Genomic DNA, 68686 nt, shown 5'->3' on the forward strand with positions numbered 1-68686 from the left:
TATTGTTTTGACTTATGGGTCTGCAATTAAAATCACAATTTCAAAACATTTATATCTAAACCGCTATTGAGTAAAATATTAAACTAGTAATCCACTTTTTTTTATTTGAATATTTTTCTTATTATTCCCTTGCCCAGGCCCCGTAACATGCGACAGTGCTATCTCATTTACTCCGATACAAATAGACAGTGTGCGCTCTTTAGGTATTGACAGCCTCTTAAGAATAATTCCGCTTAAAAAATGTTTTTCTTCGCAAGTGTGATGAAAAACATTCTGTGTAACTCCGGGAATTACAAACCTCGCTTCCAAAATTTCACTTCCCCCCTCGTTGCACAATGTACTATTTTAATAATATTAATATCCAGAGAGGAAAATTAGGACTACGTTTGTATGAAAAGGCGATTTCGCTCGGGTCCTCCACTTTCCTCTTAACTCATTAAATTACCATACCTTTCCACCCTTTCGCCAGCATTATTAAATTATTCCCCAATATCAGAACCGGCCCTAATCTCCAATCTACCCTGTTCTGTGTTGCCAGCTTAAACGCCGTCATTTGCTTCAACACCTTGGCAAGGATTTTTATTGGTATTGCAACATTTGGACTGGGATGTGTACGTGGGTGGATGCGGTAGATATTTTCATTAAATTGTTTATTGTTTATTTATTAACTAACTTACACTAACAGATATACCAAGCATGTGAGTTACTATACACTGAACTTAGTTTAACAAGACAACACTATACGAAACAGATAAACTTTATAAATATAACAAATTATTGTATTACTACTATATACTATATAAATGACTAATAACACTAATATTAGGACGTTGTAGTCGAGGGTATGGAGATCGACTCCAAATACCGAGTTGCTGTGGCTAGGAGTCTCGGTTCCTTCTGTGAAAATATGTCTGTCTGGGGGTCGAATAGAAGGATATTATTTATGTGATTCAGTGCTGCATACAGAGAGCTGGTGACTAAAGTTACTGTGTTGGTGCTGGGAATTGTAAAAAGAGGTGTGGGGCGAGGTCGAAGAGTAGTTCTCACAAATGGCGTAGGTACTTTAAGGTGACATATTGCAGTAACCAAGGATTTGTGATTGCGTTCACACCTAGTGCACAGTCATAGGTACTTTGATTAGTTTTTTTAAATAAGTATGCAACAGAACGAAAGGCAAAGAGCCCATTCATGTTTAGGTCATACTGAGCAACTTTTACTATCGGACCAACTCCGAAATCACGAATAAAAATTGATTGGAAATTTCAACATCAGACCAGCAAAATGTAAGAACAGCCAAAGTATTCGCGGTTAAGGTTAATATGTGTCGGATTTCTTGAGTATATATTTAACCAACTTTGAAAGAGGAGGGTTTTTTAAGTGTTAACTACCTATAGTTGGCGCCCACAATCTCTCTGCTTTGCCTAAAGGTTGACTGGTAGAGAATGCCTCATGGCATTAAGTCCGCCTTTTGTACTATAAGGTTTTCTTTTGTGCAATAAAGATTAAATAAATAAATAAATAAGTAAGGCTGAATCAACTTCTTTTTTTTAAATTCTACCCCGTCTACCAGGCAACAATAGTAGCCTATTCTGTTAGACGTAGCATAGTTTGTTATTCGAAATGTTATATTATGTTCAGCTAATTTATTATTTAAATTTATTTTATTTCCTCATTTTTGTCATCTCTAGTGACATTCTAAATACCACGATAAGCATGTATATACATACACATCCATACGGATTTGGATATATGTAATATCTGAGTTCACTCAGATATGTGGGCTTCAGCCCACGTGAAGCCCAACGTGTATAAAAAAAAGTATTTCCATTCTTTAAAGATATGAAGCGTTGCATGGACTGGTGGTGCGTATTTACGAGGAAGAGAATACTTAAAAAGTTCAAGCATTATTAAAATATGCTTAATAGATGACCCGTTACGGATAGGTCTAATTGCAATAAAAAAGTGACCCAGGCGACCGTAACCATAGCAACGAGTTACACGAAAAATTTGTTTAACCCATAATATGAATGCATGCCCACAATGGTCCCACGAACGTTAACAAGTACCACATCCGCAAGTTAAGGGGGTGTGTACGCTATTTAGCGATAAGATCGTGAGTCGGGCGCGCGATGCCTCTTAAATTATTCAAATAAAATCCAGCCCCGTATCTGTGATTGTAAATTTTGGTGCGCAGCTGTATTTGTACACTTGCGGCCGTGTTAAGTGTAAACACATGGAGCGAGAAGCAAAACTTAGAGACGAGCGTCTCCCGAGCGTCTAGTCAACTCTATGGCTGCTCCTCGACGTAACGTTGATGCAACTGCGCAGCGACGCCATTTTCCATAGCGCGGCGTCAAGTGCCGACGCTAGACGCTAGTGTGGGGTGGCCCTTAACCCTTTGAATGTTACGCCAATCGTATGTGACCATCGTAAACCTTGTCGAAATGCAGGAAGGTTGATATTGGACTGTAGCAACGCGCGTCAGCCAGTGACGCCTCTGGCGGTCAAAGGGTTAACAAATTAATGGCATATAATTTAATTTATTCAGGTTTTTGCTATTATATTAGCTTAATTACACAAAATATATAGCGGTCGTAACAGGGGATAGTACGCAAAACTCTGAGTAGGGGGCGCCACTAGCTCTCAGCCTACAGCGAAACAGGAAAATCGAAATTTCGTTATATGCCTCTCTAACATTGCATATTCGAGCGATAAAGAGGCAGATAACGAAATTTAGATTTTCGCATTTCGCGGTAGGCCCTGTATACAAACCGCCTTGATGCATCAATGTTTAAGGCATAGTATAAGTTACTCTATGAAAAAAATGACTCAATGGTTTAAAATATGTGCTATAGCTGGTCTCTGGCGGCAGAACATTGCAGTAATACCCCTATTGGATTGGCGTATTTTGATTTCATTTTGCGGCACTCGCAGCATATTTTAATAGTATGAGATGATGATGATAGATGTTTTTAAATAATGATCGCCAAATGTCACTTTCAAGGTAGGTAAATCTAATATACTCTCACTTTGACTTTGACAAGCCTCATAACTGTAGTCTCTTGCAAAATTAGATAGAAAGTTGATTACACAACCGTTTACCGTACTTGTAAGTAAAATTTAAAACTTAACTTTAGCTTTGGTTTTCTATTTTGTTAGTAGTAAGTCCGCCTTTTGTACGAAAGTTTCGCTTTTATGCAGTAATTATTAAGAGGGATAGTTTTTAATTATTTATTTTACATTAGTCTTATTTATTTTTAGATTTAGATTGCATGTTTTAATGCTTGGTTGTAATATAATTTTATATTATTAAATAAATATAACCTTCACAGTGTCCGCAAGTGTACGAAAATCCGAGAAGACAAAGAGCGTGTCGGTTTTGACATCACCTGTTTTTCACATAATACACTTTAGGCCACAGACTATTTATGTTGGAATATAAATATTATCTTTTATTTACTCTTTTATTTGCGATCTTAAGCCCGTTACGGCTGAGAAGCTTAAGGCGTTTTTGTACCGTTAAATTACATCTGCGGTTTTTTAATCGTTTCATTGTTTTATTTCTTGTCATTATCTTTAAGTACTATCATCGATCATGAAGTCATCTTAAATTTTAACGATGCGTGATAGTGAAGTTTATCATTTGCGTTGATATGCATTACACGACCGGTCTGGCCTAGTGGGTAGTGACCCTGCATATGAAGCCGATGGTCCTTGGTTCAAAGATTGTCCCCAAATATATATAGTTGATTATCAAACACTTACAAACCGCCGGACGGAAGCCGTGGCTCCGGGCGTCCTGTACACTCTTGGCAACACGGTCCGTCCTAAAAGGGCTCCTACACGATGGCCCAGCGTAGGCCAGTCTAAGGCACGCAGCTATGCGGTGGAATGAGATAGCAATATCACTTACTCCCTCTAACGCATAAATGCGTCCCTAGGACTGGTCTGCGCTGGGCTATCGTGTAGAGGAGCCATAAGAGAGCTACGAGCGGTCGGGTTGAGCAGGGGCGAGGCCAGAAGACGAGCTGAAGATAGGAAGGCGTGGCGCGAGCTTGTGAAGGCCCTTTGCACCTCTGGGGTGCTTTAGGACAACAACAAACACTTATTCATCAAATAGGCCATAGGGGCACTTTTACATATAATTTTTAACCAAAAATACAATTATAAATATACAATCAATGAAATTTACTTTATTATAGATGTCACACAGTCTCTAAATGTCGAATTACACATAAAAAGATGATGAAAAAATATAAACATCAAATTCTAAAATTCTTTAGAGATGTAAAAGTTTCTAAGTGTCAGAGATAAAATATATTGAAAAAATGATCAGTATTATCGTTAGAGATGTAAAGGGTCTCTAAGACTATAATAATTATATAAATAATTAAGAAAAATAAGTTAAATCAGACAAACAGACAAGATACGAATGAAGTGTCTCACGTTAATGCCACTCAAAAGTTTCAGTACCCCTAGTGTAAATATTTTCGACAGCGAAACGTGACGTACGCGTTTGCGTTAAGTGTCATTTTGTATGAGATTTTTGACTTTCCAAAACGTCCCGCTTGGCGCGCTGTTCAAAAACCCATACAAAATGAGACTTAACGCAAACGCGAACGTCACGTTTCGCTATCGACTAAAATTACACTAGGGGTACGGTTCTATTACCATCCGTGTTTGTGTTTACGAATAAAAATTATTCTATTCTATTATCTTAAACCACAGGTAGTACAGGTTGGGAAAGGGTCATTCTACTTTTTACTGCAGGTTTTATCGTCCCCAGAAGCAATTATTTGATTTTTATATTTGTAAATAATGTTTTTTATTAATTGTCTATTAATATAAAGCACGTTTTAATGCTGCACTAACGATACCTTCAGGGGCGTAGCTACCGCCGTATCTGCCGTATCAATTATACGGGGCCCTCGGGCCACGGGGGCCCCCAACGTGCGTTTTTGTGAGAAATCTTTACCCTTCCTAAGGGCCCCCAAACGAATTTTTATACGGGGCCCCGCCAAGGCACGCTACGCCACTGGATACCTTGTAATGAAAGTAAAAAATATTATATCTATATATATTTTATTTATTGTCATTATAAGTAAAAGGGCAGGAACGGTAACATAGTTGTATGTTTCCACACTCTAGGCTTTAAATTCTAAAAATAAAAAAGCCAAGGGTAAAATATTGAGGCCTATTCTGTACATATCATGTTTTAGTAGCTAGTATAAGGTAAAACGCATTACAAATATTAAAATTTCAAGATTCTTTGAAATCGCAAAAACTGCAGTAAAAAGTAGAATGACCCGAAACCATCTATGTACCTACTACCTATAAGTACACTACACGTTCTGTAATATCATGCTAGCCCCGCAGTGATCGCTGACATGCCCACAGGGCTTAGGCCTAGCACGGTTATCATGTTCCAATCATGTCATTAGGTCATTGTGTTAGGTCGATGAACTCGGGGTTTTAACCGACTGAGGAAGGTAGGGCAATGTTTCTCTAGGAAGTAGCTCGTAGCTCTTTCAGAAAACATCGAATTCTTACAAATGTAAAAGAAAAGAAAATTAATAAAGAAATGAGAATATACATTTAATAAATCTGACTGATTGCTGTGAAATACCTACACAAAATATTTGATGTGCTTTCTTACCTGAGCTGTGTCACCTATAAAAAATTAAATATGAAATTCATCACAGGCAGGCCGGGAAAGAGATGGCGGAACGACTTGGATGCTTTTCAGCAGGATTGGCGGGATCTTGCTCAGCACAGGGAGGATTGGGAAGAGAGAGGGGAGGCCTTTTCCCAGCAGTGGGACACACAAATAGGCTAAAAGAAAAAAAAACATCACTTATATTTATGTCCTTGTTATGGATGTTTTCTATGTATCTAACACAAGCCTTATTGAGCTATGTGGATTCGTGTAAAATTGACCCATAATATTTATTTATTATTTAAATGCAAAAGGAACTTGTGTGTACTTTCTGTCTGAAAAGGTATTATCAAGGCTGGAATTAACACCAAATCATTATTGTTGAAATTAGTCCAATTTTAGAGTTTAATAAGATTTAAGCAAAATTTGCATTTTTGGTACAAGCTTTTATCGCTGACTGAACTTTTATTTCCTTAAGCAACTAATATTCACCGAGACAATTTACAAACCCCAAACACAAATAGTTTGCGATCGCAGAATTCCTTTGGCCCCCTTCTGTCTCCATCATCAGATCAGCTCCATGTCATCATAATATTGCATTGTCATCCGATTTACATATGTACCTATGCAAAATTTCAGCTCAATCGGAAATCGGGAAGTGAGTCAAAAGCTTTCAAGATTTAACCCACATCAACTAACAAACTAACAAACATTCGAACACAAGTTAAATAAAAGCTTGACACCTTCATCGTCTAAATCAAACATTATGAATCCCGAATACCGATATTTGTTCCTGAGTCATGGATTTTTTCTGTGTAAGTATTTGTATATTATATATATCGTTGTCTGAGTACCCACAACACAATCCTTCTTGGCGTACCGTGGCACTTAGTCAATTTGTGTAAGATTGTCCCTTTAATATAATATAATATAATATAGATATAAATCAAAATCGACTCTGTATTTTTGACGTTAGCTCAAATACTTAGACTGCAATAATACATACACTGCTTAAATCATAACCCTCTCGACCTTACCGTAGTCGGCTGATAATGTACAGTCAGCGTCAAATACTTTGTAGCAACCAAAGTAGCCAAATAGTTCGGTACACCATATATTTAGTATGGTGTACCGAACTATTTGGCCACTTTGACTGCTACAAAGTATTTGACGCTGACTGTACAATGTACATTGTGAATGTACACAGTACATGTCCCAAGCCGCTTCCCATGTCAGCGTTTACGAAGACCCTCACTAACTCAATCAAACAAATGTACGTCTTTTTCACTTAATATGATCCATATCGATGGGTAACTTGTAACCATATTATTGTCGCGAAACGCATACTGCTGCCAGAGTGTATACAAAGAAGTAGTGTGTCTTATATAAATAAATTAAATAAATAATTATTATAGGACATTATTACACAAATTGACTAAGTCCCACAGTAAGCTCAATAAGGCTTGTGTTGTGGGTACTTTATTTGTGTGATAAACACAAATATTTGTTCCTGAGCCGTGGGTGTTTTCTATATGTATATATAAGTATGTTTTTTTTTCTATACACGTATGATCGTCGCCTAGTACCTATAGTGCAAGCTTTGCTTATTTTGGAGCTAGGTCGATTTGTGTAAGATCGTCCTCAAATATTTATTTATTTATGTTATTAAAAGACAAAAAAAACAGACAAACGGACAAGAACTGAATGAAGTCTCTCACGTTAATGCCACTCAAAAGTAAAGTTACATTTACAATAACATGTAGCTTGTTAGCTTAAACAGACCGGTCTCCACAAACAGCGTACCTAGTACTCAACTGGACTCCATTGCGCATCGTGTGACCGCATCTTCAAGACAAAGTTAGATTTTGCGAGCCACATTATGGCATTTCATAATCCGAATAAAAATTGTTAAGGTTTTTTGAAGCTTATCATACCTATTCTAATGATTTTAATGTTTTTTGAAGCTTATCATATTAACAGCAACGGCTGTAAGCTACTGCTTAGTGTCACATATTTACACTGAAAAAACGTGTAGGTTAAAAATAAATAAAATACTGTTGAAAATAACCGAGCGTGTTTGTCAATATAGCACCTGCAAAGTTCGTTGCTAAAAAGAAATAAGTCAACTTTGCTATTGTTTCTTGTTAAATATTAACCGTTACAATTGGTTAAAAATATTTCTGTAATAATAACACAGTTGCCTACATTAGTAACAACAGAGTACAGTTGGTAGCTGCTGCAATGTTACTCGGTATATATAGCCAATTTATTGGGTTACTACAACCGATTCACTCGCTAGCTGCTGCAATGTTACTCGGTATATATAGCCAATTTATTGGGTTACTACAACAGATTCACTCGGTAGCTGCCGCAATGTTACTCGGTATATATAGCCAATTTATTGGATTACTACAACAGATTCACTCGGTAGCTGCTGCAATGTTACTCGGTTATATAGCCAATTTATTGGGTTACTACAACCGATTTACTCGGTAGCTGCTGCAATGTTACTCGGTAAATACAGCCAATTTATTGGATTACTACAACAGATTCACTCGGTAGCTGCTGCAATGTTACTCGGTTATATAGCCAATTTATTGGGTTACTACAACCGATTCACTCGGTAGCTGCTGCAATGTTACTCGGTATATATAGCCAATTTATTGGGTTACTACAACAGATTCACTCGGTAGCTGCCGCAATGTTACTCGGTATATATAGCCAATTTATTGGGTTACTACAACAGATTCACTCGGTAGCTGCTGCAATGTTACTCGGTTATATAGCCAATTTATTGGGTTACTACAACCGATTCACTCGGTAGCTGCTGCAATGTTACTCGGTATATATAGCCAATTTATTGGGTTACTACAACAGATTCACTCGGTAGCTGCCGCAATGTTACTCGGTATATATAGCCAATTTATTGGGTTACTACAACAGATTCACTCGGTAGCTGCTGCAATGTTACTCGGTTATATAGCCAATTTATTGGGTTACTACAACCGATTTACTCGGTAGCTGCTGCAATGTTACTCGGTATATACAGCTAGTTTATTGGGTATTTATAGCAATGTTATTCAGCACACGGCGAAATCAATTCAATCGGTACAGTATGATAGATAGATAGATACACACTTTATTGCCACAGAAACAAAAATACAGAAAAACAGTTAAGCTATACAGTGGGCAAAGGCGGCCTTAGCGCCAATAGGCGATCTCTTCCAGACAACCTAACATATGGAGCAGACTATATTATGATTAAACGTTATTTAGGTACTTTCAAATTTTTTATCAATAATACATTAAATAATTTTTATTCATAATACTGTCTGTATATCTATGTAGCAATTGAATTGGTTTCGTCGTGTTCTGAATAACATTGCTATAACTACCCTATAAACTATAATAGCTATATTTACCGAATAACATTGCAGCAGCTACCGTTGAACTGGTTGCAGTAACTATCTGTACATAGAGATACAAGTTTTATTAATATTTACATACAGATACAAGTTTTATTTATAATACCTATGAACTTAAATTATTTTAGAATACTTACTAAGTTACTGAGAGCATTGCTGTAAAGCGGCTATAGTTACCGAGTAGCTTTGCTGAAAAATAACGGGGGTTCTTTGGAAATTTCAAACAAACATGAGTATAATGACACTGATTTATTTTTGCCTTTAGACGAAACGATACATAGAAGAGTTTCATATAATACCTCTAGTTTCATATAAGTTTCACATTTATTTATAATCAATCTAATCTAGGTCAATTTTAAAAATAATCTTATAGTGTTGGATTAATAATCAATCTAATCTAAGTCAACTTTAAAAGTAATCATACTGTAGGATTAATAATTAATCTAATCTAGGTCAACTTTAAAAAGAATCTTATAGTGTAGGATTATAAAGTTTTAGACACTAAATCTTCCATAACCGGCTGAAAATTTGCAATTATGTTTAAAATAATGCTTGATATAACGTGCCCAAACTCTCTGCGCCTGCGCCGCTTGCTTGTCAATATATACCTAATGTCTTCTTTTTTGTATGTAATTTTGAAATTTGTAGTTCTGAAACCTATTAAATTAAATGGCTTTGTCGATCCCAATCACATAGTACATTAATGCATTACAGCTATCGGTATTATATAAATCAAACAGCAAATGTTAAAACATGCCAAGTTTGGACTGCTCTAGGTAGAAAATGGTTGAAGGCATTTTTATAAAGTATATATAATACAAACGACTTGAAATATCCTCATATCCAAACCACCGAAACTTCTTTAGCTTTTACATCTTATGCTTTCAATCTTTTTCTACCTCGAATAGTCCAAACTTAGCATGTTTTAACATTTGCTGATTGATTTATAGAATACCAGTAGCTGTAATGCATTCATGTACTATATTTTTGGGATCAGCTGACAAAGCCATTTTATTTGATAGATTTCAGGACAACAAACACGTACGTACGATACCACGTACATATTACCGGATACCACGGATCAAAATTCAGCAGGTTATAAGACATTTGGTGTCTTGAAACTTATCACTGGTGATAAAAATATTTTTTACATCTCTAACAATACAATAAAAAAAAAATTACAAGGGACTTCTCAAAACTATGTACTGTTTACCATATAGTGAAACACTCTTAGCATTTGGAATCGGTGAAAGTAAGGATTCATAAAATACAGTGCAATAGACAACTTGGTCAGGAGTTTTGACATGGTATGCATAATAATGATCATCAAACTCAACAGTATCTAACAACGTACCCGAAAAAATTAACTGATTTACGTCGTATAGGTAAATTTGGTTCACAATTAAGAAATTGTAAAGATACTCATCATCGTTTACGCTATGTACAAGTATACACCCTATGTCATAACGTACAGATGAATACATAGCCCAATTCACACTTATTAATGATTTGGAAGAATCTAAATGTAATTTTGATTGAACAATCTTTGTGGCTGACTGCGAAACTTTCTTCTTAGGTTCTACTTTTAGAACATCACTTAGACTGCCACGGTGAAATATTTCATTTAGTTGAAGTTGATGTCTCATAGCCAAAGTTAAAGTCGGGTTAACACGATTGCATGATGCTTTCGCAGCCATTTTTGAATGTCTATGTTTACCTTCAAATCGCATTGACCATAATGAAGAAATAGGTCCGTATTTTACAAGAGCAGAGTGATAATGAATCATATTATGAAATTTTGGTTTTAGACTGTCTTTGGTTATTTTTATATATAGCTCATTAAATTCACCTATCAATACTTGTAACAAATCTTCTGTGCCGACTGTAATTTTTGCACTAAGAATTATGTCAAGAATTTTTCTCAATTTTACATATAAAATCCAAATAAAGTCTTCTCTCGGCACGAAATCTCCAATCATTATTCCCAGGAATCGTAAAAGAGTTAACATCTCCCCTGAAGATAAACGTAATGTACCCCGAATCAGATGATCTTTTTCTATCGAACATGGTCTATTTTTAGAATCTGGTCCAAAGTCCATTGATGACATTTTGTCATTAAGAACAGATAAAGAAAACAAATTAAGCCTCCGAGTGTACTCTAATAACATAAAACTTAATAAATATTTTGCTACACCTTCCAGAACATCATGCATTATGTCAACCCCAACCTGCTGAAACATATCAAAGTATTTAACGTCTAGAAAAACGCATCTTTCTTTAACACCTGTCAAAGTTGCATTACCCAAAGCCAAATCTGCAATATACATATCGTTATTGCGTAGCTGAGTCTCATCTTCAAAGCACTGTTTCTTTAGATCAGTTTTAGTTACTTTACATACCCTACATGAATAGTTAGCTGAGAAGCTTTCCACAAGTCCTAGCATTGAATGTAACCCTAAATTATCACCCAGAATCAAACCAAGTTCAAAGTAGATATTTCCTTTGTAAGTTGGAATGTCTATGGATATACCAATTTCACTTAAATAATTCAATTCGTTTATAACTGGACGAAATATAATGTGATTACCAAAAGAAATCCTGTCCGATGAATGAAATAATAAAACTAAGAATATATTGGAAAGAGCAGAAGAGCGCCAGGGAGGAAGACATGGAATAGAAACATAAACTGCCCCCAATTTATGTACACCAGCATGGCTCCCAAGAACGTTTCCGGTCTCATAGTCATCAAAATACATAAATAAAGGAATCACTGTCCTGTCGTCATGGTGATTCATTCTCTCTTTCCAATATGTACCTTGAATAAAATTTTCTTTTTCCTGTTTTAAATTTAAACTTTCAATGTACTGTAACATTTCAGATAATACATTATTTAGAGATAAAAATTTTTTTAGAGTTTCTCTTAGAGGAATAAATTGTTCATGGCAGTCTACAGGTTGCAAACGTGTTATTCCTTGACTTTTCACTGCAGTAAGCCGTTGTCCAATACACACAGGGTGAGGTTTAATGTAAGACCCTTTTTCAAAAAAATAATTCAAACGTTTACGTTCGGTCAAAAAATTGTTTAATGAAGATGTTACTGCAGTCTGTACTTCATTAGTTAAATTCTTTAAAATACCAGTCGAACTGATTGAATGTTCAACCAAAACCTTATTGACACTCTGTTCTATTACTGGGACCAATGAAGTTAGACAGTCACTTAGATTATTAACAATGCTTTGAATTACATTTCTGGGCAGCAATAATACATTGCTGCCCATAAAGTGATGCTATAAATGTGGAAATAACGTTATCGATTGAGCTTGTTTGTTGTAAAGAGTATGACAATTCAGAAGAAACCGAACATGAGGGTATGTTTACATTGCTTTGATTTAAAACATTGTCTGATGGCGGCAATTCGTGCGAATTGAAATCGTTATTTTCTACAATATTAGATGTCTGCAAGCATTGTTCTTTAGATACATGACATTTCTCTAAGTGCCTTTTAAAAGAACTATATATTTGAAATGACCTCCTACAGTCATCTTCGCAGCACTCATATGTCGCTATAGTGCGGTTACTGTGTTTAAATTTTAAATGATTCCTAAATGCCTTTATATCTACGGCATATCTACAGATAAAACAAATAACCATTATGTTAAAAAAAAAGTAATACTAAACGCTTACAACAAACAAATCTTTCCTTAACTGCTGAAGTGTATTAAGCAATTAAAAATAGGTTTTCTTCTTTTTGAATATTAAAACTCTTTATGTAAGTATATCATATATCAATGCCCAGCTCTCCCAACAGGGTATGAGCTGATGTTGATTGAGTATCAAATTTAGTATTAAGCTTAAAATACGCGCGCTGAATGAACATCCACGTACTAAGACACTCTGCTGAATATTGGGCATTGACTACCCAGATCAATTTAAAACATGCACTAACAACAGACAAAATGTTAGGAAGATCGTACCACACTTCATCGATAATTAGAAAATAAGATTTAATCGTGTCAAGAGATGTACCCACGATTATAATGAAGGGTTGTACTGTAAGACCCCATTGCCTAAATTTTTCTCTCCTAGCATTTATAACTGACCTCACATCGCAATCATTTTTCACGTGTGTGATGAATCCTTCCCTGACTTCGGCTTTCGATGGCCGCCAGACTTTTTTTTGACAGTTTTTTAACCGTATACTTGTTACAGCCAAAAGTGTAGGGATTAATAACATGCAAGCAATGTTGGAGCTCTCTTCCGATGCTGAAACAAAAAGTTTTTCTTAGCACTGCAGTGTCCCAATATTAAAATAAACGAAATCGTTAATTTTGGTATAATTACTTTCAATTTTTCTAACTCTTATTACATTTACAGTACATATGGGGCTACTTTATAGCACTAGTGCGAGAAGTAGCATATTACGTTACTGTGTCGAACATTTAAAGGGCCATATGTACTGTAAAACGTTGTACGATACATGTGCGAATAGGTAATTCGCAACTCGTGTCGATTTAAAACACTCCCTTCGGTCGTGTTTTAATTTATCGCCACTCGTTTCGAATTTCCTATTTTTCGCACTTGTATCGTAATGTACTATTTTGGAAAGCTGATAAAATGAGGAAGTTTTTGTTGTATCTGGCTGACTTAATTGTATTATGTTTTTTTTTACAAACTGTCCTCAAAGTCCAACAAAGATGTTTTTCATACAAAATCTAAAAATAAAAATGCGAATATCTCGAAAACTAACGATTTTTTTATTAAGGTCATATTGTGATATTCTGGTTAGTCATGACCTAGCCTATCAGCACTCAAAAAGGTTGACGTCGAGTTTTGGGACACCCTGTATATACAGAAAATAAACGTATTTTAACAGCTTAAGATAGGCAAAATAATCATACTAATTAACTAATATTATAAATGCGAAAGTATGGATGGATGTTTGGTCGTTTGTTCCGCTTTCACGCCTAAACGGCTGAACGGATTTGGATGAAATTTGGTAAGTAGATAGATGGGAGAATCAACTTTTTAGCGTCACTCGTTGCCATGGTTACGATTAGTTGTCCAGGGGACAAAAGTTCATTGAAATACTGGTTTTATGGTACTTAAATGTATCAAACTTGCGTTTTTGTTGTCGTTATAACCAATGTCCATAATGGGCCCCCTACTAAGCATGTTAATAGAACGGCATACAACGTTTCTTCAAACAAACTGTGCCACTGTTGTCCCTTGGACAACGGGACAGGATAACAAAACAAAAAAAGTTGATTCACCCAGATAAGGTCCTGGATTAACACATTGGCTATATAACGCGAGCAAATGTCCAAGTTGCAAAATTTCCAAATCGTAAAATGACTTAAATATGAACAGAACAAGCATTTAAATATGAATCGAACAAGCATAAATATTTTTTAAAACAAAAACGTTAATTTTTAAAATGCATTTTTCTTAATATTAAAGAAAGACTATTTTTTACATTTCTTTATACATTCTTCAAAAAAATAATGCTTTTTTACATTTTTATACATGTTAAAAAAATATAATTACTTTTTATACATATTTTTTTAGTTTTTATGTTGTATACATATTTTTTACAAATTATTCTTTACATGTTTTTAGCTTAAAAACAAATATTTTTTTTTAATAAGGTTTAAGAAAATGTAATAAAGATGTATAAACAAAACTTTTTTCCAAAATGTTTGTAATGAAAATGGACATTTTGCACCCTACACGAAAATAAATAGTGTAGATATACTTACAATCTTTCAAACTGAGAAGTTCATTTAGAGTTGTATCCTTGCTGTGAGCATTGTTTTTCTTCTCGGCCAGTTTAAAAATTTTTTCTTTTAAAGGAGCAAAACTCTCAACAATATCTGTATACTTCCCAGCATATAACTCTTCAAAGTCTTTTTCCAGCTGAGAACAAAGTCATAATGTTAGTCAAAAAATAACTTCAATTTAACTTTAAGGTACTTTTTTTTATATACCTAGATACTTACTAATACATATCCAGTTGCTTTCTTCAAAGCCGGGTACTCCTTAAAATATTGAGATATGGATAATTCTTTGGAAAGGTTTAAGCGAGTTCGGGTTGTCTCTGTCCACTTTTGTAAAACGGTTGACCAAGGCTCACTGGAATTTTTCAGCCATAAAATGGCATCAGGGATATCTTCCTCTTGTTCTAGAATGTATTCTTCAGGTAAGCGTAGCAATGGTGAAGATGGGTTTGATGTATCAGAGGATCTTGAAATTCGTCTGCGTTTTTCAATTACACCGGATTCCCGATATTTCCTTTTCAAATTATGTATTTGATCAGGCAACTTGCCAGCCAATCTGGTGATAAGGCCACGTGTAGACTCTACAATTTTACTGTGAAAGTACACAGATGGTTTTTCACATGGAAATACTCGTACTATTTCTCTGGCCCAATTGGCATAAACGGTAGTTCTAATCAATTTATCTGGAGTGTCCCTTAATATTGCTGTACCAATTAATCTAACCAATCTTTGTCGTGATGCGTTTTCTAATGGGATGTTATTGTCCAAATTAAGAAGGCCTTTTCCTTCTAGACTGCTACTTAATAGCAATTTTAAATCCTGAAAAAAAAAAATTTGAACTCAGTAACATACAATCAATAAAAGGCTTAGGTGACTGACTGACTGATCCATCAACGCACAGCTCAAACCACTGGACGGATTGGGCTGGAATTTGGCATACACATAGCTATTATGTCGTAGGCATCCGCTAAGAAAGGATTTTGAAAAATTCATTCCCTAACGGGGGGTGAAATGTGGGTATTGAAATTTGTTTGAAGAAACAATAATGTATTGAATTGGATAAACTATCTCAGTGTTTAAAAAGGTATTCTACGCGGGCGAAGTCGCGAGCAAACGCTAGTCTTAGCATATAATTATTTGGCTAAAACCAAAAGGAAAAAGTACAAAAATTGCCAGCCTGACCCAGGTACATAATAAAATTAACAACCAACATCATAATTCTATACAACTATACTACAGGGATTTATCAATTCTCATTTCATGAATCACACTAGGTCAACATAAAATAAATTAAAGTAATCATCTTCATCATTGAGTCGTCTCCACAAGATTTGTTTGATTTGTGCTCACTAATGAAAATATTTCATGGTAATTAAATTAAACATTTCAGTTTTGAGGAATATTCATGTACATCCCTGTAAAATAGTCATTGTGATATTTAGTCACTCAAAAGTTTACATTTATCATACTGAAATATGCAAAAGAAAAGATAAAAATACATACATATACATCAATTATTTGGCTGTCAGCAGGAACTGCTATTGTCAAAGTTGGGTTCGGTAAACTCGAAGTGATTTGAATAGGAGATTTCGGTGTAGGTGTGCTTGTTCCCGCTTGATTTTCAAGCGGATAATGCAGTAGATCTGTTATAGATATATCCAAATCTTCACATGCCTGCAAATTAAAGCATTCAAAATGTAGGGAAATAAAAGACTGCAAAGCTTGAATGCAAAATAAAACACAGGCAACACCAAACCTTTTCCAAGGTAAGGCACCAACTTACAGTTGAATTTTGGCAGTCCGGGTGCATAGTCTTTTTATATATTTCCAAATTTCTTAAAAATATTGACCTCGGCCCCACTTTAGGAATCAAATCTTTTGTTTCTGCCTCCCCTAATAGGGGCAGTGATAAAGATGTTATCTCATTATCTGCAATATAAATTATAAAATTAGAAGAATATCTTATTTAGCTCGTCGGAACCCGGCGCCCCCCCGCCCCTCTGCCCTGGCGACAGCAGTAAGACTTGAGTTATATTTATGTTAATTTAAGCCCACGTTTACAACGTGCGGGGACCGAACACGCGACCCGTGGGTTGGCAGTCAGATCATCTCACCTCTACGCCACACACGACTAGTCGTCTTCTCAGAAATATAAACAAATGACGATGCTCCCGGACATGCGTCTTTCTAGTAAGTTCTACCGGGAGAATTCTACGCATGGCCACAATTGAATACAACTAGCGGCGCGATAGTTTTGACCGTTGGAGTGGAGGGAATATGCGCAGTACTAAAACGATGGACGATGTATGAAAAGTGTATTTTGCGCATTCAAGGTCAGAACTCGTGATTCGTGTCGCTAGTTGTAACAACAAATGTTAAGGCTTACCTAAGATGAAAAAACAAAGAAAGTACTTACCTTTGAATACTTCTATATAAGCATCGAGATTCCACGCCTTTAATAAATTTCGGACCTCCTCATCCATTTTGGTCGGGGTGCACTTTATGGGGCAAGTCCCGGGACTTCTTGTGTTTTACTGTCTTGTCTTTTACTTTATCTGCACCACCACACTTTAATCTTATTTTACACACACTTTTCTAGCCTATTTTACGCGAGCACGCATAGATGAACTAGAATATAAAATAATAAAAGGCGTCCTAGCGGGTAAGTTTGTATGTCCGAGCACGTAGCGAGCACATGAGACACGGGCGGGGTTTGACGGACAAATGAACGAGTGAACGAGAAAAATGAACGAAATAATCGATGTGTTGTGCTGTTTTGAAATAAGTGTCTCGGTTGTTTTCTACCGATTAACTACTCTACTAATTTAAATGACACTAGCCGGTTGCTATTAAATAAGGTAGTTTGCTAGGACTAAGCGATTAAATTTATTTATTTAAAAGGAAATGAGGAACTTGACTGAAATTAAATAAGTTAATTCATGTATTGATAAATAAGATGGTTTGTAAAAATGAAACGAATATTATTCGATTAAAATCAATAAACACTCAGTTTAGAATCAAATGAGTTAACTCATTTAGTTTGAAATAAAAGTGTTTGTAAAAAGCAACCGATTGAAATACTTGTTTATCAACAACAGCATGCTTATTGTGTGTTGACAAAACGACTTAGTAGTTTCGAATCAAGTTCAAAAATGTTTGAATTTACAAATTAAGTTATTTGGAAATGACTTGTGTTTTATTTGTTTTTAGCTAAGAATATTTAACAATATTCACAAGTCTACTCCATGCCAAGTTCACTTAAAGATTTTTAGTTAAGTCTTATTAAAAATTACCGATATGAATTTAACCGAGCCAAAAAGGTCCTCGGTTAAAAATATATTTTTTCAGTGTACTTCAAAGCTTACTGTCTTCGAGATATTTGGCATCAAAGTTGAACAATGTTAGGCCAAAAAACTAGTTTACTGGCCATAACGTTTAAAATTAAAATTCTTGACCACTTGCGAAGACGAAAGTAACCAAAAAAGTGTTTTTTTAGACAATGTTTAAAAAAATAAGTGTTCATTTCTTTCAAAATCCGGCAAACCAGAATGGAGATAAAAGATTAAAGGACCGATAGCCGTTTGTCTTAGAATTCTATCTACAGTACAAATGTAGGAGTAACGACTCAAAACTAGTCAAAAATCGATGTAAACCACGGGGAGCCCCTTACCCTTTACCGCATACGAAGCCATATATGGCGGATATGATATTCAACTCTATTGACAACTGTTAAAGTTCAAATTTTAACAAATATTTTTTTATTACATGTGGTAAGGGGTCTCCATTGCCGAATACGGCAAGGAAGTTTAAGATTGACCTAGTACTCATTGTACTCTGCCATCGCCGAAGCACGTAATAACGCTAACGCATAAGTTAACGTTCGAAGACACGTCACATTAGTTAGGAACCCAGTCGGTCGAACCTTGTTAACGAATTAGTAGCCTCCGGGGGGTATTAGGGCAACTCGATCTGAACTCGATTGGCTTTAACTAAAGATATGGTTTGGTCTAGAGCGCGAAATGATAGTAGTTTTAATTTTTAATAACATATCAATGTACTTTAGAATTGGCCTGTATAAAATAACCGATGTTTTTCCGTCTCCATTTTCTCCAACACTTGAGACGTATGACATTTTTTCTTACATTACGTCTTATCTTCTATTCGGCACAGTCATGAGCCGAGCGCGACCGAGTAATGATTGACTTATTAAAGTAGCTATGGCTGGGGTTTTATAAATATCTTGTTAAGCACAACTACACAGCTTGCTGGAACCTTGTTAACGAATTAGTACGAGTCTCTGGGGGATACCAGGGCAACTCGATCGGAAGTCAATTGGCTTTAGCTGGAACAGCTGTAGCCTGAACGGAAACCTTTTTTGTCTGAATGTGCGCACGACATGTATAATTATATATGTCAACGGCAGATCGTTAAATCCGCCAGATCGTTAAATTCCTAGGCATATCATGAAACGCCGCTTCATATGCCCGAGATTACACTGTTACGAGATACTATTACGTAGTTCGTGCAACTCATTTAGTTCGTGCTTGCGTCTTATGACTAAGTCAGTTTATTTTCCAATATACAGGAAAGAGATACGTTCACGTTTTAGTTATTCGGATTTTACTTTTATTAGATATGTTGTGACCGAGGAGCTGGCAGCTTCCTCGCACAACGTATCAGTATTGCGATACAACTAGGAAATGCCGCCAACGTCCTTGATACAATGCCCGAAGGGCCTAAGTAAGCGGCTAGGGGCTAGTTATTAATTTAGTTTAGTAAAATTATAATAGAGTACAATGAATTCAGTCGATCGACCACATACCGCAATGTAACGTAAATCGCATGCAATTTCTTGAGCCGTCTAAATGGGACTTTAGACCGTCAACGCTTTCATGCGTTTAAAATTACCACGAATACGCTGGCTACCTAAATAAATAATACGGCCCCTGTGGGAGAATCCTGTTCACAAATTATTACGAACTAGCCCTCTGGAGAATTCCTGGGTATCAACATCTTTAGGTTCGGATACTTCTAAGTTTCATCTAGTTCTGACATAAAAATAGATTATAGAAAGTTTATCTAACAGTCAAATTAGAACGTAGTGTAGCGGAGATCCGATTGAAATTTGAAATTTAAATCATGTTATTTGGATATCGTGCATCTCACCCGCGCCAATTCTTATACGGACAATTAAAAGAGCGAAATGCACGATTACTGATTGACATCAGATAGATGCCATTCTAATATCAGTGTACGTTCGAATTGGCCTACAAGTCGTCTTTCGTTCAAATTGGCAAACAAGCATGCACCCCGCCTGATGTGCTCACCGAAACCTATAGACGCCTCTATATTCAGATGTATTACAGGCATATTGCAGACCGTTTAAAAATTAACTACTTTTTTGAAGACAAACCTTCCAATTTCGTTTAAAGATATGCTTGCACGTTCATTCCACGTATTCGATAGATATTAATATGCCATCAATAAAATCTAAAGTATAAGAGCTATGTAAGTGAAACTTTATGTTTAATAGGTAATAGGAGAATTTTGTTGATGGACGGAGAGCGGATGGTAGACCCAAAAAACGATGGATGGATTGTGTGAAAGAGGATATGAGAAAGAAAGGAGTGAGTGCTGAGGTGACGAAAGATAGAGGAGAATGGAAGAGAAGAACATGTTGTGCCGACCCCACATAACGTGGGATAAGGGCAAGAGGAAGAAGGAGAGGAGAATTTTGTTTTATTTAATCGTATGGCGCACGATGAAGGGCTTCGAAAAAAGGTAGGTAGTGTCCTCGCACTTCGCTTGGCTCGTCTTGGCGATATAGGATATTATGGTCTGTAAATATGATCAGGAATACACTATTAAAATCTTTCGGTTTCCTCGTGAAACACCGTGTGTAGGTACTAAGGACACATGCCATACAGGCAGACTAAGTTAGCTTGTTAACAGCACTAGCCAGGCAGTCCCTTGAGAATGCTAGGGAAATTCGATCAGGTGCCGATTAAGCTTAGTGCCGTGAGATTAAGCCTAGTATGCCTAGCATGATTACGCAAAGGTCTCAGTTCGCCTATTAGATATAATACAATCACTGTTGGCCGAAGGTTAATTAGAATTGAACATTAACCATTACAAATTGAACTGTAAACTGTAACCGTCCGTTACTGTTTACGGTTCGGCCAACACTGATTACAGGGGGCCTACCGCGAAAACCGAAATTCGCAAATTGCGGGGATCTTTCTCTTTTACTCTCACTAAGACGTAATTAGAGTGACAGAGAAAAATGTCCGCAATTGACGAACTTCGATTTTCGCGGTTATAGCCCAGTTTACAATACCTATACAGAAATATAAACACAGACAGTTGGATAGAGGTAAAAACAGGCGGTCTTATCGCTTAAGAGCGAGCTCTTCCAGACAACTTTTGGGTAGCGTCTATATGTACTACTAGTGTGCATTTTTAACGCGGGTCTTCAAATCAATCAATCAATCAATTCATTTATTTCAGGTTAAAATAGGTCCATAAAGTTTGTTAGTAATTACTTCTACTAGATCAGATTATATGTATATACATTGAATTTTTTCAAAACATAAAACTGTAATTGAAATAATATATGTATATAATGTGACTGCTATACCCGACTGAAGGTACATATACTCGTAGTTCACCTTGTATACAGTATGTCTCACACCATGGGGCTTTAAATGCAGAGTTCGATTCAACTCGCTAAATCGAGCTACTTTTACTATGGAACCAACCCCGAAATCACGACAAAATTGTTGGCTTCTAGCTAAAAACACCATTCATAATTAAATAAAGGATTTAATACATAAAAACACTGAAGACGACGTCATGGGTCATGGCAGACGATCCTCGTCTGACATTTCGGGCGCGTCAATAGTGATTCGACACCAACCGTGGGCTGCACTCGAGCAAACCACATAATCGGTTATCAATAGAAAACATCGACATCTGATCAGCCGAAATGTATGAAATAACCAAAAGAATCACTCGCTCAGCTCACTCACTCAATCAGCGAGTAGAATCGAGCCCAGCATTTAAAGCCTCATGATGGGAGACACCCTGTATACATTCCCTATACATGTTTATTATTTAATTAACAAAATACATAACCCTCCAAACCAGCTTAAACTCGCAAACTTGCCCGAAACAGTCAAGTCAAATTTCTAAAACTCCATAACAAAGTTACAACTACCCTCACCTCAGGGTAACATGCTTAGCCAACTTGAAGGCCTTTTCGGTGACGTGGAAACGGGCGTGTGAAGAGAATGGGAGCCTAGTATTTATTACAAGCTTTCAACTTGCCCTGTTAGTGATTAGTACCTATAAAGAGAATTTGAAATAGAGGTATAATGTCAAAGAAAACATTGTAGCCACATAAATTTACTGCCATCTTTCTACACATGATTGAAACTTTTAGAACGCCTTTGACTTTGATCCTTATTTTTTCACTGATATGCGTTAAATTTGTTAAATATCATAAAGTGGCACCATCTTACCGGGCACAACCTAAAGGTTATGGCGCCATCGCTCGAAACGATGCTGCCATACCTTTGGCCTTTGATCTATTAGATGGCGCCACTTTTTGATATCTAATAAATTTTACACATCAGTAAAATAATATTTAAGGATCAAAGTCAAATGGCGTTCTAAAAGTTTTAATCATGTGTCGAAAGATGGCAATAAATTTATGTGGCCACAAAGTTTTCTTTGAATTGACACCTCTATTTCAAATTATCTTTGGTATCTATCTGTTTCTCTATCACTCTTCCATATTAGTGCGATAGAGACACAGCGTTTCGTTGTCGTAGCGCAAACGATTGTTTTCGGGCCTAAGTTTTTTGATCACCATACTGTAAAATTCAGTTTTTAGTGAAAACGCGTTTTCACTGCGGAGATACGGGAAACGAGATTTAACTTGGGAAAATGCGTTTTCATTAAAAACGGGTATAACGATGACATAATACACTTATACAGGGTGACCATAGCCATTGGACAAACCCTGAAATCCCACGTAGGGTGACTTCTCAGGAATGCCCTGACGTTACTATTTTTTTAATTAGAACAAAAGATAAAAAATATTTTTTTCGTCCAAAAGTTATTTGCAATAATCGACAACAAAAAGAAACACACTGTGTTAATCTTTGGCAGTGTTTTTGACAATTTGTTCGAAATATTTGATAAAGACCACGTTTTTCAAAAGTCAGAAGCTTATTAGTGTCCTAAATAAAAAAGATAATCAAAAAGGTCGAAGAAGGTTCCATCCTATTCTTTAAGGTATTACCTTAGGAGCTACTAACACATACAGGCTGCTCCAAAGTAAAAAATGGTAATTTGTTAATTTCTTCGAAACCGCTACACCGGTTGTTATGATACTTTGTACACTGGTTCTAAATACCCTAATGCATATGTACATTTCGGCTTTGTCCAATGGCTAGGGACACACTGTATAATACCTTCATAGCCGTAGTTGTTAACCGGTTTCCTTGCGATGTTTTTCCTTCACCAAAAAGCAATTCGTAAATTTTAAGAATTGATGTTATCAGTAAAATTTAAACATCATTTTTCTTTCATCTTTACAAACATACAAAACCCTAGTAAATCCCCAGAACCATTTCAGCATTATATTGCTGTACTAAACAGGGCGTAAGTTTCTTCTTCAAAAGATGGCACTTAAGACGTTTTCAAATATATTTATTAACTACAAAAAGTCGCAAACGTCTTCGTCAAAAGATGTCGCTTAAGGCGTTTCTAAATACCCCTATTCAGGGGTTAATAACCCGTGGTCTAACTCAGATTTATAGTTCTAATAACTGTGGTATATGACGCGTTGTGCGTGTGAGTTATTGGTAGCGGGTTCGTTCGGTTGAGGACAACATATTGTGATTCAGAGATTGGGCGACAAATTTTATATTTATAAGTCAATAGGTATACTTAATTGAGTTAATTGTTATTGTAGACTGGAGAAGGTGGTTTTGTTTTACCTAAAATACAGCAGAAATAGTATTTTTATTGCTCACCGCTATCAATAGAAACGTCACATAAAATTATTACAAATTATATGCGTAGTTGCGGTCAAAAATGTGAAATGAACGCGCGACGCGAGAACGGCAGCTAACACGTAACACGTTCGATCGGATTGGCTTGTTCGACCGGCGAACCCTAACCTCGCTCTGCTCCGCCCCCTGCCCCGCCTTCACCCCCGCATATTGAACGATCGACGCGACGCCAACTGCCATCTCAGTTTAGTCTGCGCCCAGCGCTGTTTCATGGTGGACCTGCGTTTCTACGCCCTGTTGTCTTATTACGGACTAATTAGGTGAGATTCTGTGTTTAATTGTTTATTTTATCTCCATAACGTGGTGTTTGTTGTATTTAAATGTTTTTTGTATGGAAAATTCCTTTATAATGGAATAAATTGATGATGTTATTCATAACAAACCATCATCGGCTGTATCACGGTTACATTTTTATCATTTGTCACTATGCCTGTCACGTTCTAACAAGTATGTGAGTGCGAAAGTGACAGGCATAGTGACAAGTGATAAAAATGCGACGGTGCTCCAGCCGCAAGCAAGCACTCGCTCGCAGGCCATTATAATATTATGAGATACCATGCAATGTTTTGTTAACATTTAAACAAAAAAATATCCATACCTTCAATCGTACCATACGTACGTCCGTGTACGTGTGCGCGTGTATGACTGTTGTAATTTCACCTTGGTAAAAAAAGTTTTAGTAATAATGATTACTAGGTATTTATTAGAGATGCCACGAATTTTAGGCGACTATTCGATTTTCGGCCTATTCGTCCACTTATTCTTCCAATATTTTATAATATTATACCGTATTTTTTTATTTTCTCAGGTTAGAACAAGACTAAAATGAATTATACAAAAAAAGTTCAACTAACTCATATGGATCAAATGGTAAAAGACGCGCATTTGGTTGATTTGCGAATGAAACTAAAGATGGCAGAACAAATATCAAAGTTTACCAAAATGCCTATAAAATTGACCGTTGCCCCTAATGCTGCTCTTCTCGATATAAATGAAAACATTTATAATAAACTCAGTGATCGAGTAGAAACTATGAAGACCCGGGAATTTAAACATCTTCGGAAATTTTACCTGCAGAAGCAAATGTTAGTCAACGAAGATCAGAACAAATTTTCTTACATGGACATCAGAGAATTCCTAATAGAACACTACGTTGAGAAACAAGAAATCCCCACAATGGAAAAACTCATTGTCGATCTGGAACTCAAAACTATATGTTGTGACAGCGATACTCTTAATTATTATCTCAAAAATCACGGATTTATTTGGAGAAACCTCCCAGGAACGAAAAAAAACCTCCTTATTGAGCGTCCGAAAAGAGTCGCAGATAGATATAGATATTTCAAAAAGTTAAAACAATATAGATCAGAGAACAGAGACGTAGTTTATATAGAAGAATTTTATAACAATATTTACCCCAACCATGAGAACATTCCCAAAAAACAAGTTCGTAAATGGTGCATTGCAGCAATTACAGAAAACTCGTTAATTAAAGCGGGGACATATATGTATCCGACAGTTCCAGGAGTCGATTTGTATGTGTGGCTTAAAGATGAATTGATGCCGTTGCTGCCGAAGAACTCAGTCGTGGTAGTTGAAGAAAAGACAAATAAAGAAGTGGATGATTATCAGTTTCCTAATGCATTTAACAGCAAGGATGAAATAAAAGATTGGTTATACGTAAATAACGTTCCTTTTGCAGAAAATATGCATAAAGCTGAATTAATGACACTCGTGGATAAATTCACGAAAGAAAGAGGAGTAATTTTGGAAGAGATTTTAAAGTCGCACGGACACGAAGTGTTGCGTAAACAAAAAGGCTTCCCAAATTTAAGTGTGATTGCACCTTTAACAAAACATATGCAAGATATTTATAAGAAAGCACTAGAAGGTGGATCCAAAGGAAAGGATGGAGGAAGATTAATCGATGCCTTAAAAGGTTGCACTGTTGAACAATGGAAAAAGATGTTTGACGCCGTTAAAGTGGAGGAAGACAGGATTCTCCGTGAAGATCTTTTACTGGAAGAAATAATAGATAAATTGATTACTATGATTTCACAGGAGGGTTTGGAGAAAAACCAGTGTTTAGATAATTTTGAACAAGACCTAGACTATTATGTTTTCGAGAAAAAGCTCATAAATTATAACAAAACCGGTTATCGATGTGTAGTTTCACATAGAAATATAATATAAGAAACTATTTTTTTATGTTCATTTTTTATGTTTTTATAATTCACTCCGATACAAATATACAGTGTGCGCGCTTTAGGTATTGACAGCCTCTTAAGACCCGTTACAAACTAAATAAATAAACCTAAATATACACCGTGTTTTTTTTTCGTTAATTTCAAGGATGCATTCCTTCAGCTTAAATTAAGTAACTTTCTCAATGACACCGGTATTCTAATTAACTCCATCTCAGAGATAATCAATCATTTATTTTCATCTTAAAGGGCCCTTACGAGCTTATACACTTGCCTTACGAGCCTGTTTATGTGTTGATTAGTGTTTAGTACGAGTTGAATACTTTTGCTCTTAATCATAAGTACTATCTCGGACGATTGTTGTTCGAAATGACATTGATATGTCACAATTTTCAATTGTTTAGTTGAATTAAATGTTATGCCCGTGTTACAACAACCCCATATGCAACATTTAATTACTTTTTATAAAAAAAAAAAATATTTCTTATATTTGAAAATTAACTATGACATTTAATTTCCTTAAACATACTTACCCCGGCGTTAACAGAATTCAATAAAAATACGCTGTATAGTTTAATTAGTATCTCATGTTTTTCTTGATATTGGTCAGCAATAAAGAATACCTATTTGTATTGTATTTTATTGTACCTTGTCTGAATTTATAAGGCTAAGCGATACAAACACTTTGTTCCTTATAGTTATCAAAGATAACTCTGTCCAAAAGCCTGATTTTAAACCTAAAATGTCGTTAACGTTATATGCTTTAATAACAATATTTATTATTACTGGATGAAAATCGGACCTTATTTGTGCAAAATCTCTTCTATAAACTGACTTGCCGATGCAAAGTTACAGAAAGAGAATAAAATAAATGAAATATTCTTAGACCTATTACAATTTAATGGTTTCCAAATCCGTGTCTTTACCGGGCTATTAGGCTAAAGTGTAGTTTGCTTTCCTCTTAAAAGACCTTTCCTGTCACAAGAGACAACACCCTTAAAAGTCTTAAGAGGCTGTCAACACCCAATGTCCTTGAAATTGATGTTACTTAAACAGTTTTTTAAGAAAAACTATTTGTTTTAGTCAAGTAAGAAAAATATATGTTCATATTAATTATATTTCAAAGACCGTGGTTGTACTCGATACATGATTGAACGAAATCGGCTCGATAGAAAATATTTGCAAAGATTGGTCTTAAAATCACAATTAAACGGTTTTATGTCTTTATTGTTTTGACTTATGGGTCTGCAATTTAAATCACAATTTCAAAACATTTATATCTAAACCGCTATTGAGTAAAATATTACACTAATAATCCACTTTTTTTATTTAAATATTTTTCTTATTATTCCCTTGCCCAGGCCCAGTAACATGCGACAGTGCTATCTCATTTACTCCGATACAAATAGACAGTGTGCGCGCTTTAGGTATTGACAGCCTCTTAAAACCCGTAACAAACTAAATAAATAAACAAATTATCCCGATCTCCCTAATTAAGCAAAACCTTTGTTGCTCCCATCGAAACACATGAACTGAAACCTGTGTTCCGCCGAGCATCGCTGATAGTGATAACCCATCGCCAATACCTTGGGTTAATTAAAATTAAAACCTACTTCCTAAGCCGACTTACCCATGCCTAAGGGATAACATCTTATAACAAACACGACCCAAAACACACCCTTTCACAAAGGCAATAAAGTTTCAAATCCCTCGCGACGACAATAGAACTTGAACGGTAATTTTCAATTGTAACTGCGAAGTCGTTCTAAAGCTAAAACTGGCGAACGAATTTAATCACCGAAGTAAAGTAAGTTCACTTACACGAAAAAGAAGGTTCTTATTTGAATGGCACGCGGAAAGCAGACGGCATTACTCGATTAAAGAATCCTAATCGAAGCCTGTAGAATTCGGTGCATTTTATCCATCGACTGAAATTCAACTTAGTCGCGTTAGTTTTAAAGTTCAAATTCGCTTGTAAGTCTTTTAGGAATTTTTAAAATGGGACTTGCATTTTATGTATGCTTAGCGCTTGGATAACGGATTTTTCGAGAATATTCGCGAATTATGTCGTTATGAGATAGCAGTCCCAATACGCGTTAAGTCAAGTGAAAAATTGTTTTCGCATTTAAATTTGTAATGTACCTAGTCGTGGAATTTAAATTGATCCTTAAATTTATTTTAAGTAGGGGCTTGTTCTGTGAATTGAGGCTCTCGTTCTCGTAGGACAATTTCAATAGGATGAAATTGAAATTAGATGCCTAAATCTTTATTTTACCTTTTTATGTTCTCAAGCGAAATCTATTAAATATACTTTCTTAGAAAAACGATGCCAAAGGCCTCATAATTGATCTGAATGGCATTGAATACTTACAGTAAATTTATTTACCTTCTATTTTTGCCTTGAACGCTTCAATTGATAAGTAAACGCTCATCTCTGAGGACCTAGCCTAGCCTAGTAAGTACAATCATTTTAAAGTGTAAGTAAAAGTAAAAATATTTCCGTTTTTCCGAAAGTCAGAACTTGGTCTCCGCTTGACGCCATACGCGGCGTACAGCTTCAAGAGAAATTCCTATGTTTTGAACAGCGTGCACTGAGACTGGCGTTAAGGCAGGAAATTAGAAAGAAAGAAACATATGGCAAAACTTGCGCCGGAAGATATGGTCACAACGCGGGTTAAAGCCTTTGTAAGAGGCTATTTCCCACGTGATTTTATACTTTCATGACTTTTCTGTCTTTCTTAAACGTTTTTATAATTCTATTGAATAATAAAAACATAATAATTTCTTTTGTGACGAGTTAATAAACTAAAACAGAACTGCAGTTTGGCAGATGAGTGCTTATTACACTGTAATCTTAAATGGGAATCTGCCTCATAATTATCGTGGACGCGAAATCAATTAGCAGTGTTAGCACACTCACAATGTGACGCTGCACACAGCGTACGCCTACTAGCCTAAGAAACAGCTGAGCTATTCAAACATAGATGGTAGGATCCTATAGATATGCCTTAACGCGTGCGCCCGTGAGGGACAGAACATATGTAATGCGACAAAATTCAAAACACCTTTTAACATTCCTCACAACACAATATACCAAAAACAGTCTACGAAATTTGGTCGGGTTATGTGTAATAAACAAATGTGAGACTGAAACAAATAATAATAGCGCTTACTCTGCTTCTCCTACTGAAAGTTCCATAAGTGGATCTCGTTCAGCCGCGTCCCTCCCTCCCCCATTTCATCCCTATATTATTGTACCTCTATGTATTCAAAGTAATATAAAGTTGTGCCGTAACAGCAAGTTATTAGCATTAGTAAGTGTTCCGGGAAATAGTTCCGGAGCCATACATAGTTATAATGTGCACGTTCCCATTTCTCTGAAACGCTCATATCCTTAGCTTCCTTCCTGGGGCTGTCTTGAGCTGTGAAGAAAGTTATACATTCCTTATGCATAAGTTCACATATATTGGAATAGCCGAGGCCGCGTCATTTAAGAGGGAAGAATAGCTTTGCGATATTGCGATCCTAACGAAACGGTAGTTTTTCTATGAAATTTCCATTTCGGGAGAAAACGGTTTCCACTAACTAAATCTTAACAAATCACTTGATTTTGATGTCGATCGCTTCAGCATTATATATACTAGGTTTATAGGTTTCGCTTTAAAATAGTTATTTTTTGTTTCGCAAATTTTGAAAAAAAAGGAAAACCTATAAACCTAGTTTTTCATTGTGTCAATAACATACTAAAAATCATGGAGAATTGAAAATATTTAGAAGTGAAAAACATTTTCTCTTTTTGTATTGATGAGTACGTGGTATTCCCTCTTAACGTTATGGACGTTTGTTTCAAAAACATAAAATGGAATTTGATTGTACAACAAAAAACTTATGAATCATCAGGTGACAACTAAAATACATTAGTTACGAAAAAAATCAACCTTGTTTTGATAAGTACTAGTATCTAAAAAAGAAAAAGAATAGTTCAATAGAAAAAACAAAGAATGTAAACAAATATGACAGATTTTGTTTAGAATTTGACGTATAACCTAAAAGTTTTACGGTGGATGTATTCATTGAATATATTTGAACTAGTAATTGATATAAATAAATAAAAGTACATGAAACTGTTGATAAAATCAGTTTTGTCCACAAAAGCAGTTTAGATTGGGAAGAAATGAAGGTAAATTGTTTTTTTTTGTTACATTACTTGTCTATTGAACTCCGCTTTATGTCTTTAGATAATTTTTAATTCCAGTGCTTTCTTTTGTGACATAATTTATTCATATTTTAACTAAGTAGGTATAATTATTATACTTACTGCAATCTTCATTGTATCAATAATTTTCCGAAGTACACATATTTCCCACGTTCCCACATTTTACTAAACAACCTACACCTTACAAAACGACGTATCTTTCCTTTGATTTCAACATAAATCCAACTTTATCTCCTTAAAATAAAGTTTATTTCAGCTTGCATTTTTCATAATACCTTACGATGAAATTGCAAGTCAATGTAGACTATAATTTTACAGATACCATTGTGCCTTAGAAGGTTGGTCGTTTAAAGTTAGATACCTAGATTAAAACCATTTTCAGTCATTAAGTTTAAGGCCTTAGGGTTTAATGTGGGTTTCTATAAATGGATGCAGCCGTAAATAGCCATGAAGAATTTTCATTTAAAATTATATTGCAAAAGTAGGATTTTCCATAAAAGTTTTGCAACTTGACAAATAAAATTTTATTTCTCCAATATACTCGGAAATGTTCACCTTATTGTAGCAAAAATAGTACGGGAAGTTCTTCGTTATGGTCAAACACAAATTAAAAAAATTCAAACCATTATTGTCGTGTTTTACCGGACGGGAAAGTTATTGCTGTATTGTTTTTTACTTTAAAAAAAATATGTATCCAATTAATATAGCTGCGGGCCTCGTCTACACGACCCGGTAAGCATCATTTCAAGCTATAGGATAGAGTCGTGTAAGACCGACGTGTATGATCGTGTGAATACTGCTTAATGAAATCAAAGACTATATAACTTTTATATTTTTTTAAGGATCTCATGCGTGCAAATACAGCTTATATTGCACAATTATATTGAATGAGCGAATATTGAATGGTTCTGAATGGCAGAATAGTTTTGCCTTTAACTTTTAAAAAATAATTAAAGAGGGAAATTGATTTTGACGTTTTTGATGTGAAGGTTCGATTTGAGTGATTTGAGACATTTCCTCGCATGTTTGGAGAAAAGCACTATATAGGCCTCGGTAGGAACAGCAATTCGTGGATTCGTCTTCTTTGTCGGACTCAGCTACGCGTCGTCCGACAAAATCGAAACTCATCCACGACTTGCCATTTCCCGGCCTTTGCAATAATGTACTATTATTTGGATTTAGGTTTTTTCATTTGAGAATGTACAGTCGAGTTCATAAATATGTGTACCTACATTTCTTCACCTTAAGCCATTGCAATAAGGTGAAAAAATGCAGGTATACATTTATGGACTCGACTGTACCATCCTGTTATCTCTTCAAATTTGACCATTTCTAAACGAATTCGTTGTATAAAAATATTTTTTTAGCTTTATTAAAATAGACAACGAATATCCAAAAATTGTGTTTTCAATTCATGTAAATCACAATACATAGTTTCTGTTTTCGCCACTTGGAGGATAAACATACTTAAGATATATTTTATAGCTTATTGTACAATTTATTTATTTATTTATACTTTATTCCACATAAAATATTAAGTACAAATGGTGGACTTAATGCCTTAAGGCATTCTCTACCAATCAACCACTGGGTCAAAAATAGACTTTTGTTAGGTCCAGGCTTTGTACTTGAGAATAAGATATCACTTTAAATGAGAGCGAGCAAGTTGTCGTTTCAGCTTTTAACAAAAGAAATCCAAATATATCTGATAATTCTTATATGGACCTGTATGCTACGATGTCCACTTACCACCAGCCAAACCTTACGCATTTTGCCACTAACAAGCTTTAAATTTAAACCCTTCATAACGTTTTATTATCTTGCACGCTATACTTAACACTTAACGTTGAAGGCCATCTTATTCACGGCTCGCTCCCTTAAAGATAAGCCCTGCATTTTTAATAATCAACCTTATGTTGTAAGCATTAGGGTTCTTGTTCCAATGGTAAGGTACGAGATTAATTCAAAGATGATTGCTTCACATAGTAACCATAATTATTGGAAGGAACACCTGGTTTCTCTATGGAATCTATATATTTACGAGATAGGCTCGAGACACCTCCCAACATGCCTTTGTTGGATGGTGTTATGCAACATCAATTAAGTAGGGTCTCGTTTATTGTTAATGATATAAAGGTATGTTTTGACAAGAAAAGACCTATATAACCTATATTTAGGCAGTACAGACAGATTTCAACATAATTGAACGAATAAAGCTATATTAAGGACAAGTGAGTGACTGAGATAGCTGATATCTTTGTCTGTCGCTGTTGCTTTGTGGTATTTGTTGTTTATGCGCTTATTCTTAATTCAAACTCAAGGTATTTTAATTTAAGTTTTATTAATTTTTACAAAAATATCATTTTTTTTTTATGTGATAAACGGCTGATGTTAGGGCATGATAATATCAACCGAGGTAAATTCAACTATACACTAATTGTGTCTATAATTTATTTCTCGAACACGATTGGCACGAATTGGATACGATTGATCGGAACGCCCTCTATGTTACGTTTTAGTTCCAAGTAGCTCAGGTTTTTATCACAAGACAGCTCCTGTAAGTCACGTTGTTTCAAAAAGAACTTAAATAGAAGCAATAACCCCATAATTGCATTTATTATAGTCGAGAGAAATAGTATAGACTCTATACTATAGAGGGATCACTCCATACAAAGATAATAAGCTATGTATAAGAAGTTTTAATGGAGCTTTGCGAATCAAATCATACTGTCCTGGCCAGTTTCGACCACGGCGACTTTTGTGGTACTGGTTAATGAGAGCGACGTTCGTGAGCTCTCAGGTGGCTGACACAACCGATTTTAGCAGCAAATGTACGGCCACATTCACTGCAGGTCACCCCTCCGACAAATTTACAAAAAACTTATCAATACGTTTTATCATACCTCCCATATAACTTAATATTATCAAATAAGAAAACTCATGTATGTAGTGAGCACTCTATGCTTAGGTACTTTTTTTTTATGACCTTACTAGGTAAAGGCTGCGTTACCACTAGAGATGAAATTTCCGACTAAAGCTGCGCTGATTGAGGATAGGTAAACGAAGTGATTCTATGGATCTTAACATACTCGTACATCTCTAGTGGAAACGTAGTCTAAGAGTGAGTGCGCGAATATATAAAAAAAATCTTCGTTATTATTTAAATATGTTTAATGATTTGTAATGTTGAGTTCTTTGCATATTTTCAAACAATTGTAATAGATTATCGGAAAGAAGTATATATTTCTGCTCCGCTGCTCTATTGTATTCATCTAACTTAGTCTCCCATTCTTTCGGCAATCCTTCATGTTTTACCATAGTCATCAGTTTATCTATTACATGCTCCATTTCTAAGTCTTCTCTATAGATATCTCTTTCCTTGTCTAGCAATATATTACCTAAGTTGTTCCAATAGTCAAGCGGACAATTTTGAACGATTATATTTGCTGTGTTAGTTATAGCGTGCTGATGGTGCTTCATTGTCGTTTTTATTACTGGTATTGTCGTAGCGTTGTTCATCTCATGTATAAGAAAGCCCCAGAAAGGATCAAAAAAGTTGTTGTTTAAATTGCACCTCTTTTTCCTTATTGTAATATGGCCCTTTGCTCTAAAACTGAGTTCTGCTGGCGACAGTTTCTCGACGCGACTTTTTTGATTTGTCTTTACAAGTTTGTATAATTCTGCTCGGTGCATTTTAGGATCATGAGGGACTTCGTTATTAATCAACCAATTGATAATGTCTTCCTTCGACAGGTCACTAACAACTTTATCGTCGTCGTTCCTTAAAACGTTTTCTTGAAAAATTATTACGCTTTCCTCTGTTAGTTGGGGTAAAATTTTCTCTTCTACCCAATTCGTCATATACTCCTGGCTACTACCGCAACAGTAAATATAACCCAAGTGACCAATTGTTTGCGAAGCTGCTACAATAAACCGTGTTTTTGATTCAACGTTGTCTTCTTTGTAACTGAATCTACCATGGTTTAGGAGCAGGTTTATCTTGCCTATGTACACTATGTTTTTCTTTTGTTCCTTATACATCATCTTTGTTTGTAAAAACCGCTGTCTCTCCATGACTGTTTCTGGTTTTTCGACTATGATGGAAGCCTTCGTCCCTGGTAGCTGTACTAGAGTGAAAAACTTCTTATAACCCTCGTAGACTTCACTCTTTTTTATTCCTGTTGGTATTTTTAGGAATTGTGTGTAGTTATGTAACAGTAATTTTCGTATTCTGTTATACTCAAAATTGTGGCTTTGTAGTTTTTGTTCTTTTAACCAATTATCAAACTTTATTGACTTCTTGTCGAGAGAACTTACAGCCATTAAAGTTTCTTTGGGTACTCCAGTAAGGTTGTGGCACTTAATTAAGGGAGGAGTGCTATCTTTCCCAATTTGTCTGTACAGTTCACATTGTTTGCTTAAATTACTGGCTATGTCCATTTTTTTCTGTATATCCTCCTTTTTAAAATCAGATAAATGCTTTTCAAATACTTCCAACGTCATTTCCGCTGCCATCTTTATCAACTGAAAAGTACAATTCATATTAGATTATGTATAAAATGCAACAAAAAAACAAATAAATAATCATGACTTTATATTTCTATATTACATACATGCAGCGCAATTGTACTATTACAGCAAACATTCCCAATAGTTGCCAAATATATTGAGTTACAAGCAACGTAGGACAAAAATGGGCTGAAAACGATTGTAATTTAAGTAATAAACTAAACTTTTAATATACTTTTCAGACCTTGTTCGAGTAGCCTCAAGTTTTTACCAAAAGTTAAAGATATGAAAAATTATTTCTTAAATTATAGTCCCCACAGAAAATACGAAAACATCTAAAAAAGTAAGCAATCAACTAAATATACAAGGTTTTGTTACAAAAATAGCTTGGAAAAAGTGGAAGGTTCGTTTTGGCTTTATGTAAGGAGATCGTTATAAGAAATAAATGACAGTCAAACCAAGCTAAGTTGGCAGCGATTTTGACAGCGCAGACAGTGCAAGTTTTTAAAATGTCAGACTTCTATGAAACTATGACGTTTACTTAACACTTGCACAGGCTGGGCTATCAAAATCGTTGCCAACTTAGCTTGGTCTGAATCTATTTGGTATTTGCAATGACAATAAAAAAGTAAAAAAAAAACGCAATTTTACTAGGCAACCTATTTGCAATGTGTCACCGTGAATATTATCTATCATTTATTTCTTATCAGAAATACATAACATAACAAATATGGGTATACATTCCTTATAATCTTAGGCCATATTTAGGGTTGCCATACGTCCCGTATATACGGGACTGTCACCGTATTTAGGTATCGCTTCACCTATTTTTTCGCGTCCCATTTTGTCCCGTATATTAAATACTGCTGCAGAATACCTATGTAAATGGTCACTATCATATCTGTTTAATAACCTTGTTTCCTCACCTATGTGAGTTGAAGCTATGTGAATACGTATTGCACGATTTACGATAACTGAATGCCATCAGTTATAAGTCAGTCTGATATCAGTTTACGTTCGAACTAGCCTGCGATGCGAGTCGCGCGAGGGCATAGATGGTAGGATCCTATAGACGTGCGGCCGTGAGGGACAAAACATACGAAAAGCGATAAAATTAAAAACACGTTTTAACATTCCTGACAACTTACCAAAAACAACTTACGTAATTTGGTCGGGTTATTTGTTGCCCACCATAAAGCATACAAAAATTTACGACGGGGAGTAAAAAGATAAGACTGACAAGACTAACAATAATAGCGCTTTCTCTGCTACTCCTACCGAAAGATAAATAAGACTATCCCGTTCGGTCATTACCCACTGCTCATGCCCGGGGGCCTACCGCGAAAACCGAAAGACGTGAGTAATTAGAGTGACAGAGAAAAATGCCCTCGATTGACGAATTTCGATTTTCGCGGTTATAGCCCAGATCCAGTTATACTAGATTCATGCGCGAGCGATGCATTGCCGTCTGTAACGAGCGTTTTCGAAGTTGATCCTAACGAAACGAAAGTACAAGGTCGTAAGTTTCGGTGCAACAGAAAGGTTCGCCAGTTTTTCCACCGAAACCGAATTTTCGCCCGAAACATAAACCGAAACTGAGATATCAATTAGGTACCTACATTCGAAACTAAGTATAAGTAAATAATTTTAAATACCGCTTTTTCATACAAACGTAGTCCCCATTTTCCTCTCATTAACATCAAATATTTATATGCAATTTGGTAAATTAATATTATTAACCACAGCTAGGGTTGCCATCCGTCCGGGTTTCCCCGGATTTGTCCTAGTTTAGAAGGCGTCCGGGGAGCGTCCGGGGGGGAAGGGGACTTCATTTGTAGTCCGGGTATAAAAATTTAAAGTCTTAGGCCGCCCGTGACACACGCTTAACCTGTTTAAAAAAACCTGTTGACATGTCCGGGTTCTGGACTCTAAAATCCGGGGTTTTCATGCGTCTTGCCCTGGTTTCCAAATTTTAGAGATGGCAACCCTAACCACAGCGTCCACAGCACTACAGTACCCCTTCCTTCATTAAATTTTTTAAATTATTATAAGCTTTTAAAATTTTATATGGAGTTAGGATTAAGTTTCAAACAAAGGCTAAGGTTATTAAACTTACAATAAATTGTTACAAAATAATTTCCCTAAGTTAACATCTAAGCAGCAAAATTGGGACTGCGTTTGTATGAAGAAGCGTTCGTCCACTATCCTCTTAAGATAACACCATTTAAAATATCAAAACAGGTATATTAACAAAATTACAAACTTTACTTACCTATAACTGCCGATAACTCCAACGGTACTACACCCGTACGCAGCGCGCGACTAATTCAAAATGGCCGACACGAAGCAACGTTGCCGCTGCTGACGCCTTGTGCGGTGTGCCCGGTTGACTTCCCCCCGCCGGCGCGGCGGCAGCTCGCGGTCTGATGGTCGCTCGACGAATTAGGGTGCGTCGATTTTAACTATACTACTCATGATTTCGTTGTGAGGTTTTATTTAAATATTGAAGTTACACTTTTTTTGTACAATGCAAGTAGTTGTTACATTAAATAAATATAGTGAATATTTTTTTATAATTTTGGTATTATTAATTAATTAATTCATTCATTTCTTTATTTATAAAATAGTACATTTTACACGTCAACCAACTAATTACACTTCAATATTATAGCATATTATTAAGATAATTACATTACAATATTTTGCAATTGGTAATTGGTAGTTGCGTTGGTAGTTGGTTGTTGCGTAAGTAATGATTCAAAATCTGTACATGAATTATTTGTTAATAATTATTTTATATAATTACTTTTATCGATGGTTAAGGTATGCCAAGTTATTTTAATTATTTGTACTGTGACATACTTAGTTAATATCAATATCACTTGACTTAACGGAAATACTTTTTGTTAACGCATCATAACACAGGCGATTTTAAAATCGTTTGTTATGTTTGTATCCATGTATACTTGTATATTAGCTATTTAATATAAATAAAAAATAAATAGAAAATATTTATTCTCCGATACAGATCCAGTCCATATTTGTTAGTATCAACTTACAAATTATATAGGCGGCAAACAAGCAGACGAATTATCTGATGGTAAGCGATAACCGACGCCCATGAACAACTGTAACACCATAGGGGTTGCCAGCTACTGTTTTTTTTTTATACATTTGTATCGGAACGATGGGCTAACGTAGACATTAAGGTGTCCATTAATTATGAATATACATTAAGAGTACATATATGCAAAATAACTTAAATTTAGAATGACCTTGTTTTGGTGAATTTTTGACCGAGCGTTAGTGAAGGTCTCCATTTCAGCTTGAGCAAAAATACTTTCTTATGTCTGCATGTTCTTCTCTGCACGTTGCATTTATCAACAGATTTTATGACATTTTGTGAGCGGATTCGACAGTCAAATATGATTTCTATCGTTTTGTTTTTTTAGAAAATATTTTAAATGGCGAAAATTGATTTAAGCGCCAGTAAGGTCTATGGCGCTTAAGACCACTGTGAGTTCGTTGTAATAATAACTCAACAAAGTATTTTTTAAGTTTTTACAGTTTTTAAGTTTCTTGCAGGCTCACATAGTTATTAACTACTTACACAATCCTTACAATACAATCATGGTATGAGTATGGTTAGAATATTTTTTTCTTAACAACTGTGTTTTACTTTAATATTTGGTTTTTACTGGATGTAATAATGACACTTTAACTAAATGCTTTATTATATGAACTAAGATTACTAAAAGCTGTATCAACTAAAAGATGCACTATAATTCGTCGCGTTTGCAATAGCCGCACTAGCTGCGCGCTACGTTGCCATCTCGAATGCGCGCGATTTTTGTTATCATTCTTTCCCTCTCTTCCGTATAGATTAACAATATTCAATTCATGACAACGCGGCGCCCAGTTGCGCGGCGAATGCCGAACGTTTCGGACATTGAACAAGTGACGTTCTGTCATTGACGCGTTAGTTATACAAAATGGAGGCCGAACCGAGTTCGTCGACAGAACCGACAAGTTTAATTAATTTTGAATTTCGAAATAACGTGAGCAACATCGAATCAGCCCGATTTCTCCAACGCATATTGGACAAATCTAAAGAAGAGAATATGTTTGTGAAACCCTTGACCGATGCTTTAGATCGCACATATTTTTACACCGGCCTCGATAAAAGATCTATCCCTGCCCTCAAATACACCGATACACAAATCTCAGAAGTGAAGGATATTGAAAGATCTGTTATACATGAGCGATTGGTTGCTTTCTATTTGAACTCATTCAGTCTTGATTATTCAAGTCCAGGAACTACACCTACAACGAAGAATCTGTTCGCAGCTCTGTATGGAAAGATTCCTAAACACGTGGATATTCGTACGTTTCGCAAATACTTGATCAAGTTTGAATATGTTTGGTTGAGGATAGCCAAAGGATACATTGTCATGGAAAGACCTAGCGTTACCTTTGAAAGATACTATTACTTGAAGGATATAATGCGATATCGTGAAGAGAATAGAGAAATTTTCTACGTCGATGAAATAATTTTGACCTCCAGTTGTAATCTCTATCAATTAAAAAAATACAACAGTCTGCTGAAAGCAGCTAATAAAGCAAATATAGATGTATCACAAAGCGTTTTATTAAAACACATATACGCTGTCTCGAAAACTGGAGTCTATGCTGTAAAGACTTTTGATGATTACACGTCATCTAACTTTGCCAGTTGGATAATAGATGATTTAATACCACTACTGCCCGAGAAAAGTGTTGTTGTAATACAAAAATACGATCAATATGATGATGTTATTAAGAAACCTACGTTATACAGTGTAAAAGAAGACATGATAGAGTGGCTTGAACGGAATAACGTACCTTTTGAAGAAGATATGTCAAAATGTGAACTGATGTCTCTAATAGACACTTACACTTCTGACATTAATGAATACAGTCTAATTGAAAACTCACTTAAGTTAAAAGGCCATCATTTGCTCCGTCTGCCTGTCTGTATTGAAGACATGACTCCAGCTAAACACCTCTTTGAGTTATTAAAACTAAATTCCCACAAAGTACGAGTAAATATCAATTTAATAATCGAAAGTGTCCCTCAACCTACGTTAGAGGAGTATGACAAAAATATAGCAGATGAAGAGAGATATACGATGGAAATAGATATGCGAATGGACGAGGTTCTAGATACTGTTGTAAAGGACTATCAGAACCTACGATTTAAGGATGAAGATTCTGAAGTGCCGCTCAGTGATAGTGATTGAATAATACAATAAACTTTTTTATTTATTTATAAGTTTATAACAAAGTGTCAATTTTTAAAAGCATGCGATTGAAAAAGCTGTCATGCTGTTATGTACAAATGCAACCATCATGTCTGTACTGATTAAAGTGAAGCTTATATTGTCTGTAATCCATACTGATTAAATATTTTTTCCGATGACTGAAAAGTAATTTTGTTATTATTTAATGTCCAAGTTTTCGTGCTAATATTGTATGATGATAATTTTAAACAAGAATACACTATTATCTTTTTAACAAACCTGTTTGTTTTAATTACTCAAATACCCTTTCTTTCCTTCTTTGATCGCTGGTAATGTATGATGTTTTCGTAGAATTTTAACTTTACTATAAAAATTAGAACTAGTAACTCTATGAGCTGTAGACCAATACTACCAATAGTAGATGCAATAAGATTCATAAGTTAAGAGAGAAGTATTAACCTTGCGATCCTAACCGAATTCCCATTTTGGGAGAAAACGGACACTATAGTAAGTTTTAATCACATTTACGTTTGTTTTATAAAAACGATGTATTTTTTTTAAAGCGAAACCTATAAAACTAGCATATATTATGCTGAAATGATAGACATCGAAATCAAAGTGATTTGTTAAGATTTAGTTAGAATAATGTACGTACATTCAGTTAGGATCGCAAAGCTATTCTCCCTCTTAAACGTAAAAAAAATACTTCTACTGGCAGAACTCACAATGGTCTACTACAATATGCACCATTTTGAACACTTTTAAAAATGTTCAAAATGGTAGAAATTGTCGATTTCACATATATATTTATCTAGTTACCTAACCTGCTCACATAATTTTACGAAAATCGGTTGAGAAATGCGATCTGCACATCTATTTACACATTTCAATAAGAAAATCCATATATACGAAAGCATCTTTGCCCAAGGCGAAACGGAGGCTTTCGCTAACTCGCTCGGTCAGTTAAAACACATAATTACGTAGTCCGTTATTAAATTAACGTTTATTTCAAGCTCGTGTGGCTCATAAAATGTTAGTTATGTACAATAAAACTTAAAAACTATTTTAGTAACAATAAATATCTTAACTAAAATCATAATAATTCACCGTTACTGGGCTTATGAAGCCCGCAACAGTGCATAATGTACGAACAGTCGATCCTATCCGCAATCATAGTTAGGTTATTATATAAGTAGTAATAATTGTGACCGGTAAAAAATGCACTGTAATTCAACGCGCTTACAATAGTCGAACCGGCGTCCGCAGCGCGCTACGTTGCCAGACCGAACGCGCACGTATTCTCAACATCGCTACAACGCGCCTCGGTCCCGTCACTTTCCCCGCAGTTTCTTGGCGATCGCCGAACCATTCTGACGTCAAACGCGTGACGGTTCGATAAAAACGCGTTACTAACACAAAATGGCGTCACAACCGTGTTCATCCAAAGCCCTGTCCAGTGTTATTAATCAAGAATTTCTAAATAGATCGACCAACATCGAATCGGCCCGCTTCCTCAAACGAATACTGCAAAAATCAGAAGAAGAGGGCAAATTAAGTAAAACTATCCCCAGCGATCTAGACCGCACTCATTTTTATACTGGACTTGACAGAAGAATGTTCTTCACACAATATACCGATTTAAAAGCAACAGAGATTAAGGATATCGAGCGATCAATGATACATGAGCGCCTGATTGCTTTCTATATAAACGCGAACGCGTCCAGTCTACCTCCAAGACCAGATACTACTCCTACAACAAAGAATCTATTCTCAGCTTTATACGGGAAGATACCTCACTACGTAGACATTCGAATGTTTCGCAAATGTTTGGCCAAGCTTGGATATGTTTGGCTAAGAATATTTAAAGGATACATTGTCATGGAAAGACCGAGCGTCACTTTTGAAAGGTATTATTATCTGAAAGACATCGTGCGATATCGCGAGGAAAACAGAGACATTTTCTATGTTGCCGAGACAGTTTTGACTGGCCTTTTTAACTACTACAGTTTTAAAGAATATAACGAATTGATGAAAACAGCAGTAAATGCAAGGATAGAAATAATACAAAAAGGTTTAATTAAAAACATCTACGCTGTATCGAAATCTGGAGTTTACGCTTTGAAAACTATTGATCATTTCACGACAAGTAACTTTGCAAATTGGGTGATAAATGAACTTCTCCCAGTCTTGCCTGAGAAAAGCGTTGTAGTAATACAAAAGTATGAACATCATGACGATGTTATCAAAAAACCAACGTTATTCAGTATAAAATCAGACATAATAGCGTGGCTTGAACTAAATGATGTGCCTTATAGTGAAGAAATGTCAAAATGTGAGCTCGTTGATCTGGTAGATGCCTACACTTCTGAGTCTGATGAAATCAGTAAAATTGAAAACTCCCTGAAGTTAAAAGGTCACGAATTACTTAGACTTCCGGCCTGTATTGAAGAAATGACTACCTCAAAACATTTCTTCGAGTTAATAAAACTTAATGCTAGTAAAGTGAACGTCAATCATGACCAAGTACTGAAGATGATAACGGAAAGTGTATCTCTACAAACTTTTGAAAAATTCGACAGGCATGTAGCAGATGCAGAAAAAGATACTTTACATGCAGATATAAAGATGGATCAGGTTTTCGATAACGTTGTGGCAGCATTCCAGAAAGTGCGTTTGAAAGATGCAGAAGATTCTGAAGTACCACTTAGTGATAGTGACTAATAATTTAAAAAAAAACTTGAAGAACAATATTGTCTAAAATACAAGTGATTGGATGTTGTATTTTATGTTCGTTTATAAATAAAAGTGCCATTCTAATGCTGTTTTTTTTTACTTAGAAATACATGACAAAAAAATGGTCTTTTTAATGATTGGACTTTGTGCTGGAAGTATTTTCAATAAATCTTGGTACTTGGGTAACTTGAATATTTGGGTAACTGACCTTTCCGCCGGTAGCCCGGTATTTCATAATTAGACCTTTAATTGAGTGTTCTAAACGATTTTACACTACTTAACTAATTAATTACAGATAATACTGTCCTATGAATAAAAAGTTAAATACATTTATTATTACAGAAAACTCTTCTCAGAGGATAATTGAGCAAAAAATAATGAAGTCGAAATGACAAATGTTTACAATGAAGGGAACTTATGAATAAATCGAAATTATATCTCTTAAGCCGAAAGCTATGTATTTAATGTAAGCGATTTATCGTAAAATGATATTCAATGTAAGTAATAATTGGTAAGAATATTGAACACAGGATTTGATAAACAGACTGCTCATTTCGATGTGAGAAAGGTGCTGAAAGGTTCTCGTGAGGATAAGATCAAAATTGGCCTCTAACGCCGAAATTATATGACTGAAGGTGTTAATTTAATATAATTATGTTAATAAATATCGAGTTCTTTCCTGGGTTCGCTTCCTTTGAATAATAATAATAGTTATTTTTTACAATTGACATCTTGATTGGGTTGATAAAAAAGAGAATGGAAGTGGAGACGCTGTTTTATTTTCAAATTGATAAAAAAAAACATTCATATTATTAACAGCAACACTCTTAACTGGTAATTGGTAATTCATATCTCGTTGAAATAAGGATTTTGAATAGTTAGTAATTGTATCGACCATGGTAGATAGTTTTTTTAAACTGTACCTATTTATAAATGCCTACATAACAAACTCATTAAAATAATAGTCCAAAAGAAAAACAGTACTTATTTAAAACTTGTTAACTGTTTCCGGATTAAACCTCCATTACATTTAATGCATTTATTAAATACCCAAAATACGTGTTCGTCGTTAATGCTACGCCAACGCAAGTTGCGCATTGAAACACGCATAATATACCGACCCGACCAAGTGAGGCAGCCGCGTATTAATCAAACTGTGCGTCGAAGTGTTTGTACAAGATAAAAGCCAATGAATCACTATCTACCCGACCTTTTCTTTCACGCGGCGAACGCGATGCTATCTCTCTTTAACGACGCCGTGTCTGAGCGTTAGTCTTGTCGCTGACAGATTACTAGCGAGTCGTTGTCCAGTATAAGAGCGCTTATAGCGTGCCTTGTTGTTACGGACCTCGAGGTCATGTTACACTGGTTATTGTATCAATTCGACTTATGTATCCGATATCAACCAGTAGGAACACGGATGCGCGCACGCACAAAGCTACGAAAAATATGCTTGTCCCGCTTGCTCTTAAGCGTTTCAATTAATCTTTCTCTCTCTTTTATTAAGTAGGTGTTTAGTTACAAAGCTCTTCTCATTATTAACTGAATATGTTATTGTTTTGTTTTTAACAATATTAATTCATTCTCATTTTAACGATTTGTTTTGGGTTAAAGATCGTGTTTGGAGATTTTGTCGGCGTTTTACTTTATTTTGTGGGATGACAATCAGATAAATGTCGCCGGGTCGGATTATTATTTTGGACACGTTTCGTGGTCTCACGCTTTTACAGAAAAAAAGTTTTATAAATCCTAAAATGATTGAAATCAAATGATGTAATATAGTAATGTCGTTACCTATAGCAAACAACTTTGTCGGTACAAACATTTTCTGGGACGATAACCCTTTGCGCCTACATTAAAAAAAATACTGCCGCTTTTTAGGGTTCTGTATCAAAACAGGACCATATTACTAAGACTCCGATGTTGCTCTGTCTGTCTGTCTGTCCGTCTGTCACCAGGCTGTATCTCATGAATCGTGCCGTGATAGTTAGACAGTTAAAATTTTCACATATGATGTATTTCTTTTACCGCTATAACAACAAGTACTAAAAAGTACAGAACCCTCGGTGGGCGAGTGCGACTCGCACTCGCAGATTACCTAATAATTTTATATTTATTCAGCCTGGAAATATTGATAGGTTAGATCATAGTTAAGTTAACACACACAAACACAGCTATCATTATAAACTTCCACCGAAAATTGGTTTGAAGGAGATCTAGTAAGTAGTTTTTTTTAATAGGTACGTCATAAAATGTAAAAAAAAAATTTTTTCATCAAACCCATACGTGTGGGGTATCTATGGATAGGTTTCAAAAATGATATTTAGGTTTCTAATATCATTTTTTTCTAAACTGAAAGTTTGCGCGAGAGACACTTCCAAAGTGGAAAAATGTGTTGTAACTTCTAAAATAACAGAATGAAAAATCAAAAAAAAATATAGGATTTACATTACCATGCAAACTTCCTCCGAAAATTGGTTTGAACGAGATCTAGTAAGTAGTTTTTTTTAATAGGTCATAATTTTTTTTTTTTTTATCAAACCCACGTGTGTGGTATCTATGGATAGGTCTTAAAAAATGATATTTAGGTTTCTAATATCATTTTTTTCTGAACTGAATAGTTTACGCGAGAGACACTTCCAAAAAGGAAAAATGTGCCCCCCCCTGTAACTTCTAAAATAACAGTTAAAAAATCTAAAAAAAATATATGATATACATTACCATGCAAACTTCCACCGAAAATTGGTTTGAACGAGATCTAGTAAGTAGTTTTTTTAATACGTCATAAATGGTACGGAACCCTTCATGGGCGAGTCCGACTCGCACTTGGCCGCTTTTTTAATTAATTGATTTGTAGTTTTTCATATTTGTAACTATTGAAAACCCCGAGGCTTTCTGTGTGTGCTAATAAGAGGCGAGATCGCCCGGCCCGATGGTTTTGTTTACACATATGGTTAACTATTCTATTATCCTGTGTGTATTGTATTTTCCTGTTGTTGTAACTACATAGTCTTCTTGAATATATGCGTATAGGTCATAGGAATGAATTTAGTACGACATTTTACTCTTATAGGTGATCGGTAAATTGATACAAGTTATAAGTTACACTTAAACTCAAAATGTATAAGTATCTATACGAAGTGGTTCAGTACCCCTAGTGTAGATCGACATCATAACGTGACGAACGCGTTTGCGTTAAGTCTCATTTTGTATAGGATTTTGAGTTTCCAAAACGTCTCGCTTGGCGCGCTCTTTCTAAATCCAATACAAAATGAGACTAAACGCAAACGCGTACGTCACGTTTCGAAATCGAATTTATTTACACTAGGGGTACTGTTGAAGGCAGTGTTAGTTAAGTCATATTTTCACGTTCACTCTTAACAGCGCGATGTAGAACTTAGGTACACACACACACACACACGCACACGCACATGCACACGCACACGCACACGCACGAGCACGCGAACACACACACGATACAACAGCGCTTTCTACTTAGCGTGCAACAAGCTGTCTCAAGATACTTGAGCAATAGGAATATAAAGCAGGTAAACCTGTGCAAACATCGCTGTCAATACCGCAAGGGTCAACACACACTGGGCCAATTAAGTGCCAAATCCGACCCTCGTCAGGGGGAGGAAATTGCCACTAAACCCCTGTGCTTTGATGAAAGGTTTCGTTCGTAAGGTCAAGATCTTTAAGTGTTTCTCTAGAATGTTAATCAATTAGGGAATATTAAGATAAGATAAAACAATCTTAAGATGTAACTCGTGAGGTTAGTCAGAAAACTAGTAGGTTAGGTAATGTGTGTGTAAGTACTCAAACTGAACGGTTACCACCAGTACGGTTCCCACCAGTTTTGAATTTTTGACATTGACATATTTGCTCACGTCTATTTTATTTTTATTTGTTTATTTGTTTATTAGGATCACCAACAGAAGATACAATTCACATACTATAATTTACATACTAAAAGAGCACATTTATAATTAAGGCAATTACAGCATGCATTTTTTTTTGTCTACGTAAATTACCTACTTTCCATTTATATCGCTTGCAGCTCAGCTCCATTTCAAGCCATATAAGGCAGTGTCTTACCTGAGCGAATAACTCGCGAACGCGAAGTGGCGCGGTGCGGGTGAATTCAATCCTTTGATACCTATGGAAGTGTCCTACGTGGGAGATCTCCGAATGCCGTTGGGCCGCCGCGCCGCACCGCGTCGCATTCGCGAGTTATCGCTCACGTAAGCCGCGCTGTAACTTGTACCTACGAGAGCATTGCTTTAAAAAAATGCCACTCATTAATTTCGTATTTTTTCATAAATTTAGTATTTTTTCGACTCATGGGATTTAAAAATGTCCCAGATTTTTTTTCCTATTGTGTTATTCCTATTGTTTCCCCATATACTTTTTCTGGTGGTAACAAAAAGGAAACACTTTTCCACCTATAAGGATGAAAAGGGCTCGCGATTCAGACTAGAAATAACACAAAGTGGCAAAAAAGTGGCAACATAGAAACGCTCACTAAATGTTAGAGATGCTAACTTAACACAAAAGTGGCAAAAAAGGTCACATAAAAAAGTGGCAAAAAAATAAACGCTCATGAAATTTTAAAGATGCTAACTTTCGTTAGTGCCAATTTTTACCACGGCATGCGCTGCGATCGCTTTACATACCCAAGTTCCCCAGTTCCTTTTGACACAGAACTGTGGTAGTGTGGACATATTAGCAATTTGTAGTGTGTTTAAGATAGAGCAGTCAAGTAAAACGTATTAGTAAATGTAATGTAACCCGAATAAATCTTACGGAGGGACTGACGGACGTACAACAATCCGAAACAATTAGGGGACTTTACGCACCAGGGCTGCCACTGCTACGAGTTTTATTCAATTATAATTTGAGAAGCTAAATAAATTACATGCATATTTGTTTATATTAAATAAATCTTACGACACTGACCGGACTGACGAATGAACAACAATATGAAACAATTAGGTGTCCTTACGTACCAGGGTTGTCACTACGTCAAGTTTATTTTGCTATCCACAACTGCTAATTGTTTTTTTTATCTAATAAGAATTTATTCATATATTCACGAATTTTTGACCCCTCCCCCCCTCCTTGTGACACCTGGTCACATTTATCAACCCCCTCCCCCCCTGGTGTGACGTCACATATCTGGCAATCGTGTTATTAACATAATAAGCAATTCGAATGCAGTATTATTATTCTTAGAAAAAACAATTTGTAATAATAGCAATTTAGAAATTTTATGACACTGAACCGATTAGGAATACAAATTTCACGGATAAAAGCTACATATCGTTGCAAAAGCTAGTTATTTAGTTGTACTGCTAATACAAAAAAATCAAAACGATTTTTGTCTACTCGTGAAGTTATGTGACGTCACAAAGCTGCTCACTCCCCCCTCCCCCATGTCACAACATGACACATTTTCTGTACCCCCTCCCTCCCCCATGTCACAACATGTCACATTTTCTGTACCCCCTCCCTCCCCCTATACATGTGATGTAATTAATGGATGGCCCCTAAATGTTACGAAGAGACCGACGCACGGACAACAATATGAAACAAAGCTAATATCAACAACTTCCAAGAAATACTTGGGCTGCCGCGAACATTGAAGTTCGTCAATTGCCGGCATTTTTCTCTGTCACTCTAATTACGTCTTAGTGAAAGTAAAAGAGAAAGATCCCCGCAATCTGCAATTTTCGGTTTTCGCGGTAGGCCTTCTGATATTCGTATTAGAAAGATAAATTACCAAAATCGATGGCATTATTAATTAATATTTGATAATAATGTTTTCGGCTAATCCTACAGTAGCTGGACGGTACAATAATTAAACACATAACAAGCTTAATTGTTTTTGTGCGTTGTTTTATTTTTCGATATACTTTTACCCAAAATTTGGGATTGCATTTACGACAACGATCTTAATTCCTATTCAAATAAAATGCCCGTTGTTTTAGTGAAGTGTGTGAGTTTGTAGTGAGTGACAACCCTACGCGGGTCGGTCGAGATGAGTGCCTCTAGTTTGATAACTTTGATAAGACTAGGGACTAAACGCTTTAGGTTAAATAAACATGTTTGGGCTGTCCAGACTGACACACATACAGATTACGTATGGGGTTTAAATAACTGCATGTTTGTTTGTGTTTACATACACAAAAACAATTCGATGGTAGTGGTAGAATCCGTCTAATCTAAATCTGCACTGACTTGGCAGCGGGATTATAATCATCATATATATACTTACTGCCTAATTTAGTGTCCTACTGCCGGGCAATGGCCTTCCCTCGCTTCCTCCACTCAAACCTGTCTTTTGTCTTTTCCCGCCAATCCGAATAAAATGTGTCCAAATCGTCCCGCCATCTCCTTTTCGGCCTGCCTGCACCCCGGCCAGCACCATCTACGGTGTTCCGTGGGTCGCACTCGGTAACCATTCTGGGCCACCTTTCAGGGTGCATGCACCCGGCCCCAGCCCGGCTCATATATTATATTATGGTCATGAGAATTTGAGATTAAATTGCTGCCGTTTGCCAATTCTACATCTTAAATAAAACGGGCTCAAGTGTATTTTTAAGGATTACAAGTATTTTATTTAAAAATAAATTAATAAATAAATAAATTTAAATTTAAATTTAAATTTTATTTTATTTTTTACGCGAAAACCGAGGGAAGGGAACAAAAGCCTCCGGGAGGATTTCCCTACGGATTTTCACCACGATCAGGCTTGCGTTATCTTCATACAAAATGTCCTACTAGGATATACACCGTGTTTTTATTGAATTCCGATAACTCCGGGGTATGGATAAGTACGTTTAAGGAAACTAAATGGCACAGTTCATTAAAAAAAAAACCTGATTTTTTATTTTTTTTTATATTTATAAAAAGTAATCGAATGTTGCATATAGCATTGCTAGAACACGGGCATTACATTTAACTCAACCAAACAATTGAAAACTGTGACATATCAATGTCATTTCGAACATCGATCGTCCGAGATAGTACTTACGTTTAGTAGCAAATGTATACACTCGTACTAAACACTAATCAATATGTAAACAGGCCCTAAGGCAAGTGTATACGCTCGTAAGGGCCTTTTAAGATAAAAATAAATTATTGATTATCTCCGAAATGGATTTAATTAGAATACCTGGTGTCTTTGAGAAAGTTACTTAATTTAAGCTCAGGAATGCACCATTGAAATTAACGGAAAAAAACACGGTGTATACACACAGAAAAATAAAAGTAGTCTTGTCTGATCTCGAAAGATGAGGATATTCAATAAATCCAGTTTTGATTTATATCAAAATTACAAGCATTTATTGACCAATACCGTAATCCTTTCGAGAACAGAAAAGACAGATTAGAACTATTAACGAATTTCCAACAAACAAAAGAGATGCGGACATACAGGCCCATATTTCCGGAAAAACGAGGTGCCAACGAAATTCCCGCCTTGGCAAATACAACGGACCTAAGTCCTGGCTCTGTGTTACCAACGCTTAAATAGCGTTTGACTCAGGAAAACCAAAACAATACGACAGATGATGTCCTAAGTTCAATGCGGTAAAGACCGGCTTATAAAAGTTATTATACGGATGACCAAATGAGTGGAGTATACAAACTCAAGAGTTAAAAGCGACGAAAAAGCTAGTAGACAGACGGAGTTTGGTTTTGACCGTCGTCGAGGTTGGTCGGGTCCCGGGACGCCTCTGGGAGCCCTTTTGAGGACCATTCTGTCACCAGATGTGCGAACCGGACCGTGTTGAATTGACCGCGCGGGTTTCTCGTTTGATTTTCGACTTTATTAAAATATCCCGAGAAACGCGGGTTTAATGTGTGTCGGTTTTATAATGTGTAAAATCACCGCGCATACGCCGAAGTTAAGAGTACGAGCTGTACGAGTTACCTGGTGAGAGCTTTCCATTTAACCTCTAAATAAAATTATGTTATTGTGCACAATTAATACAGTTATGGCATGTACAAGCAGGTAACAGTTGTTGTTTTCTTACGAACATTCTTGACTCTTGCCTCAAAATAGGTACAGTGCATTCGTGCTAGTCTAGGTACTTAAAGACAGGTTAGTAAACGAACTCTAATTTTGTTTTTTAATCATTCCAATGTCGTTCTAAATAAACGATTTATAGGGCTCGTACGAAGGACGCTGCATTATAAGTATTTGGCAAAAGCAAGTCAAGCCAAGCCAAGCAAGCAATACGCAAGAGAATTTCGCTTAAACAAAGAAATCAAAATACGAAGCCCCACAAATGGTCATTCTATTATTAACTAACTACAGAACTCTTTTTTATATGGTCCAACTTCAATGGTCCCATCCCAACACGTGCATTTGTGCAGTTGTAAAAAAAGGGTATGGCTACTTTCACCACACGGCGCCGGAGCGTCAGAAATATACCCAATAGAAATGCTGGTCTAGAGACTTCAAAATAAATACGAGTACCAGACTAAATTGCAAACTAAAAGATACCAAGTATGATCAGTAGAAGGCATTTTTGCATTACGAAATAGATTAGATACCTACCGGAATGGAAGAGGGTGTCAGGGGTCTCTGGTAGACCAAACTACCTAATAACACTAATAGTTTGTGTGTATTTATTATTGAATGTGTGTGTTTTCTTTAAGTGACAGTGCAGTTTTGTTATGCTCAAAGTAATTAAGTCGGTGTGCAAATTATATCTGTTTTTGTGTTTTCCTTGTGCTAGAAGTGTCTGTGTTGTGCAGTGATATAATCCAGTTTTGTATGTCCGCTGAACAGCCAACCCCGTCGTGATTGTCTAAACTACTATCGACATTTACATATTCTGAAATTGTGTAAATCATTACTAGGTAACACGCACATGTAACGCCACTGGAGGGCCGTATGCTTGTTTGCCACCGTTGTGGTATTAAAAAAGAAGAAAAATGTAATACATAAGAAAACTATAGCGCGACTCAAGCAACTTGATTTACCTACTTGTCTTAACACTGACATGTCTAAAAGTGACCTGATGGCACCTCGCGAAGCCTAGAAGTGCTTAGTTTTGGTGCGCTTAAATTACTATATACCTATATACTCGAATTAGTTTGATATTTATGGATAAGGAAGAAATGTAAATATTTCTACCGTGCTAATGGCAGCGTTGTTTATATTTTACTATTATTTTATATAAACTACTATGTTTATTGGGTCGAGTGCTATTATGTACGAGCCTACCAGCCTTGCTTAATAAGTGCTATTACTTTTGGTTTATCATCAGTAACACAGTGCATAGTGGAGCTTGTCCTCGACCGTATAGTAAGAAAGCTAACGGTCCTCTTAGATACTCCTGCACCTATACAACCATTAAATAAAATTAAATATCTTGGCACTTATATCACCTCAGGTCATGACAGGAGAGCTACGATAAAAACAGTTCTGAAATATAAAGAGAAGGAGGGACGCCCAATATACCTATACGTGGGAGGTCTCACTGAACCACGATATTCGGCACTATTACCCTGATCCTATTGGGGACACATATCCGAAATCAGAAGCAGCCTAAAGAATCAAGTGGAAAGAATATATAAACAACCGGAAATGGAAGGAATCAGAGCCAGAGGAAGCCGAAAGCAATGGCGGTACTAGCGGTAGGACATGTAATACGGAGCCAGCCCCAGGTGTCACCACGCTTTGATCAACATCAGACATTACGAATTAAGGATAAGATTATCTGGCTCTTAAAGTTGTAAGAAACAAGGGGGGGGGGGGGACTTCATAAAAATAATAATACAGCAGTCACATACCCTCACATTCCTAATACCAAGTATTTATTACACACCAAGTATAGTATCTATCTACCCCATGCTGACTTAACGATGCCTTGTATTCGGGTCGGCTAAAACTTTCCCGTCTCTCCTACTATCCTGACTGCAAACCCTACACTCCAGTCCTATCTACTGGGTGCTCCGGTGTCTCGGGCAGGCTGCGGGTGCCTACGGCGGGGTGGCAGGGGTTGTTGCGTAATGAGCCGGTGTGCGAGCATACTTTGTTTGATTTCGCGTTTGAGGCTTAGCCGGTGGCATGTGACGCTGACATAATCCACCGACTCGCTGCCTCTTAGGTTGAATCAGCAGAGTCATGCGAGCCTACAGTGCTACTTTGTATCAACATCGCCTCCCCCTTGTAGTCTCCCCTTCCTAGTCCTTGCTGCAGGATCTGCTGGCTGGAGTTACCCCAAGTATCAGTATCAGTATCAGACGAAAAAGCTAGTAGACAGACGGTCTTCCCTTATAGACGGTCTGCTCCACATTGAATGATTGATTTGAGTCTAGTATGTTTGACAACCCTAGCAGTACATAGGGGCCACAATGACCGGCGCTTGGTTGTCTGTTTCATAAATTTTTTCGGTCATCTTATCGGGTGTATAGTTTCTATTGGATTTCTATGAGATTCTTTATTCGCGATTTTGGGATTATACATTGGATAACACTTTATTTTGGAAATACAAATATCGCTTGTGGAGCAGCAGTGGACGATTTTCTTCTTATACTTGTGCCAGTATTGACAATTAAACTCACTGTCTTGAGGTGTTTCCTCGCTAAGCTATAAGAACACACGGCTTGGCATGTCGGCCGATAGGCGTCGGTAGCGTTTTGCATTTCGTGGAATAAGCCCCCGTTTGAAATTTAAATTCGGACCCGCGGGTGTGGCGCTCCTGGAAGCGGAGATCTGAATTCTAAAGGCAATGTGCTAACTCAGTGGTTGTAAACCTTTTTAACATTATTTAAAAGTGTTATAGATTTTACTATCAATTTAAATAAATTCCTGCAAATATACGTAGAAATTAAATTCTAAAACAAAACAGCATTTTAATGTGCGAATAATTATTTTACTGTGAAAGTCAGAATTTTTTGAGGGAAGCTAACATTTTTAAATAAAATGGCAGCTGTCAGCTTATCACCGTAACGTAACGTCACATCAATATCGGAGCTTAGTCACTTCGTCAGTAAGGTTAAAGTTACAAATCGCTCTTATTTCTTCATTACGTCGTATCCGCACCCGCTTATACTTCGGCCCGCGCACATTTGCATGTGACATGCTTTGTACGGAACCCTGGATACATATTTTTTCATACATTTCGCTTTAACCTGACCTACAGAGCAAAATCAATTTGCCGGTCTAGTTTTTTCGGTCTCTTCGAGTGATTTTTCTTTATTTTTAATCCTTTAAGCTACGTAAAGAGAGTCTCGTAGTTGGTTTATGTACGTTTTTGATCACTTTGATAGGATCTCTCAAAAGGGCTTTACAATTTTTACGAGTCCTGAAAGCAGCCAATACAGATTTATTTGAACTACGAAAACTTTAAGTCGGTTTTGGGTTTTGTTCATATAAAAATACGGCGTATTAGCAGGAGAAAAAGACTACACAATCTTGACGTCTCTTTATTGAAAAACACTTGAAAATTAAGGCCCTCAGTATTCAGAGCGTAAGCGTATCGTAAAAACGTTACGATTTACGAGTCCGAGACGCGTAGAGTTCTGGGCACCAAGCGTCGTGTACGCGTAATCGTTTTATAAGTGAAATCTCATTGGTTGAAATCATGGCGTCGCTGGCGTCAGATGTCTTCGGCGGATGTATCGACGATCTAACTTTCACGATAGATAAAGTTTTTTTTATTGTTTTATTATGTCAGTATGTTTTGTTTTTAGGGTTCCGTAGTCAACTAGGAACCCTTATAGTTTCGCCATGTCCGTCTGTCTGTCTGTCTGTCCGAGGCTTTGCTCCGTGGTCATTAGTGCTAGAAAGCTGAAATTTGGCATGGATATATAAATCAATGAAGCCGACAAAGTCGTACAATAAAATCTAAATTTTTTTTTTTTTTAGGGTGCCTCCCCTACACGTAAAGTGGGCGTGAACATTTTTTTGCTTTAACCCTACAGTGTGGGATATCGTTGGAAAGATCTTTCAAAACTAATAGGGGTCTTCAACAAACATTTCTTGATAAAGAGAATATATACGGAGATAATTGCTCCGAAAGAAAAAAAAAATGTGTCCCCCCCCTCTAACTTTTGAACCATAGGTCCAAAAAATATGAAAAAAATCTTGGAAGTAGAGCTTAAGAAAGACATTAAATGAAAACTATAGCGGATATGATCAGTTTAGCTGTTTTTGAGTTATCGCAAAAAGTTTCCCCTTCATAGTAAAAAGACGTACACCCAAAGTTCATCCCTTGGTTAACACTCTACCATACTTTAAGCTCCAGTTTAGCTTATTGTGACGGAAGAGTAACTACGGAACCCTACTCTGAGCATGGCCCGACATGCTCTTGGCCGATTTTTTACGACTGTATTACGCTACGCCTGTCGTAATGACGACAGAAATTTATACGCTACGCTACGACGACACTTCGTGTGCGGACTTGTTTGAACTTTTGTAGTTGTTCGTGCTCGTAGCGCTCTCGTTCTACGCGCGTATTACGATACGCTTACGCGGCTCTTACGCTTACGCGCTGTGTGCTGAGAGGGCCTTAGTCACAGCAAATGTGTAACAATGGCAAATTATGTAATTGTAATTTGTATGTATGTTGTGTAGCATATATGTTCATTTACATTCTTTTGGTTTCATAATTAAAAGATCGTGCAGTCTTTTCTAATGCTAAAAAAAACGATGTAATGTAATCCGAGTATTTGAACATGTTATAAATGACGAATGTACAGTCGAGGAAATTGATTCTTTAGCAGGTTGTGGTTCACTTTACACTGGAAAGCTCATAGCATAAGTATGTACAACCAAATTTACTTGAACCGCAAATTGCTAAAGAATCAATTTCCTCGACCGTACAAATCATTATATTTCAATTAGTTACAATATGAATGTTGTATATTAATTAGATTTTCTATTGTTTTCAGGTATGTTGCAGTCTTGGAAAAAATGGCTGATATGGATAAGTATAGTTGGTCAAACCAATTTGTCAGTAAATAAGAACAAAAAAAACTACTCATGCTTTTCTTTTGGGTTCAAATACTAGTGTAAGACAAATATAGCATGATTCTCTCTGTCTATGTTTGAAATGACATAGTCCTTTGACAAATTATATATAACTAACTTAATTACCTAATCCAGTTCTATCTTCATATATTATAACAGTGATCAACTAGATTAATTTTATTGAAAAAACTACCTACCATTTTCATTGAAGAAAATTTTCGTTACCAAGAAACATTACAATTTTCACGCTTACGTTTTCCAAATTTCCCGTCATATTTAGTACCATAAACGGCCAGACGCGAAACAATAATGTTTACATTTCGCCTCTCGTTTGAGTGTGCCGATGTGTTTGTGTGTGTATGTTAATACAATGTAGATGACCACACATCCCACGCGGAGTTTCTGCGACGTGCGTTGTGTACGAATAAGTATTCATACGTATTGTACGTGCCATTTGTAAAGTGTACAGATATACGTATAAGTGTCGCTTGAGTGGATGTGCTTTCGACTTCAAGATTTAACAGAAATAACCCAGTCTTTATGTTTATATTAAAATAGAGATTGAAGATTCTAGTATGCTTTTTTGGGATTACATTTTATAGGACCAACTTTTGAAAGTTTTTTTTAATTATGCGAGTCAACCACCAGTCCAGTCTGACGACCAGTCTGGCTGACCACTAGTGGGTAGTGACCCTGCCTATGAAGCCGACGGTCCCAGGTTCAAATCCTGGTAAGGGCATATTTGTGTATGATGTCAGAAAAAATACCTTACCAGCGTTAAGTCCTTAAAAAGTCCTCGCTGACTCTCAGAATATAAGAAGCACACTTTGAGAATATCAAGACAATACTGATTTGTTAAATAAATAACTAAGCTTGAAACTACCCAATAAACATTAATATAAATTAGATTCCAAAACTGTTTTTATATTTTAAAACTAGTTAAGTCTAAAACGAGGTGATTTAATGAAATCCTGCGATTAGACCAAGTCTTGTTAGTTTATTTTTCTTTGAATAAATTTAATCAGCTGTCTGAATAAAAAATTTTTTTAACTTTAATCTGGAGCGGTATTCTGCTCTGATAGGTGCGCGAAATGCGTCATACCCTTGCCATACACTCTTCGACTGGCACGGGAAGTAGCGAGGAAAGTAGGCAGAGACGTACGGCCCGATTCGAAGAATGATTAAGACACGTTTAAGATCTTAGAAATATCTTTAAAAGACCGGTAACTAAACGACATGTCAAAATTGACTTTTATTTCGATTTCCCTGTGATCCCAATAAGATCTATCTACGATATTTCTAACGTCAAAGTGACATTGCTTGCCTGAATCAAGCTGCTTCTGTCAATTATACGACATACAAACGATATCTAAATGAGAACTTATCTAAACCAGAACTTATCCTTATCGTATCTCATTCTTCGTATCGGGCCGGTAGTGTAGGAACTGTGAGGTTTACACAATAAAAGCGCAATGCGAACTACCTGCAAATCGACACTCCATCGTCAACCGTCATGGCGAGCGGACAGGTCGCCAAAGCACTGAGTTTTATTTACCACCTTGTAATACAATGGAACTTAAACGTCACACTCACACCGCTCGTCATGCTCCTCGTCATGCCATTTTATAGTTTTTTTGGCACGAGTCAAAGGACTGGCAATACTTAGTGCGGAGCGTCGCGATTATGCACGAGTAGAACAGTGTGTGGCCAGCGGGCGATCAGTAATCTCCTTACACTCCCCCTTTCTGGGGGTGTGAGGTGGCCATTTCTGGGCTATGCCCATTTTGGCGGCTGCTGTCGTGGGCTGTAACGACAGCCCGGTCTGCTGGGCCGACGTTTAATGTGTTGGCCTTTTCTTCTCTTTTCTCTCTTCTGGTTGGCCATCATGGCTTTGAGTTCGTGTTGGCCAACCTGCGGCTTTGTGGGTCCTAGGAGTCTGGTAGTGGCACGAGCTGACATGGTTGGTCTCGTGACCGGCGGGCATAGAGGGAGGCGATTCCCTGCAGTAAGTGGTGTTGGGACGAGACGGCTCGCTCGAACATCCTGCGTGCAAGATGGCCGATGAACTCGTCCAGGCTCTGGTGTTTGAGGTAATGGCCAATGGTTATCGCCTGTCACCATGCCTGTCACGTTCTAACAAGTATTTAAGTGCGAAAGTGACAGGTCATAAAAATGCAACCATGCTGCCACCGCTGAGAGGGCAACATCGCGACAGCGCGAGGGGCAAAGCGAGGAGCAGCGTGAGGAGGCAATAAAAAGTGGAAATGAGTTTTGCTCCTTTGGCTCATAATATCAAAACATTAACAAATAACAAAATCAGAATAACGCTAGCTTTACATAAGTTTTGTTTATCGGCTCGATTCGAATAAGATTTCGTTCTGGTTTAGATAAGTTCTCATTTAGATATCGTTTGTATGTCGTATCACAATTGACAGAAGCAGCTCGATTCAGGCCACCGATGTCACTTTAACGTTAGAAATATCGTAGATAGATCTTATTGGGATCACAGCGGAATACAAATAAACGTCAATTTTGACATGTCGTTTAATTATCGATCTTTTAAAGATTTTTCCAAGATCTTACACGTGTCTTCGAATCGGGCCGTATGTTTGTGTTTCTAGTTGTTGTAGTTAGGAATTTAAATAATGCATATTTGAACTTCAAAGTTTGTAGTAAGTTTGATAAAGTTTGTTGGACGTATGCGTACTTGTTTGTTATTCAGTAATGTTTTTGTGTTAGAATAATTGATGACTAGAGTTTCGAAAATTACTTGATGCTAAACTTCAAATGGCCGTAAAAGTTGCAAATTATAGAATTATTGAAAATGATCGGGTGCTTTTTTAATATTTAAAGATCCCATAAATGTTTTTTTTGAATACCCCTGATAACAGTGACCTTTTCAATAGTAGTGTTAGTTAATATGTATGTGTATAATGTTAGTTAATATAAATAATATCTTAAAAATTTAATAAGTAGTTTCGAGGTTTTGTTGAGGGACTACATTATGGGGTTTTTCAAACAAGGAGCGTACAGGTTTTAAAGGGTCGGCAATGCGCATGTAACACCCCAGGGTACCTAGTCAAGATGACAATCGCTTGCGCTACGACAACGAAACGCTTTGTGTCTCTCTATCACTCTTCCATATTAGTGCGTTGACAGTTGCGTTTCATTCGCTACGGAGCGTAAACAATTGGCATGTTGACTACGCACCCTGGAGTTGCATCAGTCGGGCCGTATGCTTGTTTGCCGCCGACATCCTCAAGTTACATGGGAGACGTTAGACAGTTCCAAATATGCTGGTATTAGACGACCAAATTGAAAGTGGTGTAGTGGTCTTTGTTAGGTAAAACGAGAGTCTTGAGGCACTGATGGCGATAAGTTCTTTTAAGGGGCCAACTGATTACCAGTTTGCCGGACGATATCGGCCTGTCAGTTATTCGCGATTGTCAGTTTAGCGTATAAATGAGAGGCCGATATCGCCCGGCGAACTGGTAGTCACTGGGCCCCTTTATATTGGGTAAGGATTTAAATATAATTTTAATTTTTAATTTTATTTATTTAGGATTACCAACAGATAATACATCTTACATGCTCTTAAATCTATATGACAATCAGGACTGATGCTTATCTAATTATAGGTAACCACATCTTATATAAGTGTCTTCTACCAGTGAACATGCAGTAATCTTACGGTTAAATTAATTAGTACCAGTACATTACATTAACTAATGCTATTCGTACAACTAGGATGATGGTACGAGTAAATAGTTGATAACAATTATTAACTACTTATATACAAATATTTTATTAAGTATTTTTAAGTCATCTGTGAATCTGTGGCGAATTACTTTGTGATATCCAGTGAGCCAACATATTTCATCACCTTTCTTTTAAACTGTTCTGGTACTTCTGGTCTATCGTTGAATATGTCAACTCCCGCAGAGCCAGGGATATGATTGTATAATTTTGCCATTCTTAAAAGGGCAGAGTTACGACCTAAATTTGTTTTCCCAAATGGAATTCTAAACAGCTTATATAAACCAGGACGAGGTAGCTTAGCAGGAACAGTTATTTTAATTTTACTTAACAGTTCTGGACAATCCAGCCCCGTACTATTAACCAATTTATAAAGAAACATTAAATCTAGCACTTTTCTCCTGTTACTTAGTGACATAAATCGAAAGAATTTCAGTCGTTTACTATGTGATGTGAGTTTACGGCTTTTGGAAGAGGAATATCCTAAATGTGTTAAAAAGCGTCTCTGTCTGTACCTTCTCAATTCGATTCTTATGTACCTCGTAATAAGGTAACCTCGTAAATATATATAAATTCATATTAGTCGAAAATCCCAGGCAAACGAAAACGTGAAAGAAGACGTACCTCGTGGCTGAAAAACCTCAGGTGCTAGTTCAACATGAACGCGAATCGCTGTTTCGAGCTGCAGCATCTAAAGTAAAAACAGCCCTATTAATAGCCAACCTCCGGCAGGAGACGGTACCATAAGAAGAAGAAGAAATAGGACATATGTGTCTTTAGACTTGTGTCACCAAATAACCGACCCCACTTACCTGTGGTATAATCCCCCCTGCGCCCACCTAGACTGTTTTATAGGTTTGCAAACTACGCGGTTGATTAAATTCTGTGCCCCGCGGGCTTAGTATACAGGAGAGTACAGTAGATCCGTATTTAGCTATGGACATCATGATGTTGCATGTTTTTTTATCCCAATATCTTAAAATATAATATTTAAAAATCAGGTGTGTAGAACTATGACTACTATGAGCCCTCGTCTGTGTATCCTAAAATCCTTTTTAAAATAGAGCAACTAAATCAGTCAATGCACTCCGGACATTTGTTCGTGACTGTTCGTTTTACGAATGTTCTCCGTTGTGTCGTTACTGGTAATAAATACTTGTGGCAACTCCAGCTAGCACTGCAGCTGCAGCATATGCAGCAAGGACTCTTTAAGTGATACTAGAGGAGGGTTTTTTAACGCAAAATACCAGCGGGATCTCTCTTGTCGATCCTCCTTGTTTAACATTAAGCTGCAGAGCTTACTTATTTTAGTAGGAGGCTCAAATCGAAGCGACGTTCAGTCTTGATGTACAAAAGTTCCAAACGACTAAGCCTCCAATTGGGGTAATACTTAACATAATTATAAAAAAACTATCATACTTTTTTATATATGTTATAATGTAATTTTTATTATTCGTTCCTTTTGTTATATTGTGATTTCATCTAAACTGTCATTGATATAAATATGCCTATATTGTAATATATTTTTTAAGTAGTATATAGACATGTTTTATAATGACTTTTGTTATATTACAGTTATGCATAACGTAAACTTTATGAAATTTTATCAAGTATAAAATTAAATATGTTTCATTGTTTCATTAAATGACAACGAAAACTTTTTCATAATTTTATAACGAGTAACTACGGAATGAACTGTCGCCTGCGGTATTTCCGGACCGATACGACCTTCAAACCTTCAAGAAAAGAGCGTACTCCCATCTTAAAGGCCGGCAACGCACTTACAACCCCTCTGGTGTTGCAGGTGTCCATGGGCGGCGGTAATCGCTTACCATCAGGTGATTCGTCTGCTCGTTTGCCTCCTCTACCATAAAAAAAAAAAAAAAACTACGCAGTCCGTATAATTAAGTACAGATTATCATCCCACTTAACCCAACCTAACTTATTTTTACCTATTTTTTCAAGGTTTTTGATTCTGCGGTGGCCGCAGTTCAAACCTAACCTAAACCACTTTTTTGCTAGGTATTTTATTCTACGGAGGGTCGAAGTTCTAATCTTCTAATCCAACCTAACCCTCCTTTTGCTAGGTGATTCGTTAGTGCGGAGTCACAGTTCCAATCTAACCTAACCCATTTATGACATGCAACTAATTATGCCACAGAAATAATTATGCGATGTCACTTGTTAAAACAAATAATATGCTTTATAGTATGTAATAATTATGGCAATGTATATTAGACCAATGTATATTGTACCAATAATAACATTATGTATGCCGTTAATTAGGTATTACGGCTGTATGCCATTTATTACGTTATACAAAATAACGACTTATCAAACTATAATATATATATAGTAATTATAAACAATGTATTTATGTCCTACTGTACAACCTTACACCTTATACCAACGGGATTGTTTTTCCCGGTCATTTTTGGGCGTGAATTGAGGTATTGTTGTTTTAATTGTAGTTTAGTTTCGCGTGTGTTGGAAACTGCAACTTGTCCGAACTTTGTTGGGGCAGTTTAACAGCTTTTCATTACATCGGAAACATTGTACGCGTTGAAACATTTAAAGGATGACTTACGCTAGACCGGGCCGGGGCCAGGTCGGAGCTTCCGGCGCTTTGTTTTCTATGGAAAGCACCACGTGATCACCGATCAGCCGTCATAGAAAATGACGTGTCGGACGCCTCGGCTCGGGCACGGGCCCATCTAGCGTGTGTAATACTTAAGGCAAAGGATAGGCGTCGTCAGATACTACATATCAATGGACAGTGTTGAAAGATGTTCGAGCATACATTGATTATTTCCACTCTATATCCCTATCCATATGGACATTATATATTTTTAGTTCGACGGTGACAAAGCCATGGTTGACCCATTAGAGTTGACGCAAGATTTATACTGAACTGTCAGAATTGTCACATAAAATTGGTGACAACTTCCGCGAATGAATTTAACGCCGGCAAGCAATTTTCCAGATCCGTCTGAAGAAAAAGGCAACGTGAAAATATAGAATTTCACGCCAAAAGTACTAAATTGGTTTGTCAGACTGAAGATGTCATGAATATGAATTAAGAACTAAGTAAACACGGATCCTAAATGAAAATTAAACGAATATTTATACCAAATATCTTACAATCGAATACTTAGCAAGTATTTAGGGTTGTCAAAGGTTGGCTACGCATAAGTGGCTCTTCTGATGTTGCTTATGTCCATGGGTAGCGGCGACTGCTTCCCGTGTTACATGCACGTAGCCAACCTTAAACGCCAGAGCGAGAGAATGTGCTAGCGAACGTATTCGGAATAAATCAGCATACTGCGATCTCGCTATAAGCAATATGGTTACACACTGTTGTCAGGTACAGTTAGATGAAATAACAAAAAATAAGTTTTTGTTTTTTTATATTTTCAATACGCGGTTTTGGACTAGACCGTATTTTGGTTTTCCTGTAGCCACTATTCGGTCCCCATCATTGACCAGCTTGATCATAACATTGCCATTGAAGTTACATAGGTATTTAGGTATATGCAGTCAGCAAGACTTAGCTTAGCACCCCTGCATATAAAAATATATAATGTATATAACTATGCAACCCATATAATTTCAACGACTATGCGATGTACCATCCGAGTATATTCATATTCTTTATTTGTATTGATCATACATTGTCATAATTTACATTCATATAATTATACAATAGGTACTTATGTCAGAAATACATAAAATTAAAATCATTGTAACATCGAGAAAAATAATAATAACTACATTGACGATAAAATAACACTACGCCCCGTTTCAACACGTTAGGCTAAAATATATTCATTAATACGAGTACACTAAAATATATTCACTAATATACATTGCGCCGGGAACAACTCGCGGGGGCCTCTTTGAGTAGTTTGTTAGTTTAGTTTAGCTTAAGCTTAATTTGTACTGAATGACATTGCAACATTATCAAAGTTCTGTTGTGGAATGCATGTGAAAGAAGGTATTCCAAAAATGTCTATCAAACGTTTAATACTTGTTTTATTTACATAATTGTTTAAGTATATTATATACTTTTTATTATTATTTACACAAACGGTACATGCTTACGCAACTAAATATATGATATCTCCATACTGTATAACCAGTTTGTTAGTGAATGAAGCGCTCAGTTACCTAATCGAATCATCACCTAAACAAAACAATTGACGGCTAAAAAACTAACATGCAAAAATACTTAATAACATTTTCTCAATAATTAAATTTCTTGTTTTCTTTTTATATGTGGCCGACTATACGTGTCTGTTCATATCATGCGCCCGTCGCAGCCAATACCCTGATGCCAAACTAATAAAGACTTTATTGAATCCGACATTCAGTCCAATATCGGGTGGTAGGCTCGTTTTCAAATAAACATATTTACAAATTACGTATAATAGAGTATTTACTTATATCTGCCGAGTAAAGCGTAAAATATGTTGTTTTGATGATTTTATTTATACCCGTGAGTTTCTCTGGAAAATGGTATTAAAGGGAATCCCACAAACTATCGCTTTCCCTTTCATCTCCTTAGGGGTTCCGAGGTTCTAAACTGTGTGATTTGAATTGAAATACGTTCAGTCATTTCTGAGTGATATGTTTTAGTTAGTAATAATAGTAGTAAAACTCCACGATATGTCAGATTATGTAATTTATTGGATCACTATTACACAGTAGGCACTACAAGTATTCTCCACAATAATTTTAATTGAACACCGTTTACTCGTGCGACGCGTCCGACCCGTGCGGCCGCTAACACCAGAATGCCCGCCATGCTCTCACTTCCTGTCCCACCAACCTGCCATAACTGACAGCTAATTTTCAACTGATTCTAAGATTACCCTCAAATTATTACCTATTAAATTAATTTAGTCAAAACACCTTACATAATGACTTTAAAACCACATTAGCCACAGTGTCGCCCATGGACATAAGCAACATAAGAGGAGCCATTTATGCGTTGCCAACCTTTGAGAACCCTAAATACCTGCTTCTTGGAGAACCCCATGCCATAGCGCAAGGGAAACACCTCAGAAGGTAGCTCAATGCACGTTCTGGGCAAAAACGAGCGAGATGCCCGCTTGTTCTTGGTTTGCCACGTGTCAAGGAAGTGAGGATGAGCTTTGTTTCTTTGGTGAGGTGCGGTGATAAAAACACGACGGTGGCACCAATTCAAAAAGTTCTTCAAAACATTTCCTATTATACAGACGTTAGAACAGGCATAGATGAAGGATGATCAGCGTAGGCGACAGTACAGATCCTTGGGGTACGCACCTGTTAATGGGACGGAGACTTGAGCATTGTCCGTTAATGACAACTGCAATAACCCATAACTCAGGAACAAATAATTATGTGTGATAGACAGAAATGCCCCACCACCCCGACGCCTTACCCGAACCCGGCTATCGACTAGTCTAGGGGGCTGTAAGTATGTTTAGAAATTTGTAGGTATAAGTCTCCCAAAATGGGCAAGGCAGTGAAAATTGCGTGTTTTCGCCTGACCAATTTTCGGTTCATTTGACCCCGACCTCTGAAAGTGCGCCATCACGCTATAATGATGCCGACGCCCGACATATTACAATCTGACGGCCATATATCATACTGTCGGAAAGTTTGTAAAGAATAAGGTTTAATTTACTTGAAAAGTAAACTCACGACGACATTACATTTTTAAAGGGGAGTTTTAAACTTTGACCAAATATTGGATATAGTTTTGGTAATGAAATTAATATTCAATATGTAAAACTTACTTGGAAGCGGTAATAGCCGAAAGGATCCGACTTCCGACATTCAATCCGGAGGTCACGGGTCCAAATCCGGGCTCGTAAGTCGTACCAATGAGTTTATCGGAACTTATGTACGAAATATCATTTGATATTTTCCACTAGCTATTTCCTGCCTGCATAGATACATTTGCCAAGGAATTCAAAGGTATATGTGTAGTCTCCAACCTGCAATGGGCCAGCGTGGGGACTGCCCAAGTCCTCTAACAGAGGCCTGTGTGATAGGAGCAGTGGGACGTATTTACGGTGAATTAGAATTTATTTCTTATTATTTATTTTAAAATTTATTGGCTACTCATAATACCCTTGAAGGTAAGGCTTTTTTCCAATTTGTCCAAAATAGCCGAGAAACTTAAGTCAATAAATAAAATAATCAGCTACACGTTTTTAAGTCTCTTGCCAATAGTCAACCATACTCATAGTGTTGTGTTCCTGCCGGTGAGTAAGGTTGCCAGAGCTCAACGAGGGGGCGCAGTGTTGGGGTCGGCAAAACGTGCATGTAACTCCTCTGGAGTTGCAGGCGTCCATAGGCTACAGAGACTGCTTAACACCAGGCGGGCCGTATGCTTGTTTGCTACCGACGTAGTATTAAAGAAAAGTTTTGACCGGGTTTATAATGTAGATTTTATTTTTATTAAAAAACCCTTAGGTACTTAGGTACTATATAAAGCCACGTTAAAAACTAGTGTTGGTAGGAAATCCAGTCTTTTCGAGTCTATATGTGAAGAACTCGATTCGTTTTTATGCGACTCTGAGCTTAAAACACTTCCAAGTCTTTTAAGCCCCGAGTCAAGTCCTTTATTAAAGCTGGCCATGCACACTAGGGTAGGCCGGCGCAGTTTTGCCTGTACAGTTCAACTGCACAGGTAAAGCTGTATAGGAAACTGCACAGGCAAATGCCACACACGCTCCGTTTTACCTGTGCAGTTCATAAAGGTTTTGACGACCGGTCTGGCCTAGTGGGTAGTGACCCTGCCTATGAAGCCGATGGTCCCGGGTTCAAATCCTGGTAAGGGCATTTATTCGTGTGATGAGCATGGATATTTGTTCCTGAGTCATGGGTGTTTTCTATGTATTTAAGTATTTATAAATATTTATATATTATATATATCGTTGTCTAAGTACCCTCAACACAAGCCTTATTGAGCTTACTGTGGGACTTAGTCAATTTGTGTAATAATGTCCTAGTATAATACCCTAGTGTGTATGGCCAGCTTACGTCTTAAGCGCAACTTAAAAGGACTCGAGCTTTCGGATAAAGACTTCGTCAAAAAAAATTAAGATTTTATCTAAATGAACACTAAGAAGGCGTTATTGAATGAAGTGTGAACCTTACCCTTGAATTTTAAGTGAATACAATGCCTTTTCACAATTTTTTATACATAATTTAAAAATAATCTTTAAAGGAATCAAGTCTTTACAGAAGACTCGTGTGTCGATAAGAACTCAAGAAAACCGAGTCGAGTCTTAAAGCAGAGGACTCAAAGGACTTGAGTCTTAACCAACACTAGTAAAAACTAGAGTTTCATACTTTTCCTAATATTTTCCTGAGTCTGAATTTGCTATCTGAACTGAATAGAAACCCACATTCCGATATTCCTGAAAATCTTGAAATATATCCTTTGTTATTTAAATCGGGATAATGAGATGATCCCCGGGGAACCTCAGACGTTTTAAGTTTCGGATTGATTTCGATTTTTAAATTTTGGTTCCTTTTATATTTTGCGTCGGTTCCTTGTAGACCGATCGACGAGGTGATTGAAAGTGAGGTAAAGTCCGTCAAAGCTAACTTTCAAAGTAAGGTAAAGTCCGTCAAAGGTAACTTTGAAAGTAAGGTTAAGTCCGTCAAAGCTAACTTTGAAAGTAAGGTAAAGTACGTCAAAGGTAACTTTGAAAGGAAGGTTAAGTCCGTCAAAGCTAACCTTGAATGTAAGTTAAGCCCGTCAAAGCTAACTTTGCATCGACTTGAACAGAATAAATTTTTGACCAAATTCATTTTGGTACAAGCTTTAGTAGTAGCTTTTATCGCTGACTACTAATACGTATCGAGTAAATTCTAAAAACCCCAATCACTATTAGTTGTCTTATCACTGAGTTGCCTCCTCCACCTCCTGTCTCCATCATCAGATCAGCTCCATGTCACCTCCTGTCTCAATCATCAGATCAGCTCCATGTCATCATAATATTGCGTTGTCATACGATTTAGATATGTATAAAAACTTCAGCTCAATCGGAAATCGGGAAGTGGGTAAAATTCAGCTTCAAAGATTTGACCCCCACACTAACATACATACTAAGGCAAATTCAATAAAACTTTGTAAAAAAGTGACATTATAAACGTCATCTTTTCATAGAAATTGTCACACTTTGTCATGTAGAATTAGCTTGGTCCGTCTCAAATATCGGCAATTTGCAACGTGACAATTTTTCTTTGCAATTTAATAAAGTGACATGTTTGGTTTTAAGGAAATGAGAATGTTCTTCTTAAAAAGTTGTCTACGTAAAAATCGAATCTATTACTCAGTAAAATATATTAGTAAAATGTAATATTCGTTCGATAAATATACGTAAGTATAAAAAACATGTACGGTCAAGGAATTTAATTTAAGAATCATTTCGTACCTTGTCACAGTGACAATAATGTGAGATCCCTAGCGACTTTCATATTGTCACTGTTACATTGACAAGGTACGAAATGGTACGGAAATTAATTTTTTTGACTGTACTTCCGTAATACATAGTTACAATATTTTCGGCTGTTTGCATTATCTAAACTTAAACTTAAAATAATAAAAACAAATGTGCGTGCTTCACGATACTTTATATTTGTCGCTTCTTCAGCGATGTGGAGACTTTTGATTTTTTTCTTCATGTATTAGATAACTCGTTGATTAGAGTATTACAGTTTAACCAAATCAGTTGATTCAATTCTCTCGTAAAACGGTAGATGCTGCGGAAAATGCTATTTGGCATAGTGGAAATATAATTTTATTCAAGCCTCAGTAGTCGGCAGTCAGAAAATAGGTCACTTTCCTGCTAAATTGTATTTAATATTGCTTTTGATGCAACTACGTCGCTGGGTTTAAAAGATTCGAGGTTTTGAAAACTTTATTCTGAAACCGCTATTGAATTTTATTGACGGCTATTCCGGAGTGCTCAGTTCGAATCCCGTCTCGTACAGTTTAGGAGCAAAAGTAGCGGATCAGACTGTGAATAAATAAATAAATATTATAAGGACATTATTATACAA

At 36.4% G+C, this 68686-nt stretch overlaps 5 protein-coding genes across 6 annotated transcripts; 3 read left to right on the forward strand and 2 right to left on the reverse strand.

The window, feature by feature from the left end:
- Nucleotides 1–12368: 12368 nt before the first annotated feature.
- Nucleotides 12369–18202, reverse strand: LOC133530678 (uncharacterized). Of its 2 annotated transcripts, XM_061868697.1 has the most exons (6): nucleotides 17272–18202; nucleotides 16639–16784; nucleotides 16359–16529; nucleotides 15078–15674; nucleotides 14838–14994; nucleotides 12369–13344 (listed from the first exon to the last, which is right to left on the reverse strand). In XM_061868697.1, exons 1-6 carry the CDS (start codon nucleotides 17336–17338, stop codon nucleotides 12860–12862), a joined length of 1623 nt encoding a protein of 540 aa, XP_061724681.1. In that variant the 5' UTR covers nucleotides 17339–18202; the 3' UTR covers nucleotides 12369–12859. The 2 variants fall into 2 exon arrangements, 1 of the variants encoding a protein (XP_061724681.1); XR_009801359.1 differs by lacking the exon at nucleotides 16639–16784.
- Nucleotides 18203–22709: 4507 nt separating this feature from the next.
- On the forward strand, nucleotides 22710–28663 carry LOC133530691 (uncharacterized). Its single transcript, XM_061868710.1, has 2 exons — nucleotides 22710–24195; nucleotides 24744–28663. The coding sequence occupies exon 2, from the start codon at nucleotides 24761–24763 to the stop codon at nucleotides 26126–26128; it is 1368 nt and encodes a 455-aa protein (XP_061724694.1). The 5' UTR covers nucleotides 22710–24195; nucleotides 24744–24760; the 3' UTR covers nucleotides 26129–28663.
- A 4845-nt stretch (nucleotides 28664–33508) lies between these two features.
- On the reverse strand, nucleotides 33509–37423 carry LOC133530694 (uncharacterized). Its single transcript, XM_061868712.1, has 2 exons — nucleotides 37137–37423; nucleotides 33509–34879 (listed from the first exon to the last, which is right to left on the reverse strand). The coding sequence occupies exon 2, from the start codon at nucleotides 34868–34870 to the stop codon at nucleotides 33512–33514; it is 1359 nt and encodes a 452-aa protein (XP_061724696.1). The 5' UTR covers nucleotides 34871–34879; nucleotides 37137–37423; the 3' UTR covers nucleotides 33509–33511.
- Nucleotides 37424–37834: 411 nt separating this feature from the next.
- LOC133530740 (uncharacterized) lies at nucleotides 37835–40421 on the forward strand. Its single transcript, XM_061868784.1, has one exon. It carries the CDS (start codon nucleotides 38857–38859, stop codon nucleotides 40141–40143), a length of 1287 nt encoding a protein of 428 aa, XP_061724768.1. The 5' UTR covers nucleotides 37835–38856; the 3' UTR covers nucleotides 40144–40421.
- A 549-nt stretch (nucleotides 40422–40970) lies between these two features.
- On the forward strand, nucleotides 40971–43062 carry LOC133530729 (uncharacterized). The gene has a single exon (XM_061868763.1). It carries the CDS (start codon nucleotides 41563–41565, stop codon nucleotides 42862–42864), a length of 1302 nt encoding a protein of 433 aa, XP_061724747.1. The 5' UTR covers nucleotides 40971–41562; the 3' UTR covers nucleotides 42865–43062.
- Nucleotides 43063–68686: the final 25624 nt, after the last annotated feature.

This window comes from Cydia pomonella, chromosome 23 (assembly GCF_033807575.1).
Source record: "Cydia pomonella isolate Wapato2018A chromosome 23, ilCydPomo1, whole genome shotgun sequence".
Classification (NCBI taxonomy): Eukaryota; Metazoa; Arthropoda; class Insecta; order Lepidoptera; family Tortricidae; genus Cydia; species Cydia pomonella.

What these genes read in the sequence shown, in the direction of transcription:
- LOC133530678 (XM_061868697.1), bottom strand. Translation starts at nt 17,338, where the DNA reads ATGGATGAGGAGGTCCGAAATTTATTAAAGGCGTGGAATCTCGATGCT. An exon ending in TTATATAGAAGTATTCAAAG is followed by an intron (nt 16,785 to 17,271) that starts GTAAGTACTTTC and finishes TTTATATTGCAG; the next exon opens with ATAATGAGATAACATCTTTA. An exon ending in CGGACTGCCAAAATTCAACT is followed by an intron (nt 16,530 to 16,638) that starts GTAAGTTGGTGC and finishes TTTAATTTGCAG; the next exon opens with GCATGTGAAGATTTGGATAT.
- LOC133530694 (XM_061868712.1), bottom strand. Translation starts at nt 34,870, where the DNA reads ATGGCAGCGGAAATGACGTTGGAAGTATTTGAAAAGCATTTATCTGAT.
- LOC133530691 (XM_061868710.1), top strand. Translation starts at nt 24,761, where the DNA reads ATGAATTATACAAAAAAAGTTCAACTAACTCATATGGATCAAATGGTA.
- LOC133530729 (XM_061868763.1), top strand. Translation starts at nt 41,563, where the DNA reads ATGGCGTCACAACCGTGTTCATCCAAAGCCCTGTCCAGTGTTATTAAT.
- LOC133530740 (XM_061868784.1), top strand. Translation starts at nt 38,857, where the DNA reads ATGGAGGCCGAACCGAGTTCGTCGACAGAACCGACAAGTTTAATTAAT.